Source organism: Ascaphus truei, chromosome 3 (assembly GCF_040206685.1).
Source record: "Ascaphus truei isolate aAscTru1 chromosome 3, aAscTru1.hap1, whole genome shotgun sequence".
In the NCBI taxonomy this organism is placed as follows: Eukaryota; Metazoa; Chordata; class Amphibia; order Anura; family Ascaphidae; genus Ascaphus; species Ascaphus truei.
The window spans coordinates 352,164,579-352,236,667 of NC_134485.1; the positions used below are offsets into that span (position 1 = coordinate 352,164,579).

The following is a 72,089-nucleotide window of genomic DNA, read 5'->3' on the forward strand; positions in this document are numbered from 1 at the left end:
GACATCCTTGAGCAGAACGCAAGAATCTGGATGGTGTATAGCGAGAAATTAGGGCTGAGATGTAAGGAGGGGCAGAAAAGCAATGCTTTAAAAAAGTGAGGGAGGAGAATTTAGTGAGAGATTTGATAGGAAGCCACGAGAGTGATTTCACCAGGGGAGACGCTGCGACAGATTTAGGAAAGAGTGATTTTGGCAGCAGTGTTTAGGATAGATTGTGGGGGAGACAGGTGAGAGACAGGAAGGCTGGACAGCAGGAGGTTACAGTAATCAAGACGGGACAGAATCAGGGTTTCAGAAGTCAAGCAACAGAGGAAAGGGCGTATCTTTGTAATATTGCGGAGGAATAAAAGAAATGGTGACAGGTTTTAGAAAAGTTTTGATTGTGAGAGGAGTAGTAGAATGAGCGGAGGAGTAGAGTGTAACCCCTAGGTAACGTGCTTCGCTACTGGGTGTATGACAGAACTTCCAACAGTAATGTTGAAGGAGGTAGTGGGGCCAGGTTTGGGATGAATTATGAGGAGCTCTGTTTTTCACATGTTGAGTTTAAGTCAGCAGAGGGCCATCCAGGATGATATTGCAGAGACATTCAGAAACTGGTCTGTACAGAAGAAAGGAAGAAAGAAAAGACACTGAAAGTACGATGGAAGAGGTGATCCAGGATAGAGCTTTGTTTTACCAATATCAAGGAGGAGAGGGTGGTCCACAGTATCAAATGCTGCAAAGAGTTCGGGTAAAATGAGCAGTGTAATGACCTCTGTCTTTGGCAGCATGGAGGTCATTAGTTATTTTAGTGAGGGCTGTTTCAGTGGAGGGAGCAGTGTGGAAGCCAGATTGTAGAGGGTCTAGGAGAGAGTAGGTGTTGAGAAAATGGAGCAAGCGAGAGAATACAAGACGTTCAAGGAGATTAGAGGCAAAAGGCAGGAGGGAGACAGGTCGATAGTTAGAAAGACAGGTAGGGTCAAGCTTCCTGTTTTTGAGTAATGTATGACTGTTGCATGTTTGAAGGAAGAGGGAAAGGTACCAGAGTAGAGGGAGGAGTTAAAAATCTTTGCGAGCATAGGGATTATAGTAGGAGCAAGAGGTTTAAGGAGATGGAGGGAATGGGGTCAAGGGGTCAAATGGTAGAGGGAGATCAACAGTGACATCCTCCTCAGAAACCAGAAGTGCTTGTGATAGAAACAATCCTTAATACAGAAAAAAGCAATGGATCAAATAGGACTGAAGGTTTCACAAGAAAAGAAAAATGGCAGACTCCAAGGTAGACCAAGGGGTTCTTATCTGTCAATGTCAAGTGAAGACTCCAAGAATATCAATGAGAATGGATATGTATATAAATCTTGGGTCACAATGCCAGAAATCATGTAGCCCCCTTCAGATTCCATTATGCAGAGCGCTCAAGGGCAATGCTAAATAGTCACAGGAAGCAAAACCTGGTACTTTTGTTCAAAATAATTAAAAAATTGTTTATTGAACAGCACAAACCATGAGCAGTTGGAGTTCAACAAAAAGGAAAAACTACTTCAGTTTAAACAATTTCACCCTCAAGCCCCACACCTATCCCAGAGGGGGGTATGAATATTTTACGAGGTTGGAAACCGATAGAAGCGTGCCAGAGATTCAGACGCTGCACTGGGACAAGGGAATACCTCTCTGTAGCACCCTTTATACCCGTTCCTGAAGGGTATAGTGCTACATTGGTCTTTCCCAACTCCAATTTCTGTGTGGCTTCTAACCTATAGCTCCTAGCCAACTAAAACTTCAATAACTGACTGGGAAGGGGTTAAAGCCATTTACATAAGGCTAAAACTTCTCCCTCCCCTTACCTCACACGAACTACTGGGAGGGGCACGGCCCACACCCAGACAATTTAACCTATGATTACCAGTTAACCTGGTCAAACCCAGGGAGGCTACAGCAATTAAAAAAATATATATATATTTTAAAAATTATTTTGAAAGGCAAATTTGTTTTAACCTATTAAAAAAAAAAAAAAAGTTGTCCTACATGTGACAGGACCTTTAACTCCTTATGTACTAGTGGTCAGCAATGTACATTCCCACATACATTAGGCAAAACCCAGATAATTGTGCCAGCTGGGATGCAAAATACTATCGTCATATAATTTATACCCCTATATGCTTCACGCCTGAACAAATATTTAGTGCAGTAGCTTGTTTGCCATCTGGACCACTGACTTTTCTACACCAATTTGGGTATTTCTATTGTGTGTATTCATGACAAATGGAAGTTGACAAGAGAACTTTCATTCCGGTCATTCCCTTTTTAGCTATTAATAGCCCTTGCACTTCCAAGCAGCCCAGACACATCAGAAATGAGAACTTTGTGAATAAAAATCTTTTTTTTATTGTCAGATTGGTTGAAAAGCAAAATATATTACACCTTTATAAAATACAGTACCAGCTTAATATAACGCATACAGCAAGAGATAAAAGCTGCACCTCATAAAAAACACCCCTCATCCTCTAGTATGTTCAATCATTGTAAAATACCTGAAAGCTAAAACTTAAAAAAAAAAACAGCTCTAAAACCATAAGAAACTTCGATGTACTGTACCTACTAATGCGATTCAGATTAGTGTTTGCTAGGAAAATGAAAAAAGCAACTTTAAATGAAATAACTTTTGTCCGGTTCACACCTTGGTGTGCACGTTTGTTCAACATAAAAAAAACAAACATTTGTGGTTGGCTACACATCCCTGCTGCTGCTTAGTGTTTAGAATCAAAGTGGTGGAAGAATGTGCAGGCAACACAGCAATGGAGCTACATTCTTAAACAGCAACCCTGGAATGTAAGAGAATAGTCTCGTGTCACTTCCCACATTGCATAGTTTAGACGTCTCTTCTCCGAGCCAATACTTCCAGTGCCAGGTTATTGCATTCAATACAAGGAACACATGCCGCGTGAGATCGATTTTAATTTATTCCAGTTAGCACGTTTGTTCCACAATTTCATAGTCAAGGATAAAAGGAACAGCACATTGCACTTGTTATACCCATTCTGGGTTGGTGGCTGGGCAGACCCAAACAGCATTCAAGGCTTAAAAAAAAAAAAGTTCCAGATTTGGTCGGTTTTCCAGTTAACTGCATATTTTCCAAAGGAACCAACACCCTTCAAGTTGACTAGATGTACATTGGACCCGTTAATCACTACAGCACGGAGAGCCTGGTAAGAATAGCAAAGCAGGTATTCTCAGGACCGAAGGCATGAAATATTCCCGACTTGTGGCAAGCGTTCAAATCATCTCCTTCAGGAGGCACAGATGTCCTCAACACTAACAGAAGTGGCTAAAAGGCATTTTCTTCACTGGCCTCCTGACCAGTATGTGCTTAGTCAAGAGTCTATAATGATTAACCAACTCTCGTTTCCAGAGGGGCCTGCAACATATATTTGCAATACGTTGTGGAACACAAGGGTTGATAATTGGACAGCAATCTAACATACAACCTGGCAGCAAGGTGGCATTGATGTTGGGATTTATTTTCAGAAAGTGATAGTTGTGTAGTGCTTTTCTACCAAAGCTTAGGTACACCAGCTTTCATTTCCCTCCAGGATGAGCCTCACACCTGGACTCTGGATTACTTCATGACATGCTTCTAGAAAGTCAAGCACCAGAGCTTAAGAATCTTACCCCACATTTCTAATCAGCCTCACCCTTGGTCTATGGTGTACATAGCCACTACTTAAAAGTAGCCCCTCCTACACTTGATAGAAAAAAGTAAATCATTTTTGTTGATGCAATATTAAAGTCTGATTATTTCTACAGCATTCTATTTTAATTGTATTTTGCTGCCATATGTGGTTGCGGTTCGAGGACAAATCAAACGTTGATTTTAGGACTAAATGAAATAAAAATAAAATACTTGCAGGGACTACGGCTTTAAATTAGTGACGTTGCTCTAAAGAGCAAAGAACCACATTTATAAGAACTTTGAAAAGTAACACCAAATTAAGGCTAAGCCCAGTGCAGCGGACACCAAGATGCGGAATTATTCATCATCCTCTTCATCATCATAGTACCGATTCCGTTTGATCTGATCTTCCACAGAAAGGTCTTCCAGTTCTTCTCCCTCCCAGTAGCCAACATCTTGTGACTTGCGGTTCTGTTTTGGGGACAGCTCCTTGGGCATTACCAGATCTTCCATGCTCGAGTGCCCAGACAGGTTGGATTTTTCTGGGGAGAGCTGCTGTTCGGCAGCCTCTGTCTCAGAAATGTCACCATTTTCCAAGAGGCTCTGATCTTCCTTATTTGCATGGGCCTCTTCCTTGGCTTCAACGTCGCTGGACACTTTGTTTCTATGATCTTTTAAGGTATTGGTTTCTTCCACGTGCTTCTTTTTATCTGGCTCCTGGGCTGGATCTTCTCTGAGTTTGGAGGAATTGAACTCTTTCAAGATTGGAGATGGCGTAGACTTACTCTCTGGTGCTTTCTGGCAATTTACAGCTGCTGGCTTCACCAATGACAGCGTAAATGGACGGCTGCGCTCTCTGAGTGAGGAAGTTCTTCTGAGTTTCTTCAGGTCAGAGTCTTCCGGATTGTCTGGCTTATGAATGTCTTCACTTGGAGGCCACTTTGGTTTGAAAACTTTAATGTTTTCTTCTAAGGAACTTCCCAGGCCAATGGATTCAGTTGGAGGGGGCCAGGCAATTCTTAACTTTTTGGTCTCCACTTGATTTTCCCGTTCGTGTGTATTACTAGCTGTTTTGGCTTCCATGGATGCTGCCAGAGCTCCCACCTTCGCAATAGGTGCTTCTTCTACAACAGGGCTGCTTGGTTCCTCAGAGGTATTTGTCGACTGGACCGAGATCTCCCCAGTTTCACTTAGGTCATTTTTACTCTCCCAAAGCTCTTTGTGTGGTTTGTGCCCAAACCCCTCATCATAGTTTCCTTTGGCCTTGAAGAGCTGGTTGAAGTGAGGTTTGCAGTAAATGTTTCCATGCAACGAGGCAAAACTCCCAAGACTGTTTAGAGAGAAAACACAGCATTAACATTTAGGTGAACGGTTCATCATCCATAGTTTACCTCCAAACAAAATTATTTTTGTTTTCATAGTAATTTCCATGGAACCACTATATATTTTGTTAAGCAAGATGAACAAATAGCAAAAAGGCAGTAGATTGTGTATTAATATGGGTACAAAGGTACACAAAAACACAACCAAAAAAATGCCTAACAGAAACCACATCATACATTTAAAACAGGTCTATTCTACATTCATAGCAATAAGTTAAGTCACCTCAGCCCAAAAAAGTCTCACCCAAATTGGAATAGTTTGTTAGTTTGGCTATTATTTCTCCCTTAAAACTTGCCGATTTGGCAATGTAATTGTCATTCAGGGTCATATTACTAAGCAAAAACAACCAGTGAAAACCAACTCAAGAAAACAAAAACTGTGGCTGTGTAGAGCCAATAATCATAAGGATTGAAGCTGGGCACTGATGGAGTTATAGTAGAGAATTAACACTGCTGTTAGTGAGAGATAATGGAGAGGTGGAGGAGATAGGGTGCAGATCCGTGTGAACCAGACCTGTTGCGCCAGTAAGGAAAGATATACTCTCCACGACAAGCCAACTGCAGCTGCAATGTGTAAACCAGTGTCTCTGCGTAAGTGTCTGGTATTGAGTAACTATTACTCACAATCACTGTTTCCCCCCCCCTCAATAGCAGCATATTGTACCCAGGATAGGGTGATCCGTGTCCTTCTGCGACATCTCTCCGATCGTATAATGCAGAGCAGGAACAAATGATCAATGATACAGCCGCCCCAGAGTGATGCAGAACATACCAGCAATGATTTCACGCATGAGAGGATCCTCTTGTTTGTGGATTTTTTTTGTATCATATGTAGCTCAATAAATTATTTTTAACTTTACTTCATTGCTGGCGAGTTCTGCATCTGTCAGGGGCGGCTGTATCACTGATCTTTTGTTCTTGCTCATATTACCAAGTCGTGCTACTCCATAAGGCACCAAGCAGCATTTAAGCAAGTGGGCTATAAGGCATCTTCTGGCACCAAGAAGTCTCACGGCACAGCATTGTAGTAAACATAAGCTCTCATGTATAGGTAACCAACCATCACTACAAGAGACTTGTTTGATACCTGAGCTTTGTGGTACAGTGTGAACAGCGAAAGCAGCTGTTGTGGTACACCTGCTGATTGGCAAAAAGACGCTCCATGGGGTAAACAGTCTTCTGACAACCGAAGCAGATCTCTCTTGCTGGCAACTGAAACTTCTGCAAGAACATTTAATAAATAAACAATTACATATATTTCACCTTTCAGCATGTATAACTGCTAAAATGGAAGACAATTAAGATGGTTAACCCAGTCAAATAACTTCTATTAAATACATAATGTAGTAGACATGCAATGCATGGTTTTGAAATGTACAACAAACCCTGCCAGCAGCAAAGTAGTAAATATTACCCCAAGTGGTGCTTTACCATAAGACCCCTTGCAGTGCTGGAAGACACTTGATGGCGCATTCACTTGAACTGGTTGTATGGAGTCTTCTGCTGCCGGAAGGGGTCTTATGAACTAGCACCACTTGGAAATATTGGCCTTCATCTTAAAAGCATAGATCATTCAATAGTGCCTAAATCTTAGACAGAAAGCATCTTTTAAACAGACATTAAATCCTGGAAATAAAAAACAAACAACGAGATGATGCAGGCAGGAGAAGAGATCCGGCGACACAGCCAGTGACTCAATCGGAGGCACTTCCGGTTTGACAGTAAATCTTTATTAAACGCACAAAACGAAGACTCCAACTCACTCCAAGATGAAGCGCTATTCTGAGCGTGAAACGCGTTGAGGGGGAGACTGTGGTGTAGCCTGTGTCCTTTTGTGCGTTTAATAAAGATTTACTGTTCAAACCGGAAGTGCCTCCGATTCAGTCACTGGCTGTGACGCCAGATCTCTTCTCCTGCCTGTTACATACACTGAAGGCTGCACGCCCAGATCAGAGTACAGAGGAAACTATGACAGAGGTCTGAAGTGAGCTTTTCATGGGTAAGTACACTCTTATCAAGCTCTGACCTCCATTCTGGTCCATTAGAATTCCCTGTATCTTTTCATGTGACACACTGATATCAACAGTGTTGGATGACGGCTTGAGCGCAGGACAGTTTTCTTCTTTTAACTATATGATGCAACTCAGTGTTTTTCCTGGCAAAGTATTTTATAATTAAATACATGGGGGGTGGGGGGGAGAAAAGGGAGAGGAAGGGGGAAGGAAGAGAAATATATTTGCAAGGATTAAAACAGAGGCGGGAAACTAAGAAAGATGGTCACATGGGCTCGACCAGTAGGGATTTGTTTGATCTCGTGACAGGGACATCTTTTTATTACTCAAATTGTTGGAATTTAAGTACTACCGGTGTATGTCACTTGGTTTTAGTTTACAATTATAGTCACTTTGCTGCTGGTGGTGCTTGCAACACAAAGCAACAAAAACATTAAGTCCATTGCAGGCAGTATGCAGCCAGCAACAGATTCTCATAAACAGGTATTTAGGTTTGCAAGCTAGAATCAGCTGTTGCTGGGTGCAATAACCACACAAAAAGGATTGACGTACAGAGCGGATGTACACGCTCCCTGTACTGCAGGTCGAAGGAAGAGGAGGCCCTTAGAGTGGTGGTAGCAGAGGTCAGACTAGAAGGGGAGTAGAAGGCAGGAGCAGATAGAAGGTACCAGGAGAGCAGGAGACAGAAGCTGGAAGAGAGACAAAAGCATGACCAACTAAGCCTACTACGCGTGTTTCATTCAGCCACATTCATTTTCAAACACAACACGCATCAATGCCAATTTATAATGGGTAAAATTCACACTTTGTTGACATTAACCTAGACATTTTTATCTTGGTTAATATCCTGGTTGCCGCCACCCCACTCCCCCCCCCCTTCCCCTCAAAGTGTTGCTACATTTTTGTAATGGAAGAAAATTGCTGTAATTGTCTTGCTAGGAATAGTGTTGCCAAAATGCATTAGGACTTTGTGTCATTACAGTAACACGGTGTGCAAGAGTACTTTCTCTGCATGCCCAAAAACCATGTTGGAAAAATGGCTTAAAACAGAAAGGTAATCTCTGGATCACCACAGTGTTATATCTATATCTCCACAATGGTCTGATAGATATGCTATTAAATGGGGAGAGCGCAGAGTGCAAATTACCCATAACAACCGCTCCCATCACAGTAGGATGATGGATGCCAATAGAAGCCAAAAATGGCAAAAATAATAACATTTTATTAATACTCAGACGAGAAAACAAATAGCTGTGAACATATACAGTGCTTAAGGAGAAAGACTTCCCCACAAATTAAAAAAGTAGGTGAGTGCTAAATAGGCAATAGATCCATGCATAGAAACATCATATACTCATGTATGTACTAAGCAAAGCCTGAATGTGGATTTAGGTCATCTAGGGGTAACCATGTATCGGATGTGGTTAAAACAGCCAACTAATATCCCTGGCGATTGTACATAGAAATCGTAAGATCAATAATACTGCTAGTGTCTAGTAAAGGAATGCAGAGCACCAAAAAAATCCAACCGTACTAGGGCCAAATCAATATGATCCTCTATGGATAATATACACACGTGCATGAAATGCTTAGTACATCCTATAGGCAGCACCTAATAGCACAGTAGACATCCAGTCTATCAACTGGGTGTAACAGTTCATGTATGCCTGTATAGCCGACAGTGCCAACTATGGCAGAAATAAAAAAAAAAAATATAGTTATGGACAATTTGCAGTCTCCCCATTTAATAGCATACCTATCAGACCATTGTGGTCTAATATATATGATCTGACACTGCAGTAAATGGGGAACTTGGTGATCCTGAGATTACCTTTGTTTTGTTAAGTCCTATGCCCTGGTCACTCACTATTGTTCAGATCTATTGTGGTGAGTGGTATGGTCATTCTGTTGTGTTGGACGAATAGCTTGTAAGAGAAGGGAAGTCATTTAATAACTTCATATGCCATGGTGGCCTTTGTATGATTCATTCACAGTGTACTGGTACTTTTCATTGCATAATTTGTAAGCTGTCAGTTCTCCCAAGACACTTTATTATTTAAGACTCACTTATGCTTTAGTGTCAAGATTATAAAAATGTCAACACCCTTGAGCACAAGCAGCTGTGACTGCAAAGGGTGTGTTCGTTTAATGACATTATAAAAGATTTAAAAATAAAGTAAAAGTAATTTACACTAAGGATTCCAACACTAAACAAAATCTACGTTTAAAATAAAAAAAATGCAGTAGGACTGGTGCTTTAATTAATAATTTGGATCTTTCCAATCCAATTTTATTGCCAGAGACTTTACATTCTGCACACGTACAGGGTCAGATGCCACCTGTACAGTAGTCTACACTCATTTGCCGCTAGTGAATATAGAACATTCCCAAAACAAAGGAGAATAATTTAAACACCAATCTAAGTGGACTTCACATATGGGCAGCCATGCTCCCATACCCAATGCTCAGTGCCCACCTTTGCCGCTTTGGAAGGAGTCGCCTCCAGCTGGGTTAGCGCTCTTGCTTGGGAGCTATACCCGGGAGAACTGCTGGGCCTCTGGATATCCTCTTCAAGTTTACCTATTTTATTGGAGTTGAAAGCAAATACATTTGTCAATAGTGAATCTTCAAGTGTACAATTCCCTTTGACACTTACAGTATTCATGATAACCTACAGCCACCTTGTAATTAGACCACTTGTAATGAGATGCACATCTTCCATGGATCTCTTACACAATATAATATATAATATAATTCTCTCTGAATTAGTGGAGGTGCTAAAAAAAAGTTCAGGCTCTATGTGGATAGTCCACTAAAGCCACACTCCATTTATAAACCCTGCCCTAAACAGATATTTACTTTTTACAAAACTAGGTCTTTGTTACGGCTAGGTGAGCCAATAGGTTTTACCTATAACTAATAAACAGATTTCAGAAATGTGGACCAGTTGGTGCATCTTTCATGTGTGTCATGAGCTTTTCAGAAGGCCAAGTTTGGGCCCCTACTAAATCACTAACCAAGTTTTCCGTTTAAGGGTGAGGTTATTAAACATAGCAAGCATATTGTGCCACACAAATGGCCCAAACAGTAGTGTTAAACACTACCGAAACTGCATCCAAATCTAATTCAAACAGTTCCACTCCATGTGTTGTACTACACCAGTTACTTGCATGCAACTTGCTGGTCATTACATGTTAAACGTGCTGATCTGTTGTGGATACAGAAAAACAGATCTTCAGTTATAAGCTCCCACCTTACTACTGGCCATTTGGTATAAGGCTCAATTTGAGAATACTCTACCCATCACTCATATCACCACTGGTTTCCAATCCAGACTTTGGCCCAGTCAGCTTCAAGAGCTTGTTTCAAGCTTTGTTGCCAAGAACATTCTGTAATCTGAGAATTAGATGATTCCCCATTGCCTTAGTTTGGTTAATTTAAAATAATAAAAAAAAACTGTTATATACAGAAATACTATCCTCTTACCCACTTTTAGAATCTATATAAAACACCTGTCTTAAGAAGAGTCCAATTTATTTTCTCTGTCAATTCCACTATTGTTTTTGATAATGTTATAAGCTTCTCTCCTGTTAGCACCAGCATACAAATTTCTAAAAAAAAAAAGTTCCTATATTTGGCAAAATTGTGGCTAAATTAGCCCTGGACAACATCTGTTGGAGGGCTCAAAAAAATAATAAACCATTGTAATTCAGCACGTCTTCTTAACATCCTATATCGGGCTACGGGCATAACGACAGAGGCCAAGGAGGTGTGCACACCTGAGCGGTCTGTGTCCTCAGTTGACGCGCGCAACGGGAGGTGTAGCTGCTCCCACTATGTCACACACACACACACACACACACACACGAAATTACAAAATTGGATGATTTTAGAACTAGAAAGAAAAAAAATAAAATAAATAAATATGCAGTAGCCAAAGAACAAACAGGAAGGCCGGAGGGTAGCACCTTACACTTACCATTACTGTCTGCAAGGTCCCTGGACAGAACAGGGCTGTTATTCACAGATATCTGGAGAGACAGGAAAGCAGCAGGCGGTCAGTGACTCAAAACATGCAACAAAAGCAAGGAACGGCCAACTGCAAACACCACTATATCAGTTACAAACAGGACAGTCAACAGGCTTCTCCTCGTCTGCTGTTAATGTGAAGGGCCTATATGTCCGAAATGCCAGTGTTTGATATTTTGGGTTCCTCATGCAGCGTTCACATTCTGTAGATTTTTTACCCTTGAGGCAATAACTTTATTAAGCTTGACTGTGGTATAACTTCACTTTTAGATTAGGCTTGTGCCGACTTGGGTGGTGCTCGGCAATCTTACTTGCACATTTAAAATAAATAAATAAATGAATAAAAGGGGGCAAGTAGCACGGTCTTCCATACGGTTTTGTCTGTTAATTTGACATTTACCTTTTCAAAGTCGGGAGAAGACACGGAGCCTGCCGGGCTTGGGGGAACATTTTCCTTCTGCTCAGACTTCTGGTTTCTCACATCATTACGAACAGTTTTCATGTCATTCTATATAAATAAAAATAATAATTTACATGCACAATCAAGATTAAATAATACATTAGGGCCCATGGAAAGGTTCCATGAAGTCTTTTTATAAAGTGCTGTTTGCCTAGCGGCAGAGAGACCACCCTTGAAACTCTGTGGGTGGTCAACACAAGCTCATGAACAGTGCATAAAACCAGAGCAAGGTTAAATCGCTTTGGAAGCATTACATACAGTAGAAACGATATGCATCAAAGGAACCTAGCTGACTAAAATACAGAAGACTATAGTTGTTGTGAGTAGGTTCCCCTTCTGTGCGGTTGACACTTCGCATTATTCACTAATCACCAAACAATGGAAGCACCACTACAGGGTGGAGTTTAAAGGGTAAACTCAACCTGTGATTAAAGAATGAATGGCAGAGACATCTTTAATTAGTTAAATATAGGTGAACATCACAAAATATGCAATTGTTTGTTTTGTCCTCTACATAGGACTTCTGTTTAATTTTTAATTCGAGAGATTACATTTATTCCCACTTCCTTTATTTACTTTGACAAATAACTTGGACCATTCTGCTTCATGGTTTCAGCTCACACCCTTTACATTTAACACTTCTCCCTAACCATAAGAACAAATGATATATGCAATTGTGGTAATAGAATATCTGTAATGCATAACCAGTGCCCTTATTTTGAGACAAATTATGCTTGTGGATTAGACCAAGGGAAGGGTTCTGCAGTCATTTATCAGCTCTCAAACAGAACTAGACAGACTAGTTTCTCTGCTTGACGAGTCATTTCTTGGGAATGTAACAGAAGGGAGAGAAGAAGTCAAGAGAATATCCAATAGCTGAACATGTAGAGGGGGTTGGTGGGCGAAGTGTGTATATTCTGAATCACATCCCGTTTAATCATCCCCCTCAGGTTGGTGTGGTCAAGCATTAGTATCATGCTGCACATACTTTGCTTCCGCAGAACCCTACATATTAGTAGCAATATCAAAGTGGGATACTAGACTGTAAGGTCTATGCCTTCAAACTGAAAAAAGTCAGAGTAAATAAAATCTACACCTTTATTGTTGTACTTTTGCGTAAACTACAGCAATGGATGTAGTACTAGCCATATTTGCCCTGGAGATTGAGCCCTTTTGCATGAATCTATTTGCACTCAAAAGCTGGAATCACAATTTGCAATGTACTGGCAAGGAACAGGGATAAAAGATGGAGGCCATATGAGGCTAATGAAAAATGATTTTTCTAGCCATTCAAAAGATCTAACAGATTGCAGTGGCTTAATAAAACTCTATTAACCATTGTGGAAAAGTTACATGGACGGTTAGAAATACTTTAATATTTATGCTGTAAAAATAGGAAAAATAGAAATTTCTTAATGAAATCCCTTTTACTTCAACCACTTACAAGGAAAGCAGTAAAATATTTTTTGACCAATGTCCTCAGTGGGCGTTCCACTGGTATTGGGAACTTCTGACTGTTCAGAGAAGACCAGAGTGAACCCATTTTCAATTCCTGAAATTGTCAATTGCCTCATGTACCTCTGAGGCTTGGTCCCCATTGGCTACTGCAGAGCTCGCTATGGTGGACGCGCCGGGGACAAGAGCCACCCCTCATTGGGGCTGGGCCCACTGTGAGAGGCGCCCAACGCACTGAGTCGACAGTTTTTCAGGGATACATGAAAATTGAGTTCAGACTTAGCGACGGAGTGCTAGGTCACGCTCCCACGGTTCAGCCAATGAGGGCGAACCTGCCGGGTGACGTCATGGCCGTGCCCCAGTCACTTTGCCATGCGAGCGCCTAGCATGGCCTCTGTTCTTGCATTTGGCATAGCACACAAATACTTCAGACAATTAACAGATTCTGCCATTTGGCACTAAAATGATGCAACACTCGAGACACGTAAATATTGGTTCTGCAGTCTACTAAAAAAAATTGCATGCTGAATATGTTTAGGTTCACTTTGCATGCCTGTGACTCAAACATAACATTTAAAAGGGATTATACACTTACAATACTAAAGCATCCCAATCCCACACCGAAAGGAAGCTAATCCCACAAGACATACCGAGGGAGAGGCAGGCCTGGTCTGCTTGGACAAAGCTGCCTGATACTTGGCCATTCTGTCCTTCAGAGAAGTGGTCTCCAGAACATGAGATATCTCCAGGGTTTTTGTTGCAAGCTTGCCTGGGCTGCCACCAGGAGAGCTGCAGGCTGAATGACCTGAAAAAACAACCATGCCCGACTCATTACTGGAACACAAAAACACGACATGGCACTAGCAAAAGGATCACATGCTATGCTGGTCGTGTGTCATAACTCTGGAATGCATCTTTTTTTTCTAACCTTGTGCTTATCTTTGTGTATAAAAGTAATGACGGTAATATTTCACACTGAAGTCTCAACACTGGCAGTGAAACCTTTAAATGGACACCATACGAGCCCTGACAAAATTATACATGTAAGCGGTTCCAAACTACACAGCCATATTATTCAATACAATATACTGCAGTAGTTTGCAACTTTTTTTGGTTAAGGAACCCCAAATAAACTTCTGAGGACCCCCCAACGCTCTCTAATAGCACATCAGAGATCAGATGCATTGTTAATTCTTCTGTATTTCACACAATTTTCAAATTACAAGAAAACTGCAGGGAACCCTTTAGCCTGGGGAACCCTGGTTGAAAGACACTGATATACAGCATATGTTGATATGCAAAAGTTTGGGGGAATTATTTATTTTTTTAAGTTGGTGGCATATAAATATCTACTACTACTACTAATAATAATAATAAATAATAATACAGAGTAGCCCCACAGTGCAGAGCAGTTTGAGTTGTGACTGTAGCAACTTTTGCTTCACCTTTTTGGTGCCAGAGGTGGAGGTATTAAAGTATATACTGTAGGCTCCTCTTGCAGCAAAGTGATTAATATATCCAGTCTTAGATCCCAAAAGGACATGTCCCAGGCGCCTAAAAGTTTAGCGGCTAAAGCCCTGAAGGTGCAAATAAGTTCCCATTAGTTCATGGACACTTACCCTTCTCAGTGGAGCAGTCATCAGGATCCTCAGAGGCAATGTTTTCCGAAATTAACCTCCCAATGTTAACTTTACCAGGCTCTCGAGTCTGTTCAAGGGAATAAAAATAATCAGATATCTGCCCTCCAGTGTATCCTGGGGAAGTGCTGCTTCATGCTAAATAAACCAGGAACTAAACACACAATACACCTATACAAAAACTAGCGCTTGGCACCGCTTATTGGTATGGCATGTCTGCCAAACAGGGGTCTATAAACTTAGACAGAGGATCTTATTTCTCATGTAGAACTGACAATGTGCACAGCACTATATATTGAATTTTGCAGTCAATAAGTCTAGCTAAGAGAAAATGAACCAACGATGTCAAAGCTTTTTTATTTTTTAATGCAAGACCATGGCAATAGCCACCGAAATGTGACACGTGGACTTAGATATAGCTATAGATAAATGATTAGATCTGCAGTTCACCAATAATTAAAAAAAAAAAAAAAAAAAAAATCACTGTTAAATAAACTCAGAAGTGTTAATATGAATGAAGCTCAGTATTTCCATTTCTGGAGCACACGCCATCAATTAACAGAAGGACCAACTCATGTCAGCTCCCGACATCAGCTACAGAACACGACCAAGTATTGCATATTCAAACAGAGGAAATATACTTTCCTCACCCAGTCTCTTTACCCTGTGTGCACACACCATTACACAGTAAGCAAACACAGTGGGTCCTGCAGTCCGATGACATCACCGGCAGAGAATCGCATTCTACCTATAACAGGGAGCCAACACGTATTAAAAAAGGTGCACTATCCCCATACTGCATTTATATTGTTTCACATCTTCCATACATTTTACCGAGACCCCAATGGTGCCAGAGGCAACGCACGCTTGGGAATCAAACACATGAAACTTGGGAAACTAGAGAAAGGCATCTCCAAATGGTCATCTGAAATAGCTACGGGTGCATCTTCCTCCTTCTGCATTGAAAAATTAACATAACCCAATCAAGATGTCTGCCGGATAAAGGAAAGTTTGATGTGCCAGCGACGTCAGGCTGCGGTCGCTGGAAAAATCAAGTGGAGATGACGTCAAGCGACTGCAACAAAGCCGTCGCGCCGCGCTTACTATAAGGGCGTGCGACGGCAATGCATTTGCTTTGACGCGAAGTCGCTGGCACTATAAGCGCAGCCTTTGGCTTAGAATTGCAGTACTGTACTCCATAGCAGGGTTAAAAAGAGAGATAGTGTAGTGTTGAATAATGGAAAGCGTTAATGATTTCTAGCTGCTGCTCAGATGCCTGCTATGAAGGGTGGGGGAGGGAGACTTACAGTCTCTGACCTCACTTCGCAGCCTCAGGCATTGAAAAAAAAACTGTAACCAGAGCTTGGGAGAGACACAGGCATAGGAACAGTCCACAAGAACTGAATAGATCAGGCTGCCCTGGACAAAGAGCTGCAAAAGCAGAGGGACAAGAAGTCAGTGTATTAGATTTCCTGTCAGGCGACACACCCAGTCAATCACATTATCTACAGGGGGGGAAGTACCCCCCCAAATTGGGTGATCAGAAAGTATCCATGCCTGTTCACATCTGAACTTTCTACAGCTGTTTAATCACTGTACTACCAGCATATCACCAAAGTAAAAGGAACTTAGTCATAAAACAGCAATCCAGCCTCCCTCTAACTTACTTTAAAGATCTTTACCAATGCAGTTATATTTTAAAAAAATGTGATGATCACACACGCACACCCACCAAGTATGAAGTGTCTGGGACATTAAAATGGAGAGCTCAAGAGCCCTGTGCAGTCTAAAAGGTAAAACAGGGACATGTTCAGGGGACAAAATAATAACCGGAGTTAAACTCTGGCTTCTGCAGAATACGGGTGGGAAACTGCTTTAAAGATATCTTGTGAAGAAGATCAGAATGAGGCTTAGTTTTCATGCACCAGAAGAAAAATAAATTAACATGGCACAGCATGGCAAGCACCTCTATACAAAACACGATGCAAATATATGCTCAGCACAGAGATCCTTGCCAGGTCTGCCATGTAGAGTTCTCCTGCCACCCAACAATACATACTCAGAAGGGCTTCTTAAATTGGTATTGGACAGAGATTGGAGAGAACCATGGGAAAAGTGCTGCAAACTTATGTTTTATATATTTAAAAAAAAAGTGCCTTTATTTCTGAGGGAGGAAATACAGCGGACAATCTTGCATTACAAAACAGTTCTCATCACCCAATGGTTATAACTGCACAGTCCCCCCCATTGCTATTTACTAATTACACATTCACTGCATCATTAACCCTTTCTTGCTGGCAGGGCAAGAAAAAAACAAAAACAAAAACAAAACGACGACCATTTCCTTCCAGGTGCAAGCCTCCGAAACAAACCTTTACTTCCAAAAAGTAATCCTGAATACCATTCAACCTCATATCTCTCATATTGATCAGGGTATTTGCAAGTTCACACTAGTTCTCCACACAAAAGAATTCAACAGCTGGTGGTAAATATATAAATAATCGGACATGCAAGGAACAGCCCAGCAAAATACATAATTAAACAAGATCTATATCAAAACAAAAGCATTATGCATCTTGGCATGCATTCCTGACTGCTCCCTCTAATTATATATAGTCAGCAGGCGAAGCATTGGAGAAAAGGAAAGTTAAGTAACCAGCAGCCTGTTTCCTGCCAGTCACGGGGCACAGACTGCTTCATTCCCAAAGTGCTGACAGGCCTATTGTGCTCCTTAGTGGACGTGTGCTGTTGATACATGGACAAGAGACGCACACGGCAACTGTGATATGGCTGAACACACTTAAGTGTGTAAAGGAACAAACAACCCCAGAATCTAGCTGTTCCTTTAACAGTACTAAGAAGTTTAAACATAAAACTTCTGATGACCCATTTAGTGATGGGAGTCTGTTCTGTTTTGCAGGTCCAACCAGAGCAGAAGAATTAACTGGGAAAGAACAACATCTATCATGAGGTTTGGGCAGGAAGACAAAAATTAAATAAACAGTGTAATTGTTGTTGATAAATTATTTTACAAACAATATGGATGACTGCACTTAGTTTTATTTCCCAGCTTTGTCCCTAGAGCCTGTCTCCCCACACAGCCAGGCATGCTACCTGACTTTGGCAACCAGAACGGCTCATTAAACAGCCTCTCAAATCTCATTGTATCCTGTTGAACACAAGACAGAAGCTTCTTGTACGCCATCTGTCACATGAACAACTGGTGAAGAACTGAAGATTAAAAGCAAAAAGACAAGAGAAGAAAAAAAAGCCACAGTGCAGCCTGAAACTATGCTCCTGATGTTGGCATTGATCTGCCCGTTTCATACAACATTCCCCAAAATGACAGTATTGGTCCCCAGCATTAGAGACCTGTTTCATCTCTTTTGCCGCATACATTTTTCAAAGCGTTCTTGCCCCACCCTTACCTTAGTGTGGGCAGATTCACCCTTTTCAAACATCATCTTCAGGCTGTTCAATGGGACGTTATACTTTTCAATCTTAGGGGAAGGTTCAGGAGTGTCCAGCTTTGCATCATCTCGCCCAGAGTTGTGCTCCATGTTTTTGTTCTCAGTAGGATGAGAGCTGCCTTCTGCGGCACTGGGGTAGTGGAAATGGCTTTGTTCCTGGGCTGGGGATCGGACTTTGGTGTTGACTTCTCCAGTGCAGTCAGCAGGGACGGTTTCAGCCCTAGGACTGCTGACCTTCTGCCTCAGCTGAGTGCTGCTGCTGTGGTGAGCTGGCTTCAAAGATGCTGAGCCTGTCCCAGGTCTCTCCCACCTCTTCCTTAATACACTCAGGGAACCCCGGTTAAAAGTGGGGGGCAGATTTTCTGTGTTCTAAAAGAACAAGAAGTGAATGCTAGTTATAGCCAAAAGGAATGAAATACTCCCTTCCTATATGCAGGACAAAACCCTTGCAGGATAGAAGAGGGAGGTCCAGAGAGCTTGGAAGAGAATTTGGTCTGTGCCACATGTAGAAAGCATCCACTCCAGGGGGGAGGGGAGGGGGAGAGGAGGGAAGATTGGGCAGGAAGCTAAAAAAAAAAAAAAAAAAAAAAAAAAATTAGGATATCCTTATAAGGGCAAACAAGATCAGGGAGAGAAAAAAAAAAGTAATGAAATCTTATATGAGGGCTTGGGAAACAGACAAAGCAGTTTCTCTCCTCTCCTGCTGTAGTTTCCTTTTTGCTGACACATCTGGAACATGTCTTTACAATGCCAAGCAGCTTCCCAAACATGTTACAGGAAAAGATATTCAGGCAAAATAATAAATGGAGACTGGCCTTTTGCCTGGCTGCTGAGTAAAATAAGCAAGAGGAAGCGAATGGGAACATATTCCCGCTCAAGTCTTTCTTTTTAAACAAACAACGCACTGGGAAGTCCCAAAAAGCCCTAGGATCTAAATATCTGCACGCAGAGGTAAAAATAGTCAAGCAATGCCAGAGAGGAAATCCTGGTTATACATATGCCAGAGCCTGTGAAATCCAGGCAGTGTCAGGAGCCCCAATACACCCCCTCAGATGGAAACCATAGCAATGGCAAGCTCTGCACCCATTATATGCCATCTATCCCATTTGACTACAGAGTGCATAAAAAGCAGGACTACTTAAATACTAGGTTCAAATCGGCAACTGGCTTCCATAAAAGTGGGCCCAGGGGATGCTTCCTCCCCCTTCCTCCCCCCTCCCCACCCTTTCTACAGCTCCTTTCTACAGCTCAGAACGCCTCTGTAGAATGGGAGAGATACCTTTGTGCATGATATGTTCACCATACATATAGGATGATGAAATTTGGACATCTGCTATATAAAAATAAATGCAGGTCTGAGAGGAATACAGAGCTAGAATAAATTGCCATGCTACACTGCCTTGTTATTAAAGCGGTTGGCAGGCTAAGGGCATTTTCCCCTTAGAACAAAGATTATAGGAGAGGCAATACCTGCCGGCGCTGCATTGCTGCGGCTTCTGTGCCCGAGAGAAACAGCAACGTGTTACTCTGAAGCTGGTGACAGCCTGCGAGGGTTTATGGAATTAGAAGCGATTAGCAGCTATATTGGGATGTAAGTCTCTTCCCCTCATTACATGCTGAGGAAACCAGCACCATCTCTGAGGTAATCAAGTTATAGGCAAGAAAAACGGCAGGGCAGACATTTTGCAAGACCAAAGAAACCACAATTGGCACTTCTTGTGCCAAGGAGATGGAGAACAGACCAGACTAAAGCCTAAGCTGCGATTTGTATGAAGACCAACAGTGTAATCACTGGGAAAAGACCAGCCACTCCCAGCTATGGGGAAGAGTCAAAGTTTTATAAAAGTACAATGAAGCATTATACACATTGACCATCCAAGTGCTGGATTTACTACCAATCCATTGTAGGGCCTGCTAGCCCTGACGGGCTTTAAACCAGCAGCACATTTATGGCGCTGAGAGAAGTGGGTGGGAGATGGGATAATAGTGGAATGTCCATCTTTAAATACTTCACTGTAAAATGAAGCCAAGCACCTTTATCCAACACTTCCAGCATCTTAATTTTATCTTACTAAAAAAGAAACTCCCTGCCTATTAGGCAGAAAAGCTTACACAAAAAATGCTCTTTATTTTCTTTCAAAATGAAGACATCTACAGTTATTTCTATATTTTTGTGAACACGGCTGATTTAGACGTTTTATTTAAAAATAAAACAAAACAAAAACAAAAAAAAACTAAACATGGTAGTGATTAAAAGCTGAATAACTAAATATTCTTGTACGAAGCAGAATAGCACTGCAGGATTTTACAATTTTGTGATAAAAAATAGAATGCATGTATGGGACATTACAAAATGAAGGCCAAGGCCGCGCTTATAGTGCTGGCGACGCATGACGTCACCCGCGAAAGTAATAATTTAACTGTCAGCAACGTCGCTAGCAAAAGGGTCATTGATAGGTTCGGAGACAGTCACATGTGGCGACAGTCTCAGAAAAAAAATCAAATTTACCCGGCTTCCAAATGTTGTCACTCCGTCGCGCTTACTATATGCGCTCGCGACTCAGTCAATTGTTCTGTTTTGGAGCAACGTCGCGGGCACTATAAGCGCAGCCTAAATAGCATTTTAAATTAGGGGGGGTTGTGGATAAATATAATCTTGTTGCAGTTCCCAAGTGCTACTTTACCAGACAAGGAAACTTTGTTTCAAAGGCAATCAATCTCTGCAGGATTACCACTGACCACTGTCCCCTCTACTCAGTCTCTCCCCCCTGCTGTTGAGCCTACAAAACGCCAGTTACTGGTACGTCAGACCTGTCTGTACAATTCCCAGACAGCCCAAGTGATAACACCATTTGATTAATTAGAGGCAGATAAACCCTGCAGTCAAAATACACAATGGCCACTTCCTGCCCTTGCTCAAGCAAATGTGTTGTATTCAGTATCTCCAGTTTTGGGTCTGGCATGCAGGCCTATTTTTTCATTAATACCTTTGTTTGTAACAGCTGTTATTTTTCAAATTAATATTTCATATGATTTATATTAAGTTTATTATAGATTAGTTGGACTGTGCGAGGAATGCACAAACAAATTAAAATATTTCTCAAGCAGAAAGGTAATGGTTTCCTAGTTCAGTGACCAGGCCATTTGTTTGTCCTTTTTCCTAAACCATGCTGTTTGTTTCTTAAACAAGTAGAGAGATTGCTGCTTTAAGAGCACACATTGACATTGCATTTTTGGCAGAACTGTACATCTCAAACCTAGACAAGTTATGCAACAATTAATACAGCCTACGAATAGTCAGTAACAGAACAGTCCCACCTCCCCACACGCAAGGATTTGCCAGAAGCTTTAAGTATATGGATTGCACCACGAGCAACAAAATCCCATCCAAGTTGATGGGCGTTCTGACTTTATATAATCAGCTCCCAAGTACTTGGAATTCACAGTGATTAATCTATTTATCCCAGAGCAGGCAAAAGTACTAAACTTTAAGTAACCAGTTAACTGTAGTTTAAATGCAAATCGCGCAGATATCAGTGTAAACCATTGATCAGGAAAAGTCAAACTAAGATTACATTAGGGACTTTGAACAGGTAAGTGGAACCCCTCCACATCACAACAGTATCCATCACAAATAATGGCAAAACGGCACAGGATATTAATCGTTATCTAATGCATATGCGGAAACACACCAAGAAAGCCATGACCACTATGCTAAAATGTACAGCTGTCCTGTAAGCAAGCATTAAGCTTACACAGCCAGTGTGTTTTTTTTGTTAAGTATTGTGAAAAAGGTAAATTTAATTAAAAAAAAAAGTTTTTTAAACTCAATCGAAACTGGACTTTGCTGACCATTTCAAGACAGAAGGGGATTCCATATGTCAGTACATCCCCCATGTATCCTCCTCCCATCCTACACTCTTTCTAGGGCCAAGGCCATAGTGCAGGCGCGGGGTGTCATGCACACCTGCTGCGGAGGAGATCTTTGGCCTGTGGGATTACTAAAATGCGAGCGACGGGGAGGTGTGGCGTCTTGAGGCTGGTTCACCCTCAATGGCTGAACCGCCCATGTGACGCAGCCATCGCGGCAAAACTCAACAATCTCGTCTTCTGTAAACACAGCCACGCCGTCACGTTATCGTGTGCACTATGGGCAGCCTCAGAGGAGCCGTCTCTTGTTCAAGCCGCGATCACTATGGGCGAGGCCCAACTCTTCTCCTGCCTTCGTCCTCTGACAGCGGAGAGAGTTGAGGCCGCGTCGCTGCTAATCTGTTCTCCCTCTACTTGCCCTCTCGACCCCATTCACTCCCATCTTCTCAAAACTTGTGCTCCCAAATTTTCAACTCCTCCCCCTACTCTACCTTTCGCTCCTCCTTCAAAAACATAGAACAGTTCTACCCTTGCTCAAAAACAGCAAGCTTGGACCTACCCGTCTATTGACCCATCTCTCTCCTGCATCAACTGCTTGAACGCCTTGTATTCCCTCCACCTAGTCCTCTCCCAGATCCTCTACAATCTGGTTTTGGCACTCCATCAAAAACAGCCCTCACTAAAATAACTAATGACATCCATGCTGTCAAAGGTCATTACATTCTGCTCATATTGCTCAGCCTCTGATACTGTGGATCACCCTCTTCTCATTCTCTATACTCTTGGCATCCATAACAGAGCTCTATCCTTGATTTCCTCTTGCATCGTACTTTCAGTGCATCGTTTGCCGACAGCTCCTCTGATCACTGTGGGTGAATCTGAGAAAGCGGTCCTGGGACAAACCTCTCTAGGTCAGCGGTGAGCAAACTCCCCACATCCCCCTACCTGCTCGGACGCACACCCCCTCGTGTCAAATGATGCGTCAAATGCTGCTGCGGGGTCACATGACCAGCAGCGTCATTTGACGCGTGACAGTCACATGGCCCCGCGGCGTCATTTGACATCGCATTGCCATGGCGACTCGCCACACAGTGGCTGAAACAAGGCAAGTGGAGTGTTGCAGGGGACTCACGCAATCCGGCATTAATTAAATGCCTGGGCGGGGGGGCTGGGAGAAAGAACGTGGGGCCTCTAACCGCCCACACCCCCACCCCCCCAGAAGTTTCTCCCGCCCCCCAGTTTGCTCACCGCTGGTCTAGTATATGCCATTATGGATTAGTATTTTCTCTGCCATTATGGACTAAACCAGGGGAGCGCAAACTTTTCCTGCTGCGCCCACCCTCTGGCCTGTGCCAAAGCTGCGACCTCCCCTCCTACCTTGGAGTCATGTCACGGGGTCCGCGGCGTCAATTGACGCCGGTCACGTCACATGACCTCACGGCATCAGATGACGCCGTGTTGCCATGGAGACGCGTCACAGCGTCTGAATCGTGGCACATTTAAAAAAAAAATTATTGCAGAGGCCTCACGCAATTCCCCGGCATTAAATGCCTGGGGGAAGAGCGCGGAACCTCTTCAACACCCCGCGTCCCCCTAGACAAATCTCCCGCCCCCCAGTTTGCGCACCGCTGCTCTAGGTGACATCATCACGTCTCTCGGGTTCAAATATCATCCCTATGCTGTTAACACAAATTAACTTCAAACCCTGACCTTACACCTGATGTACAGACCAAAGTATCTGAATGTCTCTCTGCTAGATCTTATATAGCCCTCTGCCGACTCAAACTTAAAAATGTCAAAGACAGAGCTCCTCATACTTCCTTCCAAGCCTAGCCCTACTGTCCCCTGCTCAATTACTGTTGGCAGCATGATCATACATCCAGTATCACAAGCACGCTGCCTAGGTGTCACATTTGATTCCTCCCCCACATGCTCATCCAACATTACCAATGTAGCCTTAAAAACAACAAAAAACACACCTTTATCATCATTTTTTTTCCTCTGTAAAGTTGCAAAGATACATCCATTCCGATCGTTCTTCTGCCTAAACCAACACAGGTCCTCATTCCCTCGACTCTCGATTGCTGTAACCTTCTACTGTCCGGCCTTCCTGCCTCTCACCCGTCTCTCCTTCAATCCATTCTAAAAGCTGCTGCTAGAAACCTTTTACTATTCTAAATCTGTCTCAGCATCTCTTGCTCAAACCTCTTCCCTGGCTTCCTATCAAATACTGTGCAGCCCCCTTCCCCCTGCATCAGGGAGACTATGTGTGCTGCTTTACCTGTGTGGCAAACAGGAGGCCTGATCCTCCGCCACTCAGGAGCCTGGGGTGTATGTATCTTAATATATAAAATCGAAAGGTTGGTACTAGCTGCGGTGAATCTGATTGGTCCTCAGCCTCTGGCCAATCAGATTGGTGGCTCTATGACGTCACCCAACTCTATATCCCCCTCCCCCCACCGGCTCCCGGACGGAGGGGAAGCGCGGCACGGCCCTCCTGCCCCAGCCACCAACGCTCACTTCCCTCCCCGGCGGGGGGACAGGAAGTGGGCAGGCAGCCTCCGGAAGGACCCCCTTCCTCCTGTAGATGCCCCCGGTAAGATGGTGGCGCACAGCAGACAGGCGGGGGGTGGTATTCAGTCAGGAGAGAAGGGGGAGGGGGAGTCAGGAGAGAGAGGGTGGCGGAGAGAGGGAGTCAGGAGAGAAGGGGGGGAAGCCTGAACAGCTGTGAAGAGGGGGGGGAAGGGAGTTAAGAGGGAGGATGGGGGAGGCAGAACATTACATCACGGGCAACGCCGGGTATATCAGCTAGTATCTACTAAACAGCGCCTCTACTCGAGAAGGATCCTCACATAGGATAACCCCTGCCAAGACAATATGCCCAGCAATACACAATATGGGAAACAGTATTTACTGGGAGGTAATAAACAATGACATCAATAGACATATGTATACCAACCCGCAGAAAATACCCACAGTACTTGGGTGCAGGGGCACCCGTGTCCAGACCCCAATGGCCTTTCCCACCCCCAAGTGTGAGACAGCGCTGCCCACATGAAAGTTGGTGCACTTATGCGGTACCTTCCCGGGCGCGCCAGCCCCCGGGTGTAGATGAATAACAGTAAACGGGCAGTCTGCTCCAACGACGCCTTCCGCCTCAGTGTGGGGTGGTCTCCAGCAAGAGCGTCCCACCATAGATAGTCTCTGAACATAGGTGGTCTAATCCCAGACCACAAGTTATGTGTCACCGCGTGGCGTAGACAGTGTCCCCAATACTGCACAACACAGGAAAAAGTGTCCCTAACTATCGGCTTCGCTATACAGCTGCAGGTGCCTACTGCAAGTCGGGGACTAACCAGGGCCTGCAGGGGAAAGCTGGCCTAGTCCCAGGGCTACTGGCACCCTACCTCCCTCTTCTGTACCCTGCTCCCAACTGCCCTGTTATCACTGTTCTAACTGTTCTAAATGCAGCAGCCCTATAGGCTGCCTTGCAACATTTGGTCTGCAGCCCGAGGCTGCTGGGACTTTTAGTTCCCAGCAGATGTATGGGTGTAATGGCCACCGCTAGCATTATACTGCACATGCACCAGGTGTACAAAGATGGCCGCCACAACTAGATGCTATCTGCAGGCGTGAGCCTTCCCTGCGCATGCGAGTGCACAAACAAAATGGTGGCACCCTCGGCGGAGCACCGGCGACCCGCTCGCCAGCTCACAATCTCCCTGCAGCAACCACACAGCCGTCCCCCTCACGCAGCCTGGAGGTAAGAGGGGGACCTGGCTACAACTGTATAACACAAAAATTATTTTGACTTTTAAAAGGCTAATATACTCTTCTGCCCCTCCTTACATCTCACCCCTAATTCTCATTATACACCGCCCGCTCAATGATGTCTTGTGCAACTAAAACCCTCTCCCGCCTAAAACCTCACTGATATTGAAGGGAAGGGCATTAGAGGTATGGGAACCCATCTTTAAAAAACACACCTCTAACGAAGTATATGGGTACCTCCGTTGTGATACTATACACCCCATACAATCGACCTGTTAAGTGCCTCTGCAAGGGGGCAAATAACACCTACCATTTGGTTACGTTCTTCCTACTCACCCCTTAGTAGATTGTAAGCTTTTTGGGACAGAGACTCATTTTTTTTCAAATGTTACTTTTTTTCTCAAGTGCTTATTTCCATTATGTGAGAGACAGACATTAGGTGAGACACTCCAGCTGGAGCTCGCCTCACAGCGGATCTGGATGCATAAGCAGAGAGGGAATTGCTGGAGGCCCCACGTCGTGGGACCCCGACTGATCCCTTTGTTTCATCTAGCTGCACCTGGGTGCAGGAGTGCCCAGGCAGGTATAAAGTGCACCAATGATTCACAGGGGTAGCTCTACACTTTGGTGTCCTTCCCAATATCAGTCCCACCCGAGTTATTGGTGCCACGACACCCTCAGAACTTTGCGGGACTCACCAAATGTTTGGACATTGGGTGTATACTGTGGGTACATGAGTACCATCGTTGCATGTGTATAGTCCATTGCTGTATTGGTTCCTGTGAGGGGTTATCCCGCCAACACTAGGATCACTCTTAGGTGGAGGCGCTGCACTATAGGAGAAAGCTCACCCCAGGCTCCCAGTGGCGGAGGCTTAGGCCCCGCTCCCTCAGTCAGCGCCTCCGCACTGCAGAAAGGCAGCGCGCTGACAGGCAATTGACTGCTACTTGCGGTCTGTAAGGAGCGGAAGATACAAATTTTCTGCCTCTCGCGCATCACCCCTCCCTCCTCCTGAGCCGGCCAAAAGAGACAGACAGACAGACACAGGGGGAGTGAATCGGAGCAAGGGGGAAATCGGAGCAGAGGGGGGAATCGGATTGGCTGCTGGGATGTCACGTGACGCGACACTGGCCAAAATCACAAGCTCCATGTAGCTCTGGCTGGCTGACGCGTCACAGCACGCAGTCAGCCACGCCGGAAGGAGCTAGCGGGGGCATCTAGAACGGGGGCAAGCAGCTGGTGGCCCGCGCCGGCCACAGCGGGACCAAAACCTTAGGCCTCATGTGAGCAACAGGTTTAGCAGCACGCGTAGTTGCCCTTAGGCATAGGGGAAGGGGGCTACATATGTAAAAGACACTAGTTAACAAGCAGTTTTATCACAAGACCTTAGGTACATATAGTAAACACATTTCAAAGCATTTGGTTACTATGGAGACATTAAAAGCCTACCTATTTATGCACACTTCGTCTAATTTTTAAAAAAAATATTCCTACACTTAAATCTACTTCAGTATACAGTAACACTGATCCAAAGTTAAACTGCCTGTATTTCTTTTATTCATGATCCCATTGCACTTAAATATCCTTCAGTAGATTTCTAGTGCTTAGAGAATTTGCATGTATATAGAGTATATGTCCTGAGTGAGAACCAAGACACTGACTCTCCAATAAAGAACTTGCAATCCTGCGAGTGCTGACTTTCCTTCAACCTTTACCGGATTTTCCTGTCAAGCACTTAGCCAGCGACATCTGGATTCAGGAGTGCTCATCCACACTATAATCTTTTCAAAATAGATTTAAAAACCATCACAACAAAAATGTCATTTCAGTCCCCAGGGGACAAAAAAAAAAAAAAAAAAGTAGTGTGTATTCTTGGTCTATTTTGAAGAGATGACCCGCTTCCAGTGCTAGTTCTTAGGCGGAGATCATAGGTGCGTGCGCACGCCCTGTCTCGTCCACTATAAATCGCAGCCTTAATCTTCAATTGTTGCTTGCTTCAACTTCCCTTTTAAACTGCGCACGGACTGATCCTATGAATCTTTTATTTACTTCAGGTACCAGTGTGCGACACACACACACACACACACACACACACACACACACACACACACACACTAAACTCATCCCTATGGAGATGGTAACCACCGTGAAGTATGTAGAAAAACAGGTTAACCTCTTAAAATTATGAATCAACAAAGAATGGGAGAGAAGGTGGTACACGGCTGACTGGTCTGACTTCATTACATTGCAAGTGGATTAGATCTTTCAAACTGTTCTACATCTGGAGGAGATACAACCGTGTTCCAAAAAGCCTGTGTATTAACTTTTATGAAAAAAATATCCTGCAATAAAAAAAAGACCCTTCTCGCACACAGCTGGTGTGAATCTATGATAACAGCATGGAAACGGTACTGAGGAGCACCCAAAGAGGTCACTGGATATTTCTTCATCCAAATAGCCAGTCTCATTAAAGATTTAAACAAACTGGCTCCTTAACCATTGCTTTGGGGTCAGCGTTCATATCGGCTCTGCTTCACAAATGGGCACCGGGCGTGCACTCCTGCAGCGACTGCTCAAAAAGCTTTCTAGCTCCAAAATGGGGGGTGGGGTGGGAGGAATGTGTACTTACAGTTCGTTTCTTTTCCAAACTTGATTCTTCTGCTGCTTTTTGGTATCTTGAAGGAAAAAATTAAATAATATGAAACAATTAAAATATGAAACCATTAAGGAGAACACAAACCAAGGATGTAACCGGCGAGGCGGTCAATATATGAAACATTGATAGGCGGTAATGCAGTTGTAATGGAGAACATTCAAACGTTAAAAAATAAATAAATCGTCCTACATTTGTATGTGATGCTACGGTGTTATTGCTTGTCCACATGGGGTCTCACTCACCAGAAGACGACAGACTACCAGTGAGATAAAGAGGGACAAAGACTACGCAGAAAATATCTGTATCAGTAATCATAAGCATGTATACATATATTTACCACTAACCCTCATCATGCTTTTGACCACTGCCAGCGTCATGTTATTTACTCAAACACTGCCCCATTGCTTTATTTGCTTTATTTGCAACCGATCCCTCAAGATCCGGCGAGTGAGATGCTGCATTACCAATAAGAAGTTGAACCAATTCCTACACTGGCATCCAAACATAAAACGCTACACCACAGCTTGATGCTCTTTTCACCCACTTTCATTTACATGGTCTACCCAGATCAGCGATTAAATGTAAAACCTCAATGCTTCATCCTCTTCAAACTGGAAGTTAGGCACCTTGTTCCTGCTACTTTATGTGCTCCACCGTGAGCGATAAATGAAGTGTTTTAACTGCTCAGTGGACTCCAGGCGCTTTACAGAACATTCCTCCTCAACACTTCTTTCCCAAGCTAAAATATTTCCATGACTAGAGCTAGCACTACACATTGACTGAACCGCTCAACCGTGATCTATAACAGTTGTAACGCTTGTTCCATCTGGTCTGACCCACCCAATCTCACATTGGCCCCTGTGGTCTATCCAGCCCTCATTACATGTTCGTGTCTGGTGGTGCATCTGCAGGCAACAGGACTCCTGAGTCTCTCGCATGATGGTATTCGGGGATGTCAAGCCAGACAGGCAGCTGAGGTAGTGGGTGCGAGTCCTACCTATATCATGTGCAGCGCCTCCACCTCATCAGGATCTATGCGTCCGCAGGTAGATGGTCCTGATGAGGAACTCCTTCTTGGTGGTGAGGGCCCCTGGAGAGTAATTGCAGACTCGCACCATGGGGTTCTCGTTGAACAAGCCATCTTTATTGTGCGTGGTGATAAGGGCCAGCTGCCCCTCACAGTCATTGCTTCAGCCGCACATTGCTCCGCGCTCCCCTTTAAAAGGTACGCCCTCCCAATGGAGTGGGATCCCCTCTCCCTCGCAGGGAGATCACCCCTGTGCCAGGTCCCTGGACACAGTTGGCCTTCTCTGGCTGGATATATATCGGTGCCACTAGTTACTGCACTAGTGGGCACCTTTGAACTTGCTGCTTCACCTTCACCTTGTAACATCAACCCGCAGCAACCACAACGCACTAACTTTTGGCAGTGCAGTGCCTTATATACCTCAGGAGGCAGGCACATCTCTGATGTCACTAATCATGGACTCAGAGCATGTAGCCACTCCCATCCATACATAGGGCACCTCACCAGGGTGTGAGGGCAAACCTCCATGATTACTGCTGGCATTCCTGTAACTTACCAGGTTTTGCTGCCAGCAGGAGAGATGACTGTAGACATTGTTATGCATGGCTACATAGTAACTATAAAAAGGAAGGAAACACACACACACACACACACACACACACACACACGAGAAGTAGAAAAATGACTAAGTATGTCTAGGAATACCATATATCCATCAGATGGTTGTCACAATAGACAAATAGCCTAAAAGGCTCAATAATTGAGACCCTCATGAGTGTTCTCCACATAAACCAATAAAAGAAAAGTGTATTACATCATTAGAAATATCTACAGTAGTGAATAAACATTTAGTGAAAAATATTAAAATCCCCAGTGGTGGGAAGGCATCTCGGCTCAGTTCATAATATACCAGAGGCTCAGTATAGCAAAATTGCTGGTTAGCCAGAATAATATCATGTAACCGGCGGTTATAAAACCAAACTGTAAATATTCCTTTTATTTATTCCTAGACACTTATTTTTGTACTTTTCCACTGAGTGCATCTACTAGGAACCTTTTGTGATCGTTGGGACACAAACGGAACTACTCAGTCCCAATTTTCTAACCTCCCTTCCCTCTTGTAAAAGGCAACATGCATAATATAACCTTAAAAAAAAAAAAATCATACAGAAAGATCCTTTGCTGTATACAAGTTTTTAAATAGACCGATGCAATTGCTCAAAAGATAAAAATAAAGGAAGTGACGATAGAAAATAACCTTTGGTAACAGATACAAATAAAAAGACGTTCAGACATTTGCAGGTATGAAGTTATAACCATTATTTCTTTCAACTGCAGCTTATACAATTTCAACAGCAGGGAATAAAATAATAAAATGTAATCTAAACCAGTATTACAATTGTACATGCTACCAAGCTAAATTAGGTAATAGAATCAAGAAATATAAAATAAAATTAACCCCTTTACTTCCATGGAAGCCTACTACACTGAAATAAGCCATTGAATTCAGCAATGTGGTGACAGTTAACTTATCTGTACAATCAGGCCCCACTAATCTTAACGGGAGTGGTCAGGACAGGATGCTACCTGCCTTTATGTACTATGAAAGGAGAGCAGCCTTTCCTTATCAGTAAACTAATCTTTACAGACAATGCAGAGGCTCAGTACACTGAAAACAGTCACCCACTGCATTGCTGGAAAGGCTTTGGGTGCACAGGTGATGAAACTCGTGTCACAAAATAGTTTAACATGATGCACAAAATAATATGTTCCAGTTACTTCCCAAGCCTTGTACAAGGACCTCCCAGGTCCAACATTTCCTCTAAAAAACAGAAGCCAAGTGACTTGCCCCAGATAACAAGAAGATGGCTCAAGGAGACCTCTCCTCTCTAAAACCTCTTAGGCAATCTGGAAAACTGACCTACGCGGGCCAAAAGTATCAAACACCTGTTATTTTACTCCAGTCTCAAATGTTATCACAACCTGCAATGATTAGTCTTCTCTATCTCTTTCAGCAAAAAGTGTAGTACAATTACAGAAAACCAACACAACAGCAGTTGTTAAACTTACTTGGAGAAACGTTCCATAATAGAGCTGTTCTTGGACTTCACAAGGGAGAGCTCTCTTGCGGTGACTCTTACGGACTGGGAGTTCCATTGACCCCTCTTAAAAGGAGATGCATCCATCTTCAACACCTATCGAGTAAATATTTAGCAAGATATTAACCTCTGTGAAACATGCAACAAATGATGAAGCCTTTTGCTGACAGCAGCTCCTTGTCAAGTTATTCATTTGTAGAACAGCAGACAAACCTGGCACACAGACATGCACAGAATACCACCAACGCTGTTAGGGTGAGGTCTCACAAAGAGCAGGGGTTATTTATTAAACTGTGATAGTACTGAGCAGGGCATCAACGCATGGAAAATTCCATTGACTTCAATGGAAGTTTTAATGCAACAGTGCCCCAATCGGTACTACTGTAGTCTAATGAATAACCCTCCGTATGAAACGGGCAATTCGATAGAACAGCAAGACATTAAGCTCAGAAGCTGGAGTAATGGCCATTTTCCAATCGGGCTTGGGTGAGAGAACTTAAATTATGTATAGGGCAGCTGTATAATATGTGGATAGAATACCTGTGATAAAATAATTCAGAAATGCATAGACACGAACAAAAACTGAAGACCAAAGTTATCATCAATACCTACTCAAGACCTTTTCGCTAATAAAAAAAGGTCAGGGTTTATAGGTAGTGGTACAACTCAAGTTGCAAAGGATCATATAGATGCAGGGTTCGCTCCGTAAGTGCTATACAAGATATTGAGTTACATGGCACTAATACCGAGGTCCAGTAATGCAAATTGATCCTAACATTATGAAACACCCCAAATTGTCAGATACAATTGACCAGGCAGTACTGTATATTATTTTGACTACGGATAAATACAACCATTGCACAGAACTTTCCCACCCACACTAGTACCAATGCTGCAGGGTGGAAGCAGAGGACAGAGAAGTTGTACCACTCCAACATTGGCGTAGCCAAACTCTCAGGCAAAAAAAACCTGTCCCTGTACCCCCCCCCCCCCTGCAGTAGAAGGTACAGTGGCAGGGGCGATGGCAGTCTGTGTGGAGAGGGCAGGGCTGTTGACAGCGTTTTCGACTGAGACCTCCCATGTTGGCAACCCCGTTTATCCCCCACCACTCAATTTTACATTGTGGGTCAATAGCACAGGATCCTCCAAGGATCAGACTCACGCCGGAAGTTGGGTCCAACGTCCGTATCTGCCATGAAGCTCCAAATCCCCTGGAATAGGTTTATCCCCAGAGGACCACATGGGCAACCTCAAATGCTGTCTGATCCATGGGCTAGCCACTCCCAATTAAAGCCTGGTCCCCAGTGGCCGCTGCAGTGCGCGTGGACCACTTCAGCACTCCATGGGGCAGGCCCCAGTGGCCGCGCAAAGCGCTGTGACGCATACGCTGTCAGGGAAGACAAGAATGTTGTCTTCCCGTGCTCGGCAGGCAGCCAATGGAAGTGCAGATATGCCCCCACCCCCTGTCATGGCTGTGCCCCCCGCACATCCTATAGCTCCCCTACAGACAGCAGCTGTAATCTATGCGTGCGCCGCTAGGCGCGCATGCAGCAGCAAATACCGAGGCCGTAGCCTTAGGCCTCAGCGGCGCTGAGTGGGCGGGGGTCACGCTGGCCGCGATGAAACATTGCGGCAATGTGTGTGGCCAGCGCAGCACTTACCAAGCAAGCCAGTTAGAATTTGCCGTGAGCAGTTCACCCAATGAGGGCAAACAAGCTCGGTGACGTCTTGGCCGCACCCCCCCCCCCCCCCGACATGCCCACGCATCGCCTGGCCGAGCTGGGTGTGCAGCTAACGAGTGCCAGCTCCCTGCCTGGCAGCAGCCTTAGCGTTCACAATGCAGCCCCAGCCGTAAGCAGAGCTCCGGATGCGCTCAGACATTCCTAAATTACAAGACTTGACAACACCCCTGACCTACATTTAAAAAAAAAAATCAAACATGTCAACCAATAAGAAAGCAGATCAGCCTGTTACAAAATGAAAAAAACAGGACATTTGGACTTTTGGCCTAGCTCCCACATGCGAGAGGTCACGTTTGTACTATGGGAGAAGCACGGGGTCAAACCGTGACTAAAAACACACAAAGATAAGGAGTATAGCCACTAGAAGGGCACCATCTATTTGGCACCAACACAAAACACACAACAGGGAAAGAAAGTAACCTACAGCCATAAAGAGAGAGACAAACCCGTCACACCCCAATGACTACAAAAGCTTTCCCGAGATTAGTGCTCATTCTTTTATAATTTGTCATCGGTGCAAAAGCACCTATTCCTTCCATAGAGTAACATCATAACCTCACTTTAAACTCTCTGCTGATAGTTTCCTACAAGAACACTACTGCCGTAAACCTTCATCACAAAAAGGTGCAGTCCTATGTAACAAATTGGAGCGGCAATAACGTGAGAGATATAAAAACATGTCCCGACACATTAATGGGTTTGCCATAATGCACAAATCTTTCCCTTTGCAAACGTGCAGCCTAAGCAGCATAACAAAAACCAAAGAACATGAAGTCTACACTGGTTTAGTGAGGGGGTCAATGCAGTACAACAAGCTGAAGCTTAAATCAAACCACAGTTATGCAATTGCTACAAAATGTACAAAATAAATAAATGAATAATTCTTTTACCGAGAAAAGCTCGTCATCAGACAGGGGAAGGAGGGCAATTTGTACATGGGGAACAATGGAAGTGAAACGTACTGCAATTGCACGGCAACACAACAGGCACATTTTCAAAAGGTGTGTTTTTTTTTTTAACAATGCAACTACCTTCCATAAACTAATCTTACCGCACCAATAGCAAATATTCTGGGGGGTTTTATTCTATGGCAATTACACATTTTATTTCTTAGTGGCACCTGATTGAGGGGATGTTTGTCAATCAAATGTGTCATACCCTCAGCACACCCTCATAATAAGAGACACTAAATATTAATGGAGGCTCTGAACACAGAAGGGAGCCCGAGTCTTAGCTCACCAGGTTTACTGACCAACTACAAAGTGATCTAAAAATCCTTGTCAGAGATATAGATAAATAAAAAGGGACGCCTGTTTGGGGGGCTCATAACCCCTTCATTGTAGTTGAAGGCAGAAATGCTGCAGAACAGAACAGTTACAGACCTAAAAGTCATGCAGTGGTGCTGCATAAATAAAGCAAGTTACTTAGAGGAGACAAATGGCAAGGTTACAGAGGAATGCCTACATCTGCAGCTTGGCTCCTTCACCCCTTCGATATTGGGTCACAGAGGTCCTCTGGAATTTCTGAATTCCCTGTGGTTTATGAACCTCTATGGCAGAAAGTATGATGAGTAATGCCAACATTGGGGTGGTTTATCAGATCCCGAGTAGTTTGGACATGGTCCTAGTCGCCTGGACTTGTAATGAGGGGTTTGTGTTGCACCCCCAATTTGTACAGGTATTTCCACCATGGACATAACCGTTGTTGGAGGTAGATCCCATGGAAAGATCCTTCCCCACAAACTTAACTTTGGAGATGGGTGAACACCACTGAAATAAGAGCCAAGCTAATAGTAGTTTCACACAATATCTTAATATATAAAATCGAATGGTTAGTGCTATCTGCAGTGAATCTGATTGGTCCTCAGCCTCTGGCCAATCAGATTGGAGGGTCTGACGTCACCCAACTGCCACTCTCTTCCCCCTCGGCCACACACACACACACACACACACCTCTCTCTCTCTCAGCGCTCATGTCTCCCTCCCTCCTGGCGCTCCCGGCGCTCATCTCTACCTCCCGGCGCTCATCTCTACCTCCCGGCGCTCATCTCTACCTCCCGGCGCTCATCTCTACCTCCCGGCGCTCATCTCATCTCTCCCTCCCGGCGCTCATCTCATCTCTCCCTCCCGGCGCTCCGCTCATCTCTCCCTCCCGGCGCTCCGCTCATCTCTCCCTCCCGGCGCTCCGCTCATCTCTCCCTCCCGGCGCTCCGCTCATCTCTCCCTCCCGGCGCTCCGCTCATCTCTCCCTCCCGGCGCTCCGCTCATCTCTCCCTCCCGGCGCTCCGCTCATCTCTCCCTCCCGGCGCTCCGCTCATCTCTCCCTCCCGGCGCTCCGCTCATCTCTCCCTCCCGGCGCTCCGCTCATCTCTCCCTCCCGGCGCTCCGCTCATCTCTCCCTCCCGGCGCTCCGCTCATCTCTCCCTCCCGGCGCTCCGCTCATCTCTCCCTCCCGGCGCTCCGCTCATCTCTCCCTCCCGGCGCTCCGCTCATCTCTCCCTCCCGGCGCTCCGCTCATCTCTCCCTCCCGGCGCTCCGCTCATCTCTCCCTCCCGGCGCTCCGCTCATCTCTCCCTCCCGGCGCTCCGCTCACCTCTTCCTCCCGGCGCTCCGCTCACCTCTCCCTCCCGGCGCTCCGCTCACCTCTCCCTCCCGGCGCTCCACTCTCCCTCCCGGCGCTCCACTCACCTCTCCCTCCCTCCCGGTGCTCCACTCACCTCTCCCTCCCGGCGCTCTGCTCATCTCCCTCCCCGGCGGGGGAACAGGCCGTGGCCAGGCAGGCTGCAGCTACCTCGCGGCGACGAAGATGGCGGGGCCCGGAAGGACCCCCTTCCTCCCTCGCGGCGCCGGCTCCGCTCACCTCTCCCTCCCGGCGCCGGCTCCGCTCACCTCTCCCTCCCGGCGCTGGCTCCGCTCACCTCTCCCTCCCGGCGCTGGCTCCGCTCACCTCTCCCTCCCGGCGCTGGCTCCGCTCACCTCTCCCTCCCGGCGCTCCGCTCACCTCTCCCTCCCGGCACTCCGCTCACCTCTCCCTCCCGGCGCTCCGCTCACCTCTCCCTCCCGGCGCTCCGCTCACCTCTCCCTCCCGGCGCTCCGCTCACCTCCCTCCCCGGCAGGGGAACAGGCAGTGGCCAGGCAGGCTGCAGCTGCCTCGCGGCGACTGAGATGGTGGCACCCGGAAGGACCCCCTTCCTCCCTCGCGGCGCCGAGTGAGAAGATGGCGGCGCCCGGAAGTAGAGGTAGGTGTCGCGTGTGTGTCGCTCTCCCACCTCCCAGAGCACGCTCTCTACGGATAAACATCCCCGAGGAGCAGGAGGAGGGCGGAAGGGAGTTAATACCTCCTTTGTGCCACCGGGAGTCGGCGGAGGCCATGAGGGGGAGAGAACCAGTGGCAGCCCGAGGAGCGCGGCATGCTGGCAGGTGAGGAAATGCAGGGGGACGAATCCATGCCTTTGATGCCCCCCCCCTGCCTTTCACGCCCCCCCCTGCCTTTCACACGCCCCCCCAGCCTTTCACGCCCCCCCAGCCTTTCACGCCCCCCCTGCCCCAGCCTTTCACGCCCCCCACCTGCCCCAGCCTTTCACGCCCCCCCCTGCCCCAGCCTTTCACGCCCCCCACCTGCCCCAGCCTTTCACGCCCCCCCCTGCCCCAGCCTTTCACGCCCCCCCTGCCCCAGCCTTTCACGCCCCCCCCCTGCCCCAGCCTTTCACGCCCCCCCTGCTCCAGCCTTTCACGCCCCCCCTGCCCCAGCCTTTCACGCCCCCCCCCTGCCCCAGCCTTTCACGCCCCCCCCCTGCCCCAGCCTTTCACGCCCCCCCCCTGCCCCAGCCTTTCACGCCCCCCCTGCCCCAGCCTTTCACACCCCCCTGCCCCAGCCTTTCACGCCCCCCCTGCCCCAGCCTTTCACGCCCCCCCTGCCCCAGCCTTTCACGCCCCCCCTGCCCCAGCCTTTCACGCCCCCCCTGCCCCAGCCTTTCACGCCCCCCCTGCCTTTCACACCTCCCGCCTTTCACACACCCCCCTGCCTTTCACGCCGCACCCCCCTTTGCCTTTCACGCCGCACCCCCCTTTGCCTTTCACGCCGCACCCCCCTTTGCCTTTCACGCCGCACCCCCCTTTGCCTTTAAAGCCCCCCCTCCCCTGCCTTTAAAGCCCCCCCTCCCCTGCCTTTAAAGCCCCCCCTCCCCTGCCTTTAAAGCCCCCCCTCCCCTGCCTTTAAAGCCCCCCCCATCCCTGCCTTTAAAGCGCCCCCTCCCTTGCCTCCGGGCAACGCCTGTTATATCAGCTAGTAGGCAATAAAAATATATTTGACATTTTATGCTGAAACCAGGAAAGCATATGTTTCCCGTTGGATGTGTCACTGTTCCCAGTGCTCTGAAGCACTACCTTACAAATAATATGCTTAGGTGTTCTGGCAGCTTTTAGAGTGGGGAACATAATGATTTACACAATTTATGCAAGTGTGACATTAAATTAAGGATTTATTCAAATTCATATTTACCCATCTTTATTACATTTAAACTTTAAGCCATTTTTTGTCGAAGTTTAAGATTAAAATTAGACTATGCTTTTCAAAAAGTCAGAAAAATGTAATCAATCTCCATACCTATTTAAATACACAATGTAGCCACCATTACCTGAAGCCCACCATGTACAAAACATAACTAATATTCTATCCCCCTTTCACAACCAAACTCACCCGCTCTGTCAATAATGCCACAATCTCATCAACATCAAGCCACTGTCTAGGGGTCATCCATGACTGATCGCGCCTTCATTCATCACATTCAGGCCCTCACCAAGTCCTGCCCTCTGCACCACTGAAATATCGCCAGGATATGTATGCCCTTTTCTCACTTCTAATGCAACTACAATTCCAATTCACTCCCTGTTATCCCACCTTGACTACTGCAACCTTCTAGTTGGCATTCCCCTTTTCAACCTATCCCAACTTAAATCCATCCAAAATGCTGCTGCCAGACTCATCTACATCACTCACCCCTTCACTATGCAAATCCCTACTTGCTTCCCATATCCTCTAATCAAAATGTAAAGCCCTTGCTTTCTGACTTACAAAGCTCCCCCTCCTTACATCCATGAAACCTTACCTTTTCAAGGACGTCTATCTGGCATAGCCACAACATCCAACTTTATTGGGACCAGATGTGTGGCTGGACCAGTCGCCAAGCTAACACCCATAAACCTTAATGGGATCAGATGCAGATGGACTATACTCTATTCCACAATGAGCAGCCACTTGACCTTGTTTCAACATTGGCCCTCATTCCCTTTACGATTGTAAGATCCCACTCGGGGCCGTCATCTTTTGCTCTTATTTGATATGCATTATACATTTCTGTACCCCCATCATACCGTGCTGCAGAATAAATTGGCACTACAGAAATAAAAAACTACTGTATAATAATTCATTGCTCTGGGGAAAAAAAAAATACGTCACTTGAGAAAAAAAAAATATATATATATTAAAAAGATCACTTGTGAGCACATTCACAGGCCTGCAACTCGGCCTTTCACCATTATCAACTAGCACAGCGCTTCCACTGCAGCAAGGAATTCTGGGAAATGACAAGCAAATAAGCACACCGTGTCACCGTTTGACTGAAATCCATTTTTACATAGAACCCTTATAAGCTAATGCTCGCTGTTAAAGGCAGGGTTGCAGATCTGTCTAAGGCCGAGTCCATAGAAGGACAGGCCGCTCTGAGCCGTGCGGACGCTCCGCGCTGAGCCCCTGCAGCGCGGAGCAGCGTCAAGGCGCCGTGACGTCGGCGCCATGACGTCGCGGGCGATTGGCCCAGCAACATCACTGCCCCGCCTCCCTCAGACTCCCCCCACTTCCGATCGCAACCGCTGGCTCGCCTGCATGGGCATGAAATCACGCAGATATCAGCAGGCGAGCCTCAGCGCGGCTCCGAACTCCTCACCCCTCTATGGCCCCAGCCCAAGACATGTGAATGTGCTCACCAGTGATCTTACTTGCTATATGCCATACGTGGAGGTGTCTTGTCACCATTTTCACCCACAACTATAAAAAATATATATAATATATATGTGTACACACACACACACACACACACACACACACCACACACACACCACACACACACACAACACACACACCACACACACACACCTCTTCACTCCCCAGAACCCGCTCCTTGAATCTCTCGCTCCCTCTCACCGACTCGTCTCTCCCGTTCCCTGGCTGATTCCGGCTGTCGGTGTCTCTCGCTGTGGCTCGGTGTATCCCGCAGTCTCTCGGTGTATCCCGCAGTCTCTCGGTGTATCCCGCAGTCTCTCGGTGTATCCCGCAGTCTCTCGGTGTATCTCTGTGTGCCTCACTCGCACCTGCTGCCGCCCCGCTCTCTCCTGCACCTGCAGCCCCCGCCCAGCATGTAACGTCACCAGACAGAGCGCAGGGAGCGCCGGCTTTAAAACAGCAGAGACTGCACAGCGCCGCCTGGGGGAGGAGGCGAGCAGCGCAGCCTGTGACTCACCGCACGGCCACCTGGGGACATTTTGCCCTGACGTCACAGTAACTCTCCCTCACTTCCCCACTCATGTCAGCGAATCTCCCGTGACTCACTCAGGAAGTCTGCTCATGTGCGCTCCAGGGTGTGAGAGAAAGTTACCTTTCTGTATGACTAAATCTGCCCTCAATTCACTGGAGTGCACGCCTGGACTATACCAGACTTATGTGAATGGGCCAGCAGCACATTGTACAATACAAGTGCTGCATTTGTATTTTTTTGATCTCACTTTTTTTGCGGGTACTTGGAGGTTGGCATCTGTGGTGCCCGCGTGGCATTTATCTGGCATTGCAAAGGTTGGGACGCTCTTGTCAAATTGGCTTAACGTCACATGATTTGTGCCCGCCTCAAGCCTCGCCGTGTGTTTCTGTATCCCGCAGTCACTATCTCTGTGCTGGTGTCACGGGATCTCTGTCCCTCTCTGAGAAAATAGTGTGTTCAAATTGATTCCAATATCCCTCTAAAAAAAATAAATTATATATTTAATATATAAATAGGGGAAATGTATATTATTGTTCTCTCCAACTAGCTCATAAGATGTTCCTCCAATCATTGGGCTGAGAAAATGCTGGCACATTCACAACAAGAGTTACTCACATGAGACCCCGAAAAGCTGTCACTGGAATTAGTTCAATTTCCAAGGAGTGATTTCTTTCCCCTTTGAAGCAGCAGTACAGGCAGTTGTATGTATGCATGTATCTTTATATAGCATGTACAGTGTACTCCACGCTTTACAAAAGAGACAATACAGTACAGGGAATTATAATACAATAAGTGCAACAAGCAAAATCAAGTCAAGTCAAATCCCTGCCCCGGAGAGCTTACAATCTAAGCGGTATAAGGCAGTTTACAAAATAATAAAAAATATTTTTGAACTTCTCACCACGTTTTGATCTAAGGCTGCGTCCCCGCTAGCGCTGAGCGGGCGGCGCTTGCCGAGTTTACTTTGTGGAATGTGGATCTCGCGCTCATGCGCGGGCACGCACGCTCTCTCAAGCTAGGGCACTTGGGAAGTTAAAAAAAGTGTGTGTTTGAAGCGCGCTCAATAGGCCCCCCATGCACCCTCCCCCGCGCACGCTCGCAAAATTCGCAGGACACCCGTGCTCATGCTTGGAGAGTTGGTGACGTCACCACTCAAGCATGAGCGCGGTCAGCGCCAGCGGGGCCGCAGCCTTAGGCTGTGACTACACTGCAATGTAAATAGGGTTAAATAGATTAAATCCCTCATTTCTTAAATAATGCATGTGATTTCACACAAATAAGTCAGCTCGTTGGTCTCTGGAACTGGTTAAAGTTTAATGATGTAAACAAGGTTTTAGTTTTTCGAAATGTTACTGGTCTGTACTAGCGTTAAAACGGTCCCCTGCCACCCTCCCTCCTCTCTCCCTTTCTCCTGTGCCCTTTGGAATGCTCGCTCCCTCTCTAACAAGTTCCTCTCTGTGCATGACTTCTTTCTCTCTCACTCCCTGCTTCTCTTTGCTATAACTGAGACCTGGCTCACTCAGTCTGACTCTGCTCTGGAAGCTGCCCTCTCCTACGGTGGCCTTTCCTTCTCCCACACTCCGCGCCCTGATGGCAGGGGTGGAGGCGTGGGGCTCCTGCTCTCCTCTCTCTGCTGTTACCGAACCCTTCCTATTCCCCCCTCTCTTGCTTTTCCCTCCTTTGAGGTTCACACTGTCCAGATCTTCTCTCCTCTCCCTGTCCATGTGGCGGTCATCTATCGCCCACCTACCTCTACTCATCCCCCTTCTGCCTTTCTCTCTCACTTTGAATCCTGGCTCTCTTTCTTTCTCTCCTCAGACGCCCCTGTTCTTCTCCTTGGGGACTTCAATTGCCACATTGATGACCCCTCTCTCCCTTGGGCTTCCCGCTTTCTTTCTCTAACCTCTTCTTTTGGCCTTCAACAGTGGACTGCAGCCAGCACCCACAAGGATGGCCACTACTTAGACCTGGTTTTCACTAAAAACTTCTCTCTCTCCGATTTCTCCATTTCCCCTTTTCCCCTCTCTGACCATCACCTAATCTCATTCTCTCTATCTCGCTTCTCCCCTTCTCCACCTCAATCTACCCCCCGGTTCTGCAGAAACCTGCGCTCTATTCACTTACCTGACTTTGAGTCCACTTTACACTCCTCCCTCTCCTCTCTCAGCTCTGCTACAGACCCTTGTACAGGTGGGGAAGGGGGGAGAGGGAAGAGGGGAAGGGCCCCTTGATGATTCAAGCGGCCAAAAACTATTGGCATAAAGAGGAGATATGTCCAGACTCCACAGAGCGTCCCTCTCAAAGATGGGTGGTCTCGTGTAGCCTCCGTTCCGGCTGGTGAGGTCTTAGGATAATGCGTGAGGTTCAGCAAACAGCAGGGAGGATCTCCAGAAGCCCGTGCACGAACTGAGTCTCTGTCTGCTCCCCTCCTTACACACTCCTTTCTCAGCTCCAGCTCCGTCGCGCATGCGCATGCGCTCCAGTCGAGATGCTAGCCAAGCTGGAAATGCTTTTCCTCCTCTGTACGGTGGCATGTGATGTCCAAAAACCATCAGACGCGTTTCGCATTAGCTTCCTCAGTGACGTCACCAGCCGGAACGGAGGCCACACGAGACCACCCATCTTTGAGAGGGACGCTCTGTGGAGTCTGGACATATCTCCTCTCTATGCCAATAGTTTTTGGCCACTTGAATCATCAAGGGGCCCTTCCCTCTCCCCCCCCCCACCTGTACAAGAGGATCAGTCCACTGATAAGACCACACACCTGATGTATGTGTGTTTCCTCTCCCCCTATTTTTACAAGATTTAAGGTATCCATATGTATTGAATTACCCCTGATTGTGGTCCCCCATTTTTTCCTTATGTTTGCATGTGTCCTGGAGCCACGAGTGGAGCGACGCGCCTGAGGATCCCCCCCCCCCCCCTTCCCTTTTTCTACAATACTACAGAGGTTGGTGAATCACCTCTAAGAGACTTGGGCAGCGGGATTGCACTCTGTGAAGGACTGAAATCACGAACTATACAGTAGGACTTTTGGCGCAACTATTCAATTTCTTCTCTAAACTGCTACAGACCCTGACAACCTGGTCAGGAACTACAACTCTGTCTTGTCCTCTCTTGATCTACATGCCCCGCTTTCTCTCTGCCGCACTCGCCCTTCTAACCCTAGACCCTGGCTAAATTCCCACACGCGCATGCTGCGTTCCTCCACTCGTTCCTCTGAACGCCTCTGGAGGAAATCTCATACTCTCGCAGACTTCCTTCACTACAAATTTATGCTATCCTGTTTCAACTCTGCCCTCTCGCTAGCTAAACAAGCCTACTTTTCTTCACTAATCAACATGCACAAGTCTAACCCACGCCGACTGTTCTCTGTCTTTGATACTCTACTCAGACCACCCTCAGCTGCCTCTCCTTCCTCCATCTCCGCTCAGGACTTTGCTGACTATTTTAAGGAAAAGGTGGAATCCATATGTCAGAACATCCCCTCTGTTTCTTCCTCCCATCCTACATCTCTTCCTAACTCTCCTCCTGCCTTCCTTGACTCTTTTTCCACTGTCTCAGAGGAGGATGTGTCGCTGTTGATCGCCTCTTCTCCCTCTACCACTTGCCCTCTTGACCCCATTCCCTCCGATCTCATAAAACCTCTTGCTCCTACTATAATCCCTACGCTCACACACATTTTTAACTCCTCCCTCTGCTCTGGAACCTTTCCATCCTCCTTCAAACATGTAACAGTCATACCATTACTCAAAAACAGCAAGCTTGACCCTACCTGTCTTTCTAACTATCGACCTGTCTCCCTCCTGCCTTTTGCCTCCAAACTCCTTGAACGTCTTGTATTCTCTCGCATGCTCCATTTTTTCAACACCTATTCTCTCCTAGACCCTCTACAATCTGGCTTCCGAACTGCTCACTCCACGGAAACAGCCCACACTAATATAACTGACGACCTCCATGCTGCCAAAGACATAGGTCATTACACTCTGCTCATATTACTCGACCTCTCTGCAGCATTTGACACCGTGGATCACCCAATTCTCCTGCACATTCTCCATACTCCTGGTATTCGGAAGAAAGCTCTATCATTGATCTCATCCTACCTCTCCCATTGTACTTTCAGTGTCTCTTTTGCTAACACCTCCTCCTCTATTGATCTCTCTATGGGGATACCCCAGGGCTCTGTCCTGGGACCTCTTCTCTTTTCTCTGTACACACTCTCTCTAGGTGACCTAATAACATCTTTTGGGTCTAATTATCACCTCTATGCTGACGACACACAAATATACTTTTCAACACCCGACCTTACACATGCTGTACAAATCAAAGTTTTTGAATGTCTCTCTGCTATATCATCCTGGATGGCCCTCCGCCGCCTTAAACTCAACATGGCTAAAACAGAGCTCCTCATACTTCCTCCCAAACCTGGCCCTACTACCTCCTTCCACATTACTGTTGGAACTACCATCATTCACCTGCAATATAACAAAGATACGCCTTTTCCTCTGTTGCTCGACTGCTAAAACTCTGACTCAGGCCCTCATTCTCTCCGTCTTGATTACTGTAACCTCCTGCTGTCCAGCCTTCCTGCCTCTCACCTGTCTCCCCTACAATCTATCCTAAACGCTGCTGCCAGAGTCACGCTACTCTTTCCTAGATCTGTCTCAGCATCTCCCCTCATGAAATCCCTCTCCTGGCTTCTGATCAAATCCCGCATCTCACACGCCATTCTTCTCCTCACTTTTAAAGCTTTACACTCTTCTGCCCCTACTTACATCTCAGCCCTAATTTCTCGTTTTGCACCTTCCAGACTCTTGCGTTCTTCTCAAGGATGTCTTCTTTCTACCCCCTTTGTATCTAAAGCCCTCTCCCGCCTTAAACCTTTTTCACTGACTGCCCCACACCTCTGGAATGCCCTTCCCCTCAGTACCCGACTAGCACCCTCTCTATCCACCTTTAAGACCCAACTTAAGACACACTTGCTTAAAGAAGCATATGAATAGCACTGTGGATATTCTGAACACATGATACATAAAGCTTGGCCCCCCAGCAGACGCACTTACCAGAACTCCCTCCTACTGTCTCTGTACGTTCTCCCTACCTACCAATTAGACTGTAAGCTCCTCGGGGTAGGGACTCCTCTTCCTTAATGTTACTTTTATGTCTAAAGCACATATTCCCATGATCTGTTATTTATATTATCTGTTATTTATTTGATTACCATGTGTATTACTACTGTGAAGCGCTATGTACATTAATGGCGCTATGTAAATAAAGACATACAATACAATACAATGGCCCATTTCGCTGGGGAGGATTCTGTCATAGTACAAACAGTAGTTCACTGCTTGTGAAGTTTGCTTTGCATACAATGCTTTGTGCTGAGACTCTTCACAGTGTGTATACAATTCAGGATATCACGTTCCGCAATTCATTCGCTTGAGTTGCATCTGCCTGTCTGACCTCCAGCTCAGATCAGCTTACATTCCCAGCTAGGGGCACTTCTGATATGTTCATTAGCTGCTCGGTGACCATTCAATGTAATGTTCAGAGTTTCCTTCTTTAAAGGAGTAGTCCCTCCAAGGACACAACGGGACAGTGGCATGTTTAAGAGGTTAAATGTAGGAGATTGTTCGCGTCAAAATAAAATCAGATATGTAAAGTCTTTTTAATATAACCTATTAAAGTTTGTAACAGGTAAAGAGTGCAGTAATAAAAATGAAGAGCAGGCATAGATACAAAAGTATGTCTTTTTCTTACCGTTTCCATGGTAAACAAATGCTTGAGGCTTTCTTTTAACAATCTTTACATAAACCATTTGTCAGTCCTCAAATTTACAGGTCACCTGTTTGTTTCTTTCCTTTGTTCGTTGTGGGTACAGTATTTATGATGCCATCAGTAGTCAAAAAAAAATATAAGTTGCTAATAACTAGGAATTATGTGGGCTTGAAAAAATAAAACATAGTTAATGTTCACATGAGACAAATAATTAAAATTGTCACTTTAAAGGGCTAATCCCATCTAAAACCAAAGTGAACTAATTCCAGTGACATGTTTAAGGCGACTGATCTGGGTAATGGATACCTTTTTATCCAAATCAGACACCAATAAGTATGTTTCATGTATTTGTTAAAGTTAGACATGGGAGGGGTTTAATTTCGTCTGGCTACTCCCTTTAGTGAGATGTCACTGAGCAATCATTAAGAGTCCTCCATCCCTATCTCCCCTTAACTTTATCGGTTCTCTGATAAGGACAGGTTAGGATAAGTGTAAAGAAAACGCCTGATTGTTAAACACTTCCACCTAAGAAATCCAGCTGTCTGACTATGCGGTTTAGGACATTTGCTCGCGGATGTTTTGCTGCTGGGACGCTCAGCTTGCGCACCGCTGCTGTAGGATAGCTACAGGAACTCCCCACAGGAACCCCCTTTTCAAGTAACGACACAGAGTTGTAACGGTTCACATTGCTTCACTGTTATTCCCTGATTAGGCACCCCAAGGGATTGAGGCCCTTGAGGCTAGTCACCACCCCCTTGCCCCCTGATGGGGTAAGGCAGATACTGCCTCACTCTCTTGGGAGCAGGCTACATCCTGGAATCGTCTTGTCTAAAGTTGGGTTAGGAGCCCCTTATATACCTGGGGAGGGGTTAGTGACCCTGCCCCAAACTGGGCAGGTGTTAGAGGAGGTCCCGGTGTCACACAATACCACGTGTGACCCCTTAACACTCCTCCCCTACCCCCCCAGGCATGACGCTCCCAACTGCCATCCAGCCTGCACCTGGCTATGACAACAATCTATCCAGTGCGCCAACAGGCTCACACCCTGGCCATGTAAAAGGGATTTAACCCTGACACTGTCTGCACTCACAAGGACTTATATGCCAGGGCCAGGAAACACATAGCCAGGGGCATTAGGCTATATATATATATATATATATATATATATATATATATATATATATATATATATATATATATATATATATATATATATATATATATATATATACACACATATATACATATATACAAATATACATATATATATATATATATATATATATATATATATATATATATATATATATATATAAACCATAATACTGAGTTAAGTTATGGTGAGAAAAAAAGTGACAAAAACCCTCCACAGGAAAGCAAATATGCAAATATAGCTGTATGCTCATCTGCATGTCTTAGGCAGGTCTGCAACCCCGCCTTTCCCCATTATCACCCAGCATACAGCACTTCCACTGCAGCAAGGTGATGAGACCCATCAAGGTCGAAACAGCTGTCTGTGGGTGGTTTTCTGGGTATGCACCTTAACCCTGGCTGTGCTCAAAGCTGTGACCATGCAGCAAGCTTAAGCCTATAGGGAACCATGTTAAAAATGGTTATTGAGGCAAAAAGTGACACTGTGTGCTCATTTGCATGTCATTTCCCAGAATCCCTTGCTGCAGTGGAAGTGCTGTATGCTGGGTGATAATGGGGAAAGGCGGGGTTGCAGACCTGCCTAAGACATGCAGATGAGCATACAGCTATATTTGCATATATATATATATATATATATATATATATATATATATATGCTATACGATACCGTTTGAGCGAATATCAGAGGCAGCACTCCAGAAAGTAGTCAAAAAAATTGTATTTAGTGTGACATATAAACCAACGTTTCGGTCCTCCACACGGGACCTTTCTCAAGGTTTCTCATCACCTTGAGAAAGGTCCCGTGTGGAAGACCGAAACGTTGGTTTATATGTCACACTAAATACAATTTTTTTCACTACTTTTTGGAGTGCTGCCTCTGATATTCGCTCAAACGGTATCGTATAGCTTATTTGATTTATATAGGATTTGCACCCACCAATATCTACCTGACGGAGTGCCTTGTTCTCATTTATTCACTATATATATATATATATATATTGGTACACAGCCGAAATAAGAAAACTTGTATCAGTGTCCAATTATTTCCGGACCTAATTGTATGTATGTATGTATGTATGTATGTATGTATGTATGTATGTATGTGTATATATATATATATATATATATATATATACAAATATTTTTAAACCTTTTTGCTGCTAGTGGGGTCTGTAGCGCATGCAGAGGAGAGTGTTGCAGACCTCACTGTCCTCCCTCAACATCCACTCTACCAGGTCAGAAATGCCTTGTGGAAAACCTACAAAGTAGCTAGCACTACCACGGATCTCAATCACTACAGATGCCTGCGGAACATGTTCACAAGGAAAGCAAGACATGCAAAAGCACAATATTACTCTGACAATCTCCTCCAGAATACATCAAACCCAGCTAACTCCTGGAAGGTTATCAACAACATATTCCAGCCTTCTAACCATCAACAACCAAGTAATATCACTAAGGAGGATATTACTCTGACAAACCCCACTGACATTGCAAATGCATTCAATGAATACTTTGTGGTGTGTGTGTAACGCTTGCGCTGCCCACGAGCAAGACAGGACCCCGGACTGAGGTGGGGAAGTATTGAACCACGCACCCACAGCAGCGGAAGCATGCCTGGCAGGCGGATTGTCCCGTAGCCGAGTCTGGGTTGGAGAGAGTGGGTTAGTCCACATACTTGCCAAGGTCTTGGGTTGGAGAGATTAGAATGGTCAAAGTCCGTATAGCCATGGTCTGGGGTTGGAGAGGTCAGAATAGTGGTAGTCCGTGTAGCCGTGATCGGGGTTGGAGAAGTCAGCAGAGTTGAGGGTAAGCCGGGGTCAGTATCCACAGGAGTTTACAAATACAAGCCGGGTCGGTACACAAAGGGTTAACTGTAGAGAGAAGCACAAGACAGGGAGCGAGGCACAACAGACGTGGAAGCACAAGGCTACCACTAGTTATGCTCAGCAAGGTGAGACAGGGACTGCAGGATATTTATAGCACACAGGAACCAGTCACAAAAGAGGCGGAACAGAGGCGCGGCCTTCCTGGAGCATCGATTGGCTGCAGGAGACAAGTGGGCTGTAAGTACTTGCCACACAGCTGGGGAGCGATGCACGACGTCACGTGTGCGCGCCGCACGTGAGAGAAGCGCGGCGAGTCCGAGGGGGCAGAGCTAAGCTCTGTGGCACTCTAGAAGAGCTGCGCGTGCGCGTGCGCTCTGTAAGCAGAGCGGGGGTGCGTGCACGCGCTGGTGCCAGAGTAGAGGACGGCGAGACAACAGGTAAGGAGGGAACACGTCGCAGAGGACGTGTTCCCCGATTTCTTACAGTGGGCTACTAACTTATTAGTGAAACGCAACCCAAACCACAAACATGAATCTCATTCTGAGAGTACCCATATAGCCCCACCCCCTCCCAACACTGCCCATAAATTTCAATTTGTCTCAGTATCTGAAGAGGAGATTACCCAAGCGCTCCTCAAATTAAATCTAAGCAGCCAATGTGGACCTGACTTACTGCAATCTAAGTTCCTAAGACTTGGTGCCCCAACCATTGCCAAACCAATTGCTTCCATCGTCAACTCTATCCTGTCTGCAGGCCATATCCCTAAGACTTGCAAAACTGCTAGAGTTGTCACAAACTTCAAAAGGGGACAAAAACACTGTCTCAAACTACAGGCCAATCTCACTTCTCCCAATACTATCCAAAGTAATGGAACAATGTGTCCACTCCCAATTAAGCGATTTCTATACCAAGACAAATTTCCCTAGCCAATTCCAATCTGGCTTTCACCCCAAACACTCCACCGTAACTACCCTGCTAAAAGTTTGCAATGAAATCCAGTGTGGAATGGAACGGGGACAACTCACTGGTGCAATATTCCTAGATTTTACAAAGGCTTTTGATACTGTTGATCATGTTATCTTGATTAACAAATTCCAGAGCTCTGGAATAGGGAAGCATGCTTTAAACTGGTTTCATTCCTACCTATCAGGTAGATCCCAACATGTGTCCATCTCAGGCTCTAACTCCAACCCCTTGGATATCACCTGTGGTGTCCCGCAAGGCTCTGTTCTGGGTCCCCTACTCTTCTCAGTGTTCATCAATGATCTTCCTACAGCTTGTAAGGGAGCTTCAATACACATGTATGCAGTAGACACAGTCTTATATGCACACAGCCCTAGCCTCTCCGACCTTGAACACATACTTCAATCTGACTTTTTGAGACTTGAAAATTGGATTTCCCAAAACAAACTGTTTTTAAACACTGACAACACTGTAACAATGGTATTTGGGACCAAGGGTAAATAAAGCTTCCAATGACTGAGCTCCAGATCAGAACCAATGCTAACTCCTGCTACTAGTTTTAAATACTTGGGCATATGGTTTGACTCCCTGTAAGAGACATGTTCAGAGGTACGCAATGGAGACCATTTAAGGTGAAACTTAAATTAGGCTTTATTGCGCCTGTCCCTTTAACAAAGCAAAAGCATTCCAAATAAGCCAAAGAAAAACCTGCTCTGTTTTGGAGACTATCTACACATGTAGTCCAGCCCTCTCTAACTGGGTATTTGCTAAGCTAATTACCAGCCCCAAATATATATATACAGATATATAACAGTCCCAAAAGAAAGTCTTATCTGTATCTTGTAGCTGTAGGGGAAGTCCTCTCTGTTCTCCTTGTGTGCTATAGCAATATCAGGATCCAGGTTTAGGAATCTTCTCCCCTTTGTCTTGCTGTTAGCCTGCAGTCTCTTTGCAGCTCAAGACATCTGTCCTCTGGACAGTCCAGTGTCCACTAAGGAAATCCTCTGGCCTGTCTTTCCTAGGTCAGCTCCAATTGTGAGCTCAGGAATCCTCCTTCCTGTCTCAGAACAGGCTATTTCTGAGAGAGCTCCAATCAGCCAGATGGAGTTGGTTAATTGCACACCAGCAATTAACCAGCACACTGCTGAATTAAAGGCAAGTTGCTTTAACAGAGATAAGTCCCTGTTACACTCCCATTTAACATTCGGGATTCACATTGATACCCTGACATCCAAAACCTATGCCAAAATAGGTGTACTTTACAGGAACAAATCCTCCCTAAGTCTGCTGGTCAGAAAGCGTATCGCATAGCAGATGCTAATGCCAATTATCGACTATGGAGACATAGTATATGGCTCGGCACCCCAACCCCACCTTAGCAAACTTGACACCATCTACAATTCAATATGCCATTTTGTTCTCCAATGCAACTATAACACACATGACTGCGAAATGCTGAAAGAAACTAGATTGGTCATCACTTGAGTCTAGGCGCAACGTTCATCTTTCCTGTCTTGCCTTCAAATACTTTTTGGGCAAGTTACCCATCTATCTGAACAAGCTCCTCACCCCTACCACATGCAGCACTTGTCTGAGATCTGACTCCAAAAGACTGTTCATGGTCCCAAGGTTCAACAAAGTATCCGGACGTTCCTCCTTCTCTTACCGTGCACCCCAAAACTGGAACAATCTAAAGAAGACTCTCACAGCCACCACTAGTTTAAGTTCTTTCAAAACAAAGCTGTTTCACATTTTAATCAGGTATGTAACTGTTACATACGCCTATAATATATATTATCTCTAACTGTGCATGCTATGTCTTGTATATAATGTATACCCTGTTCACTTATGTAACTATGTATTGTAAACATGTATTATTTGTCATCTTAACTCTATGCCCAGGACATACTTGAAAACGAGAGGTAACTCTCAATGTATTACTTCCTGGTAAAACATTTTACAAATAAATAAATAAACATCAAGATACATTTTTTATACACATCACAAGGGAAAACTTCATGATTTCATGAAAAGTACTTAAAACATCTATATACTATGAGCCATATTTACTAACCGATGCTCTGCCATAAGAAACATTGGCCAAGATACATCAAGCAGTGCTAAGGAAAAAATGGAGATGTGAACTCCAACATTTTTTGGAGATCACATCTCCAGTTTTCCTTAGCACTGCTTGATGTATCTTGGCCAATGTGATAGCAGAAGACACCTTACAGCCCATTTACTTGTATAGGAAGGCGACTTGTGGCCTAGCACTGCTGATCTATATCAATCACTTTAGTTTTACCTATAAAACATATTCCTCTCATGGTTTTGGTCATATGTGGACAGCACATGTGTACATCAGCGTCGCCCCAAAGGCAAACACCTGATGGGGTTCCCCAAATAGCTGCTCGCCTCTGCACAGGACCAGCCTGCTGAGGGTGAACATTTGCTTGTCCAACGTGGAACGTCCACCCAACTCACTGGAATGTTAATGAGGCAAGAGGACACCAATAACTTTGTACTCGCAGCTGCATTCAATCTGAACCCCTTCAGTGTTCATCCATGTCGCCTCACCAGCACGTTTATCCCCTGTACCCAATTTTCCCACTATAACTGTCCATGAAATGTCTGCGATTTTACTGAATAATGTCTGTTCTTTCAATGTAACCATGTATTGTTATAACTCTGTGCCCAGGACATATATGAAACCGAAAGGTAACTCCCAATGTATTACTTCCTGATAAAACATTTTTATAAATAAATAAATAAACATAGCTCCTGGCATTGTGTAGTGCGCATGAATAATGGTTTAAAACAAACAAACCATGCTCTATTATAAATATGCCATGCATGCTTGCTTTGAATATGTATACAGAACAAGACAACTCTGCACACTAAACTTTTAGGATGTTTTATGAATTTATAAGTGCAATATATTTCAGGTATGTGGGCCAACAAAATAAAAAGTAAGTTTGCATGCATTCCCTTGTGGATTATTACCATGACGGAGTGCACATAAAGAAGAGATGGGTGAGGTTTTGAAAACACCGGAGGCTGTAATTTCATGTATGAAGAGCTCTGATACTTAAAAGATGAAAAGATTTCATTCGCCTAAACTGAAATGCTGCTATTCTGCAAGCCCTTCTCGCATGACCAAACCGAGCGTGAGATGTTTTTTTCGAAGTGGTTTCATTCCAGCTATAGAATCTGAGCGGAATGACCAAATTCACATTTTTTGCAAACTAGCTGAATTCTAATAGCTCTGAAAAGTGCAAACAGCTAAACCGCTTCAACCAACTGGCATTTTCTTTCTCGCCACCTCGAAGAGGCGAGATAGGAATTTGCGAGTTCGGGGGAGTAGGTTGGCAGTCCTTCACCACCACCACCAGCAGCACACAAAAGCCCTATTTCAGGTTCTGTGGTGAGCTACCACCAGCTTCTGGTCATTGCGCATTTGCAATACATAATATGGATTTTTGGCAAGTTTTAATCCGTTTTAAAAACTATATATATTTAGCCAGGTCCCCCTCTGAGTGTCTGAACCCCCCTCCCTGTGCCCACCTCCGCGGCGGTCAGAAGAGCTGCGGCCGGTTGCAGGGTTGCGAGGGTGTGGACGCATGTGCGCGCCGTGCGCGCGTCTTCCGGTGCGTGGGTGTCAGGATTCACCTTGAAGGGAAATAGGAAGCTGTTACTGAGTCACGCTAGTCAGTCAGTGCCTGGAAGAGCTAGGGGTAAGAGGTGTCTATGCAGGGGTCAGTGACCCGCTGCACTGGGCCAGCAATTCCCCCTAGGCCCCAGATAGGCCCTGAGACACACTGTAGTTTGTGGTTGCTTCAGGGACAGGCCCTAGTTTAGGGACCCTGCTACATTAGTGTTGCGTAGTAATAGTTAGGGACACAGCGGACGCTGCACTACCAGAGGGATAGGCCTGAGACCAAGCCTGCTCCGCAGTAAGAGAGACTATATTCAAGGTGGTATCGCCCTTGACGGATCATCACGCCAGCGAAGTACAGGACGTCGTGCAGGAGACAGACGGATCCTTTTCGAAGATATTCAAGGGCCCAGGTGCCGTCGCACTAGGCAGGTATCGTTATACACGTGCACCAACTGAGTACTCACACATAGTGGCAGCGCAGACCACGGGACACGGTTTGTACTGTGGACACAGTGTGGGTGTACACGGTGGTGGGAAGGGGGTACGCACTCTCGGGTGGGAGTGACTGACTTTAGGGAACTTATAGAGTAATAAGTGAGATATATATATGTGTGTGTTCAGTAAAGACCGTTCTGTTTATGCCAGTGAGTATTACTGTTGTTGTGTCCTGTGAGGGGCTCCTCCCACTCTGTTGGGATCCCTCCCAGGTGGAGGCGCTGTACCAAGTGGTAGAAATATATTGCCCCAGGCTCTCCGTGGCAGAGGCTCAGGCCCTGCGAGCCAACAGGTTTATAAACAGCATTAGTAGTTTCTGTGTTCAGGTTGAAACTGTCACGGTTGTGCTCGCCACAAACCAGGACCGGACCGCGGGGCTGAGGTGAGGTTGTATAATCACCGACCTTAGACTGCGCAGACTGATCCGGAATGCGTAGTTCATTTTCGTACATAACAGGGTCGGGACTGGAGAGAGCAGCATAGTCAGTGGACGAGCCAGGCTCAGGATAGGAGACGTCAGGGTGAACGTTATCAAAGCGGAGTTTCGGTAACAGGAAGTCAACTAGGTCCCGCTTCAGCGTAGAAGCTGCAGGGCGGGAGCGGGTTCTGCGCGTGCGGCGACCATGGCCCATGGTACCGGTCTCCGGAAGGGGTAGGCAGGCCGGAGTGGGCACACCACCGGGAAGCACTGGTAAACCAATGCTTCAGCGCAGGAGTCCAGAATGAGCCTGTGCAAGGAGAGAGAGCTACAGACCTCAGGACTAGTAGACGTGCCTCTGCTAAGGGAAGGGCAGCAGGCCTCAGGAAACAGGGAGCTGAAGTTACGCTGGAGATCCACCGCTTCAGCACAGGAACCAGGACACGGCCTCTGCAAAGGAGAGAGAGCAGCAGGCTCCAGGAACCAGAGACAGGCCACTGCTATGGGAAGGGCAGCAGGCTTCAGGAAACAGGAAGCTGAAGTTACGCTGGAGATCCACCGCTTCAACACAGGAACGAGGACACGGCCTCAGCAATGGAGAGAGGGCAGCAGGCCCCAGGAACCAGGAACATGGACTAGGAACAAGGACATGAACATGAAAACAGCAACAAGGTGGCCAAGACAGGTGGTAGTGGCAAACACAGTGAACATCCAAGAAGGAGTATGCTCGGCAGAGAAGCATTGTGGGAAAGCTGTATTTAAAGGTCAGCGAACCTATAGCAGAAGGGGCGTGTGACAGCATTGCTCTAATGACTGAACCCATGCTGGGGCTGCAGTAATAGCTTGCACAGCTGCAGAATATATCATGGGGAGTGTTCCAGGACTGCATAGATCTGTAAGGCAAGGTAAGCAGTAAACCGAGGTGTGGATTCCTTACAGTACCCCCCCTTCACATGAGACCTCCGGGCGAATACGACCACTCAGAGTTGGGGGACCTGGAATTGTTCCTGAACTGTCTAGGATTGGGGGTAGAGTCGTGGTCCAGAGACTCGTAGGCATTCCTTTGCGTACCCCCACCCCCTGGTGAGAACTGCGGCCAGACAGGACCATACATGGGTTTCGGGGACACTGAGTTGTTCCTAAAGTGCTTTAGGCGGGAAGGGGATCCGTAAATGAGCAGTTCCTTGACGAGTACTGTTCTAGGAAATGAGAGTGGTGGTAGAGAAACCACGGGTACGTGGCTTGCCAGGCTAAATGGCTTGGAAATCCAATGCTGTGAATAACCAGGGGGTTCTGGAGCAGAAATGGCAGAAGGACCGCCGCTGGGAGCCCAGTCCCTAGTAAAGGTATCAGTGTTCAGGACAGGCGGTACCGATAGTTGATCAAGTATACCAGGGCGACCCTCCGGACAGACAAGGTCTTTGCTGACATCTGCACGTAGGAATTTGAGAGGATCTTCTCCTCCAGAGGTTTTCCAGGTAGTGGTCAGCGAGGGTATAGGGTGGGTGGGGGTATTGCCAGGTATGGGTATGGAAGATGACAAGGCAAGCAGTAAACCAGGCTTAGAGACCGAAATCTTGGGGTACGTACTGAGTATTTCCAACACAGAGGAAATAACAGGAGCAACAGAAGGTTCCGAGAGGGATAACCATGGGTTCGCAGGGGCAGAGAAGCAATCAGCAGTGGAGCTCCCAAATACTGTAGAAACCTCAGTAAAGATCACAAAGTCAATGGCAGCGTGTAAAGTTCTAGAGACAATAGGGAGAGAAACCCCATATTTAAAGTCATTCTGGGGTACTTCAGGAACCACCGTATGGTCAGTGAAGAGAAACTGCCCTCCCGCAGTGGAGACTTGGAGTACGGCAAGGGTTACTTCAGATAAGGCATCAGAATCCGAGAAAGGTATGCTGGTCCTTACGGAGATTAGAACAACCGCGTGGGGCGGACTACGTGCTGCAATGAACTCCAAAGGCATCATACTTGTCATAAAAGTGGGAATAGGAATAGGCACTGGGGCTTTAATATCTGGAACTTGAGAATCAGACAGAGCAGGGGCAGCGAGTGGAGGAATAGAATCCGGAGCTGGAGCCTGAGGATCAATAACAGGAACATCTAGCACTGCAGGGACACTGGTAGGAGGAGAACTAGCGTCAGGAGCTGGTACCTGGGAATCAGTGACGGGTAGTGTGGGAGTAATGATGGGAGTTAGAGAGACAATAAGCGGTAAATTGGAACCGGGGAAACTCTTAATGGCAGAAACCTTAGAAGAAAAAACAGTCTTATCCAAAACTGCAAGGACCCTAACAGGGGTACTAGTCATGACAAAATCAGAAGTAAGTATGTTTACTAGTGCGAAAATTCTGATAATGGAACTGCTAGTCAGTGATGTGGGTGTCTGGGTAGCACTAGTGAGAAAATCAGATACAGTGGTAAGTGACTTAGAAGCAATCAGGCAAGTTGTAGGTTTGCTGGACATGTTTGAGAAGGTACCCTTAAACACGGGAGTTTTCATTTCAGCACAGAGTAACCCAACGGAAGCTGGAGCACATTTAGATGCAGTGCTAAGGGACTGAGGTTTAGCAAGGGAAGGATAACAAAATAGCTCAGATTTAAACACCAGAGTTTGTAATGTAGGCAGGGTGGTCTCTGACTGTACTAAGGGGTTAACGACAGATACGCTTATCTCTGGAGGGGTTGCTTGGACAGAGGCATCAGGGGGACCAAAAGCAAGAACGGCCTTTAAGGGAAGAAATTCTGAATCTGAAGGAAGAATTTTACCTCCCTCAGTAGCGGGACCGACAAGGCAAATTTCAGAGAGGGGGGAAACTGTGTACAGGCTTCTAGCTAGCACATAAGAAAAAGCATCACTTTTGAGTGGGAGCAGTGTGTTAGCACAAATTCCTGGGAACTCAACAACTTGAGCGTCAGGAGGGACATAAAGACCACTGTTCGCTTTTAACCCTAGGGTTAGAGAAGAGGAGAACACAGACACTACAAGGGGAGCAACCAGGAGTGTGCAGGTCTCTGAAGTGGGTACTTGGGAAGAAGTGTCAGGGACACTAGAAACAACTACAGATTCCATTACAAAGGGACTATGCGCTGAAGCAGGGATCTCAGCTCTTAGAGTGACAGACTGGGTCAGCGAAATACCTGGGAGAGGAGATTCTGCGAACAGGCTTAGGGAAAAACCTGGTTCCTGAATACATTTAACTGAAATCAGTATTTTAGGAGAAGTTTCAGGGAACACGACAGGGGAAACTTGAGCTGAAGCAGGGGAATTATAGCAAAGAATATCTAAGGACTCCGCAACCTTAGGGGAGACATTCAGTGCAACCTCTGCTGTCAGACTTCGGGTTTCATTCTCAGAGGCTAGAAAGGACGTATTAGCCGAGGGCGGCAAGGATTTACAGTGGTAAATGCAGATGGTACCCGAGCGTCAAAAAGAGGGGGATTTGCCTCTGAAATTGGGGACACAAGGAGTTCCTCCTCAGGAGCTAAGGACGTGACCTTGGCTGGCAAACAACAGGGAATTACCAAAGGAGACTCAGGGCTGCCCCGCTGGGGTTAATACAGGAATGACCTTGGGAACAAAACTTAGGGATTCTAAGTTTGAAATTGAGGGTAGAAGGGTTTCATTCTCAGACACTAAAGCCATAGTTTCGGCTTGGGAAATACACGTATACTCTATAGAAACCTCACAGGGCTGATTGGCAGGGGTTAACGTAGATATATCCTTGGGGTCTAAGTAACAGGAGGAGCAATCAGGGCTAGAGACCGTGGCAGTTTCTACCTTAGGGGGCAATGATAGTGGGACAGTTTGGTCATTTCCCGGAGAGGGAGGTACCCCCACAGGTTTAGCAACAGGACTGGCAGTACAGGGGAACTGCCAAGCAGCAGCGTAGCTGGCGAGGAGGGGGTCCTGTTCTTTTATGCAAATGTCCAATGTTAGAGAAAGTACACGGAGCGTGTCTTGAGCGTGAGCCAACATGAAGAGAGAGTCCTGTTGTACTACGTAAATGTCCAATGATAAGGCCAGGGCATAGAGTGCATCTTGGGCGTCGGCCAGTTCCATAGGGTTCACATTATCCCAGGTTAAAGGGGAACCAGGGGAGCGAACACAAGCGACCAGAGACTGTTTAAAGTCCATGAGGCAGTAAGCCTTACTAATGAGATCATAACAGCATTTTTTTTGCAAAGGAATTAAACCTGCATACATATACTGACCCTCAATCAGAGTTAGTATTTCGCACAGATACTGTTTTTTAAACTGGGACTGGTCCGCAGGCCGGGACAGGATTTCAGATAGAAACATACCAACCCTCACCACAGGACGGTCCGAGTTTGTGGGGCCGAGTATACTACCACAGTTGTGCTCGCCACAAACCAGGACCGGACCGCGGGGCTGAGGTGAGGTTGTATAATCACCGACCTTAGACCGCGCAGACTGATCCGGAATGCGTAGTTCGTAGTCGTACATAACAGGGTCGGGACTGGAGAGAGCAGCGTAGTCAGTGGACGAGCCAGGATCAGGATAGGAGACGTCAGGGTGAATGTTATCAAAGCGGAGTTTCGGTAACAGGAAGTCAACTAGGTCCCGCTTCAGCGTAGAAGCTGCAGGGCGGGAGCGGGTTCTGCGCATGCGGCGACCATGGCCCATGGTACTTGTCTCCGGAAGGGGTAGGCAGGCCGGAGTGGGCACACCGCCGGGCAGCACTGATAAACCAATGCTTCAGCGCAGGAGTCCAGAATGAGCCTGTGCAAGGAGAGAGAGCTACAGACCTCAGGACTAGTAGACCTGCCTCTGCTAAGGGAAGGGCAGCAGGCCTCAGGAAACAGGGAGCTGAAGTTACGCTGGAGATCCACCGCTTCAGCACAGGAACCAGGACACGGCCTCTGCAAAGGAGAGAGAGCAGCAGGCCCCAGGAACCAGAGACAGGCCTCTGCTATGGGAAGGGCAGCAGACCTCAGTAAACAGGAAGCTGAAGTTATGCTGGAGATCCACCGCTTCAGCACAGGAACCAGGACACGGCCTCTGCAATGGAGAGAGGGCAGCAGGCCCCAGGAACTAGGAACATGGACTAGGAACAAGGACATGAACATAAAAACAGCAACAAGGTGGCCAAGACAGGTGGTAGTGGCAAACACAGTGAACATCCAAGAAGGATTATGCTCGGCAGAGAAGCATTGTGTGAAAGCTGTATTTAAAGGTCAGCGAACCTATAGCAGAAGGGGCGTGTGACAGCATTGCTCTAATGACTGAACCCAAGCAGGGGCTGCAGTAATAGCTTGCACAGCTAGTCGGGTATTGAGGGGAAGGGCCCCACACCTCTGGAATGCCCTTCCCCTCAATACCCGACTAGCCCCCTCGCTATCCACCTTTAAGACCCACCTTAAGACACATCTGCTTAAAGAAGCATATGAGTAGCACTGGATAATCATGGACACATGACACAAAGCTTGGCCCCCTGCAGACGCACTTACTAGTATTCCCTCCTACTGTCTCTGTACGTTCTCCCTACCTACCAATTAGATTGTAAGCTCCTCGGAGCAGGGACTCCTTCCTTAATGTTACTTTTACAGTATGTCTGAAGCACTTATTCCCATGATCTGTTATTTATATTTGTTATTTATATGACATGTATTACTACTGTGAAGCGCTATGTACATTTTATGGCGCTATACAAATAAAGACATACATACATACATACACAGCTGCAGAATATATCATGGGGAGTGTTCCAGGATTGCACAGGTCTGAAAGGCAAGGTAAGCAGTAAACCGAGGTGTGGATTCCTTACAGAAACAGTGCTACATATAAAAGATCCCTATTCGAGCACTCAGAATAACCTCTGGGTAAAACGTGACATTTAATGATATAATCATAAACGTGGGCAGGCAACTAAGTATCTTTAAAAAGGAACTACATTTTCCTATAGGGACGACCTATGCTGTGATAGTACTGAGGGACTACCTCCATCAGCTGGATGCTATAAAGAAACTGGTGCTGAGTGTAAAAAAAACATAAAATAAGTGTAGCCACTCTAAGGTGTGGCTATGTATATACAGAAAATGTACCCTATATATCATGATCTATACAGTTCACAAAGTTGAAAAGTCTGTAAATAGTTGAGTGGGTTCAAGAGATAGGTGGGAATATATTATATCCACAAGAGAGTGGATATGTGGGGTGCAATCAAGCATGTCAAACTAGAATGGCGACTTCAGTAGTAGATACTCCCTATCATGCTGGAGTAAATTCTAATGCCGGGCAGCAAGGAGGTTCTCACTCTGTCTTTAACTCCCAGCGGATCGCTCCCTACGCATCACATACTTTGTGAAGTAAACAAACCCGATGCGCGTTTCGTCCAATCAGGACTTCTTCAAGGATGGGAATGTACTCTGTATGGTGTCGCCCTTTTCAAGTGTAGGGTTACCATGGTACCCGATTTGTGTATTCATGTTACCTCGCTCTATCCTGCGCCTTCGGTGTTAACCCTTTGCTGCTTTTGTCTTTAGGTATTTTCTCTCTACATTATATTTGTGACTCATGACCATGTCAAACCGTGCAGTTTTACCAGTACAAACTCGCAGCTACTAGAATATCCCCAATTGTTTCCCTGCGAACATGGTCTGTCTGTCCTTTATCTCTCAGTCTCTTTGAGCCACTCCTATATCTTTGATCCTTCCCTCTCTGTCTTTTATCATCCGGTCTTTCAGTGTCTCTAGATTCTAACAATCTACACCCCTACTATCTCTGTGTTTGTGCTGTGTTTTTGTAAGGTAAAAGTAGACCATTAGTACTGCACATGCAGTGTGCGTGCTAATGTGTATATAAACAGTATGATCCCTATGGTGCCAAGCGTCACATTGTTGACGCAAAATTGGCTCACGTAAATCTAATTTTGAGCTGGTGTGCGCCTATGTCCTAACATAAAATGTCTTCGTCTGTGCTATTAGCGTTAAAAATTATATATATATTTTAAAGCTTGGCCTGTCCTGGTCACACAGCAAAGTTTGAAGCATAAAAACCATACTTTGGGAATCCAAACTAGAATTTAGCAGAGGGGTCTTTTATCAAATAACACGTGAATACCTTGTTATTTTATTAAACTATCTGCATTTATTCATTGCATGTCTTTGGAACCTTCTTTTTCTGTAAACAAGCACTGTACCACTGTTCGTATATTGAATCTAAAATGTAATAAGTACTGTTTTGGGGATCTAATTGAACCTAATACATTTGTGAAGAGATTAACTGCATTTTCGGACACATTTTTCCACATTTATTTTTCGTCTTAACATATATTTTTTTCTAGTAAACAGGAAACTAACAACTCCAGAGGGTAAGTCCTTAACTTATTCTTGATGGCGACAGTGTATTTGAGGGGTAGTGTGACGGTTTTTGGGAAAATATTGCACCTTTTTAGTGCCCTGTGGGGGGTAAGTGAGTCAGCTGGGCAGCTGGAGACTTTAACCTACAGGTGCGGCGTTTGTGACGGCACAGTACAAATATTTCTTTACAGAAACATTTTGAGACAGCTATTATCCCTCAATTGCTTATTACCTCATTTCTGGTGGCCTGAGGCAACTGCCCCTCCCACATACAGAAGCAGACATTTCCTGCATAGACAGTATACGGCAACTGATCTGCTCTGAAAAAACAGCAACTGTACTCTGTTTCCGAACCCGTCTGCTGCCAGAGTGCCCTGCGGCGGTGCTGTGCAATGCACGGCACATCCCCCGGAGACACAGCGACCTGCTTGATGGAGAATTCCCACATAAGCAGGTTTCCCATAAAACACTACTGGTTTTGTAGAACCACATAAGGACCCAGTTTTGTTTGTTCTCACTGCCTTTGTAGGTTTAGTATCAGGCAAATGCTTAAAGAGGACCGGTTATTTTTTTACATGACTAGGAGGGTTTTTTTTTATGGTTGCGTAGCGGCCCATTGGATTAGTTGCAGGGGCTCATTGCACCCAAAAGCCGTGGAGGAGAGCAGCGCTTTGGGGCCAATGAGGCTACCTAGGCTCTCCTTCATTTAAATTTAGTTTAATCTTTTTTTGTAATGGAGTGTATTATTTGTACAATGGCCTACAAAGCTGGATAAAAGGGCTATAAGTAACTCTTATACATGAGGGGGGGGTTGTTAGGTGTGTTGGGGTGGGGGTAATGGGTGTAGATGCCCCGGGGGGTAGATGCCCTCGCTTGCAGCCCAGCAAAAGAGCCTATAGCGACGTTACCATTTCCTCTGAAAAGAGACCGCAACAATATGAAGACTATCTGCCAAAACATTGCAGTAAAGTGACCGCGGCCCCCTGTACCTCCTGACTGGGTGGGCTACAGTTAGCTTAGTGAATACTCAATGAAAACAACGTCCTTTCCTGTTTAGGTAATGTTACATTATTTGCCCTGATAAGCCAGAACTTAATAAACCCAGTAAGGTCTCCATCAGATCTGTAGGCATCTGTTTGTTGCAATTAATTGAACACATGCTATTATCATTTGCGTATCAATAAATACTCTATCTACAGGCACCTCTGGAAGCAAAAGGGTTGGCTCCTCTCTATTGTTCCATATAATTGCTGGCATTTGTTAATGCAACTGCGCTGGAAAATCAGCACAAATGACATTTATGCATTAGGACAGAGATTTGTGTAAAGCCGATTCAAAAGTTTCAATCCCTTCCAAAAATAATTTCAGAAAAAGAGAGGGACGCAAAGTGCTCCAAAAAATATTCAGTGACCTGTTTTTATTTATTTGTTTTTTTCATTCTGTCATTTGAAAAAAAGTATTCATACTGCCTATCATCATAATATGTGTGTTAAATGACTAATCCTGTATCTCTCTCTGCTGGACCTTATGGGACCTTACAACCGCTCCCCACATGTTGGGGAATATTTAGCAAAGTAGCCCATCTGAAAAAACTGGTTTAAAAACTACATCAGATTCATCAAGGAAAAACATTCCCATCGAAATCAGTGGTACTTCCTTCTTTGATAAATGCGTTGCACTACGTTTGCACCAGCTTTGTAACCAGGCGAATAAATTACGCCCTTTGACGAATATGTGTCAAAGTCCAAAGTCCATGTTTACTACAGATAATAAAATAATATAATCTTGTGTCTGTATATAAAAATATATATATATTTATCAGTTAACATAATTTTAATCTAAATCTAGCACTGCTGAAAAACAGAGGATTTGGGGCAGGATCCTGACCAGAATAAATGCCCTGGGGAACACAGTCCGCTCCATGGATATGTTGAAAAAAAAGATGTCCTGGCTGACCATGTGGCCCCCGCCAGGAAGACAGGAGGGGGACTACCTGCTTCACTTCATCTGATGGCTACTGAGCAGCGCCTAAGTGAGGTGATTGCCACCTCCCAGGTATTGGGACTTCCTGGACTGGTGGACACAGAGGATCTGGAGAGACCAAGTGAGTGAAAATACAGTACATATATTATACATTATATAACATTTTAATGTAGACATGTCACTTTATACACCACCTTGAAGATCAGAACAAAAACGACTGTATTATATGCAGTGCAGTCACACATACAGGTGAGGAGTACTTAGCTAAATAATGTATGTAGCAAGCTTACGTCTGCCCTCATAAGATTAGAAACACTTTAGGCATGCCATGCACACTGCAGTAAGTAGCAATCAGTATAAAGTCATCTTTTGTCTATTTTAGGATCATATACTGTAACTGCTCAGTAATCAAAACACTTGTTTAATCACCAGGTAAAGAGCCTCAGTATCTCAAATACTTAATATAAAACCTGAATATTCATCATATCTAAACACCCACTGTACCCAGCACTTATCTCCTAAGATTCACCATCAGCAGCCAAGCAACCAAGTCTTAAGCAGGGTTATTTTTGTGATGGCACATTTCGTACAGCGTACCAACACCTTTCTATCTTACCTTCTCCTCCTGCTCCTTATCTCTGGCATCTTCTCTTTGTGAGACGTGTCACCATGACAACGCAGCGTCCAATAACGCCACATGGCGCCGCGTTGCCATGACAATGTGAAGCCATGATGTCACACGGCGCCACGTTGCCAGATGTGATGTCATGACAACCGGAATGAAGAGCAGAAGAAGGTAAGAGGCCCCGCCCTTTCCCCGGGTACCAGCACCTATTTTCTTACGTAGCCATGCATAATAATGACTGCATACATCTTCCCTGTTGGCAGTAAGTCCTGGTAAGTACAGGCCTGCCAGCAGTAGTTATGGAGGTTTTCCCTCACACCCTGGTGTGGTGCCCTGTGTAAGGAAGGGAGTGGCTGTATGCTCTGAGTCCCTGGATAGTGACATCAGAGATTCGCCTGCCCCCTGAGGTATAAATGGCACAACACTGTCAGTTAGTGTTGTGTTGAAAAGTGTTGCAAGGTTGGCAGAGAAGCATCTGGTAGAATGTATCTTCCTGCCTAAGGGATTGGAGTAATACTTTTGTGACCCTAGTGCTGTAACTAGCGGTAGCAGAGTGACCAATCAAGTCTGTCTAAGCCACACTGTGTCCAGGGACCTGGCGCAGTGGTGATCTCCCTAGGAGAAAGGGAATCCCACTTCAATACGGGAGGGCATACCTGGCAAAGGGACAGCACGGAAAGATGTGCGGCTAGAGCTGGCAGCTGCATGGGGCAGTCTGCTACATCCAAGCATATAATAAAGATGCCTTGTTCAAAGAAACCCCCGCTGTGTGAGTGTGAGATTACTCTGCAGTGGCGGTCACCACCAAGAAGGAGTTCCTCACCAGGACCATCTCCCTGCGGAAGCATAGACCCTGATGAGGTGGAGGCGCTGCACGTGAAGTAAGTTGGACTCGTACCCACTACCTCAGCTACCTGTCCTGATGATATCCTCTTATAACACCAAGCGGGAGACTCAGGAGTCCTGTTACTTGCAGGTGCACCACCACACACGAACTTGTAATGGGGACCGGTTAGACCACACGGGCCAATGTGAGATTGGGTGGGTCAGACAAGGGGGGTCCAGCCGTTACACTTACAAAGCACTGATCTTGAGGGTCCCTGAAGAATGTTGTTACTCTTCTGATTACGATCACCCCCCTGCTTTATCTATTTATCTATTTACCTGTGTCCCTCAAATCACCTGCCTGTCTAAATGCATTCCAGACTTCTGATGTTAGCCATGGGAAACATGTTACTTTTAAAGAAATGTAATTGCTCCACAAAAGGGTGATAAACTGTAGCATGACTCAGCTCTCATTCATGTGCCTGGGAGTTAAGGCCTTCTAACGTTTAGCAACAATGTGTATAAGGGCCTCTGTTTTTTGTCCGGCTAAAATGTTCTCTAAATAAAGAGACGTAAAATATTGGCTGTTTTAGCCAAACCAAATCTATCCAAATGTGGTTACATGTACCCACGTTCTGTATGACTGTATTTGATTATATGTCATTTTTTTCAGGACCATGAAGCAGACAGCCATTGTCAGAGGCAGCACAGCCAGTGGAGGAAAATCAATGTGAGGAGATGGTAACCCTCATCCACATCGAGCTTCGTCCTGAAGAGTTGGATGTTCCTCCTCCCACAGCCGTGTGCTCCAGCTGCTCCTTGCACAGCTCCAGCTGCCCCTGCCACTGCTCTTGCTGCCCGTGTCACAGCTCCTGCTCTTCCTGCTGCAGCCATGCAGCCAACGGCCTACTGCAGCTCCCAGAGGAGATGCCCTTGCTGATGCCACTATAATGGCACATCAGCAGGAGCTGCTGTGAATGCAAAGGGCAGGTTTCTGCGACATTACTATGCAGCGCACACATCAAAGTGCCAATTCCGGTTGATCACCCACCTGATATGCTAGCACAGCAGGGCAGTCACTAACAGCATAGAACAGATCATGGCAACACTTAATGGGCTGGCATGGGCAGTGCAGCAGGGGATGGAGAGTCTGCGAGCCACCTCTATGATTACCACACCGGCAGTATTGAGTAATGGTGCTGTCCACTCCACCTCCTCCATCCTCTGTGGACTTGCCCACCCCACCTCTAGAGCCCGTGGCAAGAGTGAAGCATGGCAGGCCTCGCACCAGGGGGCTAGTGAGCCTGGCATTTCTGCTCCCAAAAAGAGGACTTTGTATATACAGGCATACCCCGCATTAACGTACGCAATGGGACTGGAGCATGTATGTAAAGCGGAAATGTACTTAAAGTGAAGCACTCCCTTTTCCCACTTATTGATGCATTTACTGTTCTGCCATCGTCATATACGTGCATAACTGATTTAAATAACGCATGTGTAACAGGCTCTATAGTCTCCCCGCTTGTGCACAGCTTCGGTACAGGTAGGGAGGTAATATTACTGTTCAGGACGTGCTGACAGGTGCATGCGTGAGCTGCCGTTTGCCTATTGGGCGATATGTCATTACTCGCGAATGTACTTAAAGTGAGTGTCCTTAAACCAGGGTATGCCTGTATTTATTTATTGTTCTATATTTCTGCATTTATTTTTCACACACAGTGAAATAACTGTATATGATTAAAAGTTTTGTTCCCAACTTCTGTCTCTTGGTAATTCTTATTATATTACGTAGATATATTATTGTACACCATACTTAATACAGTCAAGATTATGTACCATATTAGGTCAGACAAACATATCCTACATTCACTTTAATCACTAAAAAGCACAGTATAGTTTATTACATGAACATGACACATTATCAGATGCATCTCTTGATGTGTTTCAGACATTTATATGATGCATAAGATATACCTTTGTATGACACGTGTAATGAAAGGGTTACATTCTACACTCAGTACGATGATGTGGGTGGCACTACAGACCTGCTCTTTTTGCTTGTAGGCCATTCCCTGGAATAACGCTATGATAATCCTGGTCTCCATGTGAGTAACGGCAGCTTTTGGTGTGACTTTATTATTGTAACGTTATTTCCATGCACTAACATGAACATACTATAGGTTTGTGGCTCTGAGATGTTAGGTTATCAGCTCATTAGCATATCATTTGCATATGAGTAAGCCAGCCGTTCGTTAAAAGTTAACGAACCAATATTTTCCTGGTTAATGCAAGGGCGTCATTACGCTAATCACCTTTGTGGATATGCGTTCTGACTATCAATGCGATAATTGGGCGTAACGTCGCAATAAAACATTTAATGAACCTCTGAGGATCTACCCCTTAGAGGTTAAATTATATAAATAAGATTACTTCATTCTTTTCATGAGTACTTTTACCCTGCTGGATATTTCCCTACTCCCACGCAACCCATGGTATGAATGGTGGTGAATATGAACCCTCCTCTAACCCTATCTATACTCTCCATCTGGCAGCCTTTCTTCCGTTTCTCAGATAGTGATCAAGTCCAGTATATTATCTGCGCTGCAACAAGTGCTGTAGGGAGAACTTCCAAGAAAGGAACCCCATAGGAACTGTGCAAAGCAAAATCAGTGGGCACTCTAATTTAATGAACAATGAAGAGATTTATTACGTTACCTTGAACGATTAACGTGTAAATTATAATAACCAAAGCAAAACAACACATTAAAGTATAATCACTGGCTTAACATGAATTGACTGTTTGCAAGGTGCTGGAGGGGAGGGCTTAGGAGGTGTGTGGGGGGTGGGAGAGGTTGAAAGAGGAGGAAAAAATAAACAAATGAAAAGAAAAAAAAAATACTGTGGAACCAGTGAAAGGAAAGGCATATACGCCACAATAAGATATCCAGTAGAGCCATACATTTTTTTTCAAACATACCAAAGTCACATGAACATTCCACGTATCATAACATAGACACCCTTTGTGGCAAGAGTGAGTAATCCATCCATCCGATGACCTAATGGTAAACCGCCTGCTCTTGTGGCTTGCTCAATATACATCAGACACAGGATGGGAGTGAGCCTTACAGTGCTGGATCAAAACAGTCTTTATAGTGCTTTTATATTACATTCATCTTGGTATTTAGTTCCCTCTTGGTTTACTCCACATAGAGTAATTCACATGCTTTACACCTTGTACATCGACAATGGCCCCTTGCAGACGCACTTACCAGAGCATCCTCCTACTGTCTTTGTAAGTTCCCCCTATATACCAGTTAGATTGTAAGCTCTTTAGGGCAGGGAATCCTTTTCCTAAATGTTACTTTTATGTCTCAAGCGCTTATTCCCATTATGTATTATATTATTATGTCACGATGTAATAATATGTAGTAATATGTTATCATGTATTACTGCTGTGAAGCGCTATGCACATAGATGGCGCTATATAAATAAATACATACATATTTATTTACATAAAGGCCTGCAGCCATGCTCCTAAGCAGAAATGCTTTTAAGTATAAATCTTTAAAGTAGTGTGGAAGTTTAAAAAAGGAAGTTCAAAAAGAAGTGGAAAAAGTGGACACCATCTACTGCTTCTGATTCCTGCATTTGATCTACGCTGGAAAGGAGGATATCATCCCAGACTGCACATCTCAACACATTACTATTGCTGTGATGCCGCCTTTACTTTATATATTTGCTGTAATCTCACTTATTTTCAAATTATGCACTTCCTTCCACCAGCCTCATCATGTCTCAAACTCTATTCATATTTCGCCATCTCTCCGTACTTCACCACTTCTCAGTTCACATGAACTCCTCTCTTACCTGCGTCCTCTGTCACCACACAGCTATACCTCCTGCACTAAAACACACCCCTACAAATCATCCTCACACATTCTCTTTCTGTCCATGCTTCTCCTCCTTGCTTCTGGGGATATCTCTCCCAATCCTTGTCCCTGCCTTATTTCTACTTGCTCTCGTCCTCGCCTCCCACATGCAACTTCTACTCCTTCTGGTGTAAACCCCTCCAACCTCATACCCATCCCCTGCCACCCTCCCTCCTCTCTCCTGTGCCCTTTGGAATGCTCGCTCCCTCTCTAACAAGTTCCTCTCTGTGCATGACTTCTTTCTCTCTCACTCTCTGCTCCTATTTGTCATAACTGAGACCTGGCTCACTCAGTCTGACTCTGCTCTGGAAGCTGCCCTCTCTTATGGTGGCCTTTCCTTCTCCCACACTCCGCGCCCTGATGGCAGGGGTGGAGGCGTGGGGCTCCTGCTCTCCTCTCTCTGCCGCTACCAAACCATTCCTATTCCTCCCTCTCTTGCTTTTCCCTCCTTTGAGGTTCACACAGTCCATATCTTCTCTCCTCTCCCTGTCCATGTGGCGGTCATCTATCGCCCACCTTCCTCTACTCATCCCCCTTCTGCCTTTCTCTCTCACTTTGAATCCTGGCTCTCTTTCTTTCTCTCCTCAGACGCCCCTGTTCTTCTCCTTGGGGACTTCAATTGCCACATTGATGACCCCTCTCTCCCTTGGGCTTCCCGCTTTCTTTCTCTAACCTCTTCTTTTGGCCTTCAACAGTGGACTGAAGCCAATACCCACAAGGATGGACACTACCTAGACCTGGTTTTCACTAAAAACTTCTCTCTCTCTGATTTCTCCATTTCCCCTTTTCCTCTCTCTGACCATCACCTCATCTCACTTTCCCTCTCTCGCTTCTTTCCATCTCCATCTCGCCCTCGTTTTTACAGAAACCTGCGCTCTATTAACCTACCAGCTCTTGATTCCACTTTACGCTCCTCCCTCTCCTCTCTCAGTTCTGCTTCAGACCCTGACAACCTGGTCAGGAACTACAACTCTGCCTTATCTTCCTCTCTTGATCTTCATGCCCCGCTTTCTCTCTGCCGTCCTCGCCCTTCTAACCCCAGACCCTGGCTAAACTCCCACACACGCATGCTGCGTTCCTCCACTCGTTCCTCTGAACGCCTCTGGAGGAAATCTCATATGCTCGCAGACTTCATTCACTACAAATTTATGCTATCCTGTTTCAACTCTGCCCTCTCTCAGGCTAAACAAACCTACTTTTCATCACTAATCAACACACACAAGTCTAACCCACGCCGTCTCTTTTCTGTCTTTGACTCTCTACTCAGAGCACCCTCAGCTGTCTCCTCTTCTTCCTCCATCTCACCTCAGGACTTTGCTGACTTTTTTAAGGAAAAGGTGGAATCCATACGGCAGAACATCCCATCTGTTGCCTCCTCCCATCTGTAACAGGGGACTTATCCCTGTTCAGTAATGTGCCTTTAATCTAGCAGTGTGGTAGTTAATTACTAAACACCACCTGCCTGATTAGATTGTTTACAAAAAGCCTGCCTTTGAGACAGGAAGTGACTCTCCTTAGCTCTGACTGAGAGCTGACCTTTGGAGCTGACCGGTCTTGAGCTCTGCACAGCAGAGCTGATTTCAAGACACAGGGAAAACTACTACACCTGAAGCTGAACCAGGAAGTGAGAAGATTTTCCCTCCAAGAAACAGATAAGACTTTCATTCTTAAGAGACTGCTTATATCTGCTTATTTTCATGCTATATGTTTTGGGGCTGCGAGACGTGCTTAACTAATGGAGATGTGAACTAATTGCATAGGATTTCACTAGAAATACTCCGAAGAGAATGGAAGCTTTGTCCCCCCCCCCCCCTGTGTTTGGATAATTTCCTGATGAAAAGGAACAGGCACAATAAAGCCTATTATAATTTCACATTATAAAGCCTCCTAATTGTGTACCTCTGTGAATGTCCGTCTTCACCATCCCACACTGCTTCCCAACTCTCCTCCTGCCTTTCTTGACTCTTTTTCCACTATCTCGGAGGAGGATGTGTCACTGCTGATCTCCTCTTCTCCCTCTACCCCTTGCCCTCTTGACCCCATTCCCTCCCATCTCCTAAAACCTCTTGCTCCTTCTATAATCCCTATGCTCACACAGATCTTTAACTCTTCCCTCTACTCTGGTACCTTTCCATCCTCCTTCAAGCATGCAACCGTTATACCATTACTCAAAACAAGCAAGCTTGACCCTACCTGTCCTAACTATCGACCTGTCTCCCTCCTGCCTTTTGCCTCCAAACTACTTGAACATCTTGTATTCTCTCGCATGCTCCATTTTCTCAACACCTATTCTCTCCTAAACCCTCTACAATCTGGCTTCCGCACTGCTCACTCTACTGAAACAGCCCTCACTAAAATAACTGACGACCTCCATGCTGCCAAAGACAGAGGTCATTACACTCTGCTCATATTACTCGACCTCTCTGCAGCATTCGACACCGTGGACCACCCTCTTCTCCTTCACATTCTCCATACTCTTGGTATTCGGAATAAAGCTTTATCCTGGATCTCCTCTTACCTCTCCCATCGTACTTTCAGTGTCTCTTTTGCTAACACCTCCTCCTCCTCCTCCTCCTCCTCCTCCTCCTCCTCCTCCTCCTCCTCTATTGATCTCTCTGTGGGGGTACCCCAGGGCTCTCACACAAATTTACCTTTCAACCCCTGACCTTACACCTGCTATACAGACCAAAGTTTCTGAATGCCTCTCTGGAATATCATCCTGGATGGCCATCCGCCGACTGAAACTTAACATGGCAAAAACAGAGCTCCTTATATTTCCTCCCAAACCTGGCCCTTCCACATTGCTATTGGAAATACGATCATTCACCCAGTAGCCCAAGCACGCTGCCTAGGGGTTACACTTGATTCCTCTCTCTCATTCTCCTCTCATATTCAAAACGTTTCTAAAACTTGTCGCTTTTTCCTCCGCAATATCACAAAGATACGCCCTTTCCTCTGTTACTCAACTGCTAAAACTCTGACTCAGGCCCTCATTCTTCCGTGCACCCCAAAACTGGAACAACCTACCAGAGACTCTCATATCCACCACCAGCTTAAGTTCTTTCAAATCTAAGGCTGTCTCACACTTTAATCTGGTCTGTAACTGTTTCATACGCTCATAATATATATTTTCTATAACTGTGCACGCAATGTCTTGTATATAATGTATACCTTGTTCATTTATGTAACTGTACTTGTAACCATGTATTATTTGTTTTACTCTGTGCCCAGGACATACTTGAAAACGAGAGGTAACTCTCAATGTATTACTTCCTGGTAAAATATTTTATAAATAAATAAATAAATTCTCT

General features: G+C 45.5%; 1 protein-coding gene across 6 annotated transcripts; it reads right to left on the reverse strand.

Moving 5' to 3' along the window:
* Positions 1-2,340: 2,340 nt before the first annotated feature.
* On the reverse strand, positions 2,341-39,674 carry LIMA1 (LIM domain and actin binding 1). 6 transcript variants are annotated; one of them, XM_075591918.1, is made up of 12 exons: positions 39,557-39,646; positions 39,461-39,516; positions 31,489-31,613; positions 28,365-28,410; positions 18,053-18,463; positions 14,607-14,694; positions 13,638-13,792; positions 11,473-11,580; positions 11,023-11,074; positions 9,520-9,623; positions 6,119-6,252; positions 2,341-4,979 (listed from the first exon to the last, which is right to left on the reverse strand). In XM_075591918.1, exons 3-12 carry the CDS (start codon positions 31,602-31,604, stop codon positions 4,007-4,009), a joined length of 2,187 nt encoding a protein of 728 aa, XP_075448033.1. In that variant the 5' UTR covers positions 31,605-31,613; positions 39,461-39,516; positions 39,557-39,646; the 3' UTR covers positions 2,341-4,006. The 6 variants fall into 6 exon arrangements, with proteins under 6 accessions (XP_075448033.1, XP_075448030.1, XP_075448032.1 ...); XM_075591915.1 differs by having other exon boundaries at positions 39,461-39,674; XM_075591917.1 differs by lacking the exons at positions 39,461-39,516; positions 39,557-39,646 and adding an exon at positions 39,413-39,434.
* Between the last annotated feature and the right edge of the window lie 32,415 nt (positions 39,675-72,089).

Excerpts from the sequence above, each read along its gene's own strand:
- LIMA1 (XM_075591915.1), bottom strand. The coding sequence starts at position 31,604 with ATGGATGCATCTCCTTTTAAGAGGGGTCAATGGAACTCCCAGTCCGTA. Across the intron at positions 18,464-28,364 it reads GTTTGGAAAAGAAACGAACT|AACACAGAAAATCTGCCCCC; the intron begins GTAAGTACACAT and ends TTGTTCTTTTAG. Across the intron at positions 4,980-6,118 it reads CACTGTACCACAAAGCTCAG|TCTTGGGAGTTTTGCCTCGT; the intron begins GTATCAAACAAG and ends CTCTCTAAACAG.